We start from the raw sequence: 72,089 nt of genomic DNA on the forward strand, positions 1-72,089 counted from the left end.
AGTGTGGTAAAGATAATGTAAATTCTCTCTTAGGTCTCTTTTAGGTTTATAACCCCAGCAAAATAATCTGATTTGGAGGGAAAAAAAATTGCAAGTTTTTTGACATATAGTGACAACTGGGTTTTATTTTGGGGGAGGCTTTTTTTCTTTTTTTGGGGGGGGGGGAGAGGGTCTAGAGAGCAACAAGTAGACATTGTATAACAATAGGCCTTGGCCTTTGCAAAAAACCCTTTAGTTTGGGAATTGTCTAGGATTTGTTCTGGTCTTCCTTAAAAAGTTTTTGCTTGATAATCAGGAGGCTTTTATTTACTCTGCCATGTGACTTTTGTGAGATTCTTTAGGTAATAAGGGAAGTACTTAAGAAGACAATGCTTGAGCCTTCTCAGAGCCAAACTGTACAAAATTGGGATTATAGATATGTGCCTAAAGCATCCTAGTTTATTTATTGTGGACAATTTAACTGATGGGAAAACATAGGTGGGAGTGATCCCATGGAGTAAGTGCTCTTGAAGGAGATGAGGTGAGATCTTTCAAGACAGTTGTGAAAATCGAGTAAGACTTCATCTACTTCAGAGTTTGAGTAGGCCTGAAGGACTTTGAAGATTGAGTCAAGGGCATACTTAAGTCCCCTTCCTGCTACCTCCCATGACATCATTTTCTCCCTATTTCAGTCAAATATGGGCAACTATGTATTTATGGGTCAAGTTCAATTTCTTGGGTAGATCTTGAGTTTAGAATGTAAGATTCTTAGCCAATGAGGATGAGGATCAGTTGGTGGTAGGGGGTATTTGCAATATGGAATAAAAGTGTTAACCCTGCCCCAGAACCGGATTCCTTCCTTCGATTGTCTGCTCCACAGGTGGGACTCCCAGAACGTATAATAAACTTTGCTTTGCTTCTAGAGATCTCTCTAGCTTTTTTTATTAAATGGTGATCCCTCACCATTTTTGTACCACACACTCTTGTTCCTTGGATAATCACATTAGCCTCTTGCTAAGAGTCAGGCTCTTCACCTCGAAGAGATGACCTAATCATAATTCCTGTCTGTCTTGTCTCTCTGTCCCTGTCTCTGTACATATATATAGATGTATATATAACATTTTTTATGTGTACATCTATACCTTTACAGGGTTTACAACTTATAAGGAAAAAAAAAATCTAAACGTTCATTCTAAGTTGGAAATTTGAAACTAGAACACAATATTCTATAATTTTTCAAATTCTGATTTGGTTTTCCAAACTAGCCCCAAGTTTTTGGTACCAAGTAAATGCCTAATAAATATTTTGTTTAATTTCACTGAGCCCTTATTTTCAGTCATATAGGTACTAACATAATATGTAGTAGATTCAGATGAACCAATAATATTGTAGTACTTAACTGAAATTTATAAAAATTTTAATATGGGAAAACTTAATACAAGTTATGATTATAATTAGTCCACAGCTATTAGTGCTCTCTCTCTATTCTATACCAGCATGCAGTTAGAATAGAACTTCAGCCTTCTAGATAATTATTATAAACTTTTATTAATCAGCAGCATTTATTAAACTAGGCATTGCGCAAAGCACTAAAAATATTACAAAGACTGAAGTAATCCCTTGTGGCAATAAGTTTATATTCCAATGAGGGATATTCTCAATATTTACAAATATAGAGCATAAAAATAAAATTAATATATACAAAAATTAAAATATATATACAATATATACAAATAAATACAGATTATACGAATATAAAATTAATACATACAAAACATACAAATATTTATACAAATAATATAATATATACAAATATACACAAAATTAATATATAAATACAAAAACATACAATACAAAAAAAAATGGCAACGTGGATAGAACATTGGCTGGAGTCAAGAAGATCGGAGTTCAAATGCAGCCTCATATAATAGCTATGGGTACTAGGAATTGGGGGGAGCAATAGGAAAGACATTAGGATAGATAATCTGGGGATCTTTTTAAAGGAAGAAGGGGTTCTATTAGACATTTTTGGCACTGAAATGGAGTATCCTATGCGAGGAACAGGAGCACTAGTTGGCTGCAGAATAAGGGAAGTAGCATATTGTCTAAAACCCCTCTTTTACTTGCAATATCTTTCCCCCATAGTGGCAACTGTATAGAGAAAATGGATTAGATATTGACTAGAATCCAAGTAGTAGATTATTGCAATCGAGGTGAACTGTGATGAAGGCCTGAACTGTTGATAGTTGCACGAGTAATGAGAAGTGAACAGAAAGGTGAGAAATCTTAAAATCAGCTAGCTTAAAAGAACCCTTCAATACAGCCATTTATTAGCATTTCAGAATGAGCATTTAGACCTCAGAAATTGATAAATGTTATAAATTAGTGCTTAATTTGTTTGTTGATGGTCCAGACTTTCATAAGGTGATGGAGAAAATGTAAATGCCAATTAGACTGAAAAATATAACTAGGTGGGGCTGGCAGAGAAAGATGAAGAAAATGATGGAATTATTCCCAAAGACAAGAAGGGAAAGGCACTGATGGGAATCAGTTTAACCTTATAGTCGCACCTTACTATGTCCAGCCAGAAATCCAAGTTCAAACCCCTGAGGTTAAATTTCTCCTATAAATATATCCATGGCTCATGCCATCTTTGCTGGATCCCTGTTGGGGTAATAGTCTGCCATGGCATTCTTTCCCTTCACTCCTCCCATATGCCAGGTGAGGGCTCTCATTTCATCCTCCCTACCGTGCTTCAAGGTGTCTTTCTCCTTTTTATAGTTAACTTTTAGGGGGCTAAATTCCTGTTAGTATTTAACCAGCTAGCTAAGGATATACTCCAACCTCATGGGATGTTCCCTTATTCCACTAGGGAATTTGTCCTTCCCAAGGGTTGTTAAAACCCTTTCCTTGCTAATTATATGCTCTCCCAATTCTATTTCATATTTACTATTCCTGGTGTCTATTATATCTCTTCATTTTGTCTGTAACTTCTAAATAAACCTACCTTTTGCCAAACAGAATGGCCATTGTGAATTCTTCACATGACTGAACCCCAACATTTGGTGCCTCAACATTAATTTCATTATTTGGAATTAGAAAGCGCTCTCCTAAGTCACATCAAAAGTATTCTGTGAATTTTTTTGGAGGGAAAGCTTCTTGTTAAATATTTACCATTACACCCCTCTGCAGAACCAACACAATTTGGCTATTGAATGGATATGGAGAGATCAGGGTAAGGAAGAGATTGCTAAATTGGGTAACTGAAAACGATGGTACCCTCAACTAGAAAAATTTGAATAGGCAAATTTAGGAATGGGAAATAATGTGTTCCTTTTTGGACATATTGAATAGGAGATATTCATGAGACACGCAGAAGATATCTAGTAGGCAGTTGATGATTAGTAACAAGTTCAGAGGATTTTAGAACTAGATAATATAATATTTACAACTTGTTATTTTCCGTGTTTTTTTTTTTTTATGTGTATTTCAGTGGTAGCAAAATAGTGGCAAAAAATGATTTATTTCCATGTACTATTCTAAGATCTGTGTAATTTTTTAGGTCTTGTTTTGCTATTATTATTTATAGTCACAGTTAATGATATGTAATTATTCTGACATTCTCTTTACCTCAATTTGTCTTGCTGCACTTTTTTGTAGCAGTCCTAGTTGTAATTTCTCAGGATACAATCATATCTCTCTCTATTCATGTACCACACAATTCCCCAATTGCTGGGCACAGGTTGTTTCTAATTTTTTTTTTTTTTTTGCCATTACGAATACTGCTCCTAGGAATATTTTTCTAAATATGGCTCCTCACTTTTTGTCCCTATCCCCAAACTTAGTAGTAGAGTGAATAAGGTCAAAGGGATTTAGTTGGTATTTTTAGTCCCGATTGTTAATTACTTTCCCAAAAATGTTCAATTTCCATTTCCACCAGCAGTGTTATCAGTGTGCATTGCCAACACTCAATTTTGTATTTTTCAAACCGCTTTTTGACAATATGAAGTGGTTTTAATTTTCCTTCCTTACGTGTTTAGAATGTGAAACATTTTTCTTCTGATCTGTGATGTTTTCCTGTTCCCCCTCTCTCCCAACTATTAGGGCCTTCCCCTTGGGGTATCAACTCTGAATGTGTCTATTTACTTACTGATGTCCCTCCACCTAACTCAGTGAACGCAACTTCGGCTTGACGTCCGGAAGTCCGGAGCTAAAATTAAGCCTACTGGCTGTGGCCTTGGGCTCGTCATTTGACAGCTTTTGCTCCCTTCCCCCATCTGTAAAATGAGCCGCCGAAGGAGATGGCGCGAAAGCCCCGGGCGGGACACCCTCTCTAGAACGTGAGCCCGCTGAGCCCCGGGAGCTGTTCGGCGGCACAACTGCATGAAACATATTAAGATTTAATAAATGCTTTCTGACTGATTTCTAGAATTGTCACTTCGTATCCTCTGACCACCAACCTCTGAGGAAAGGGACCTTAACTTCAAAGACAAAAAAATAAAAACAAAAGTGTCAGTTTGTTCCTTAGATGTCGGACTTTTAACGGAGAAACGGACAACGTAACATCAAGGAGCATTCACTGCACCCCGTCTGACGAGCGGGGCACACTCTGCCCTCAAGAAGCACGCATTCTCCCACGGAGAAAGGGCACAAAGCAGCTGACAGTCCACTACGCGCCCTTCCTGGGTCCCTCCGGGGAGCTCGCGGGAGGCACGCCCACGTGGTGACGCGAAGGATTGCGGACAGGTGCACGTGCCTGGCGCGCAGACCGACTGGGAGGGCTCCCTGTGACGTCACCGGAGCGGGAAGACGCGGAAATCTAAAGGGAATTAGGGCTAGTCCGAAAGTGCGGGGGAGAAATTAATCGGGGCATCCTGGAGGGACTGTTGTGGGAGCTTTTCCGTGGACATGCCCCAGTTCTACTCGCTGGAAAGGTCTGCATGGGGATAGGTGACGTAACTGTTTGCCACTCTATGGCTCTTCGAAAGACTCTATGGTTAAAACAATGCCTCGCGATCCTCCTCAACCGCGCATGTATTAGTTTTTTTCCTCCACAAAGGCCACAAGAGGGTGGCGCAGGCGCCCTGTGAGTCTTCGAGACTTTTTTCTTTTTTTAAAACTGACACCGCTGTTAGGCGAAAAAAAAAAAAAAGAGGATTTGGCTTATGCGCAGTGAGGCCGTCTGGGACTTATTTCATCCGGGGTGGTGGCGACGGTGATGACGGAAGAGGAGGCGGCGGTGGAAGAACGGAAGCCGGGAGGGTACTAGGGCGGAAGGGGATCTGGGCCAGGGCTGTGTCCGGAGCCTCGGCGGGGCAGGGGTTCCGATGTGGTCCCCGGGGCAGGAGTCCGAGGCCTCAGCCGGGGGGGACCCGGCGGGGCTGCTGCCCCCCGAGTGGGAAGAAGATGAAGAACGGATGTCTTTCCTGTTCTCCGCCTTCAAGAGGAGTCGGGAGGTGAACAGCACCGACTGGGATAGCAAGATGGGCTTCTGGGCGCCGCTGGTGCTGAGCCACAGTCGCCGCCAGGGGGCGGTACGTCTGCGCCTGCGCGACCTTCAGGAGGCCTTCCAGCGCAAGGGGAGCGTCCCGCTGGGGTTGGCCACTGTGCTCCAGGACCTGCTCCGGTGAGGGGCGGGGGCGGGGCCCTTTCACCTGGGGGCGGGGACAGGATGGTACCCTTTCTTCCTCCTCTGCTAAAGGGGAGGGACACTTAGGGGCAGGTTAGTGTTTCCCTACCCATTTTACAGATGAGGAAACTGAGGCCCCAAGTGGTCGGAGGGACTGCATAATGTCGCACAGCTGCCAGAGCCGAGATTTGAACCCAGGTCTTCTGATTCTGAATCCAACTGTGCCAAATATTATGATTCAGGGTGGAGGTTGTGGAGAAAGAAGGTTCTTTTTGAGTCGCTGCTGTCATTTAAGATCTTCTGGGAAGTCTTCCCTGACTCCTCTCCCCCCGCCTCCTAAAATAACATGCCCCAAATCTCAAGGCACTTTGTTTGCAACTCTGGCCCTTACTGTGTAAAGTGGTCAAGAGAGACATTAGGTCCTATGAGGAGCAGCATCCTTGTGCATGGGCCTCTTCCATCTCTCCACCCTTGGTGCTCATCCCTGGCTGTTCCTTATATCCAGAATGCATATTCCCCCCCCCCCCCTGCCACACCTTTGCCTGGGAATGCCGCCTCTCCTCACCTTCACATCTCAGGCTCCCTTGCTGCCCTCCAGACTCGGAGCCCTCTGGCTGGAAACCTCTTCTTGTCTCCCCATAGTGCACCCTCCTTTTCCTTTCTGTAAAGTTGCATGGGTCGAGTTACTCTTGTGTTGTCTCCTCCGTTAGAATAGGCGTTTGAGGGTGGAAGGCCCCCTTTTACCTTTCTTTGTGTGTAGCAGATGGCCTGGCACATCGTGATGGCTTAAGGGTGCCAGATTTGGTGCCAGGAACAGTTGGGTTCAAATCCTGCTTTAGTGCCCATGTGATCCTGGGCAAGTCACTTAACCTGTCTGACCCACAGCTTCTTCATCTGTAGAGGGAGGGGGCTGGACTCTGGCCCCCCAAGCCCCTTCTACCTTTAAACTGGTCCTCCTATGTCTTGACCGGGGCAAGTCAGTGCATTAGTGTAGATAACCAAAATACTGGCACCATGGCACCCAGTAGTTTCTATTCAGTCTTAAATTACAGAAAAAGCTTCCTGTGTATTAATGTTTTCTTTCTTCTAATGACGAGATGTGGCTTGGATCAGACAGTGCCTCTGGATCTGGGTAGTAATGGGGAGCTGCCCGGGGGCCCTGGGTTTGTGGGCTGCTAGTGCACCTGCTGCACATTGACTTTGAAGCTGGGAAGAGGAAAGGGAAGGAAGGATGAAGAGGAGCCGTGGCCACCAATTTTCCTTTCAATGAATGTTTAGAAAGTCACTTGGCCACTGGGTTTGACTTTCCCGAAGACAGACCATGAGTGAATCTCATCTGGGTCAACTTGAGCTTGAGTTCCAGTGTTCTGCTCTTACAGACTATCTTTCTCATTCACTTCTTTCTCCTTAAAAACTGAAAAACTAGTTTAGTTCCTAAATTTGGATACTGTTTCCCAGATCCAGAGCATATTTGTCAAATTCTGATGATCCCTTTGTTGAGATACCTTGTGATCTGGGAAGACAGATTTAGGGCTTGTGTGTGGAGGTGAATGTCTCAAGTCAAGGATGCTATGATACACTTTGAGGAAAAACTGATGGGGTGAACATGCCTGCCCTTTGGCAGAGGGAAGTCTTCTCTTTTATCCAGGACTGATGGGACTTCTTAAGTCTTTCTCTACCACTCCCTCTGTTGCTGTGGAGAGTGCTTTAGATTGATACTGTAATGGGGAGCTATTGAGAGAGTTGCTGGAAAAGCCACTGTTTGCCACTTTCATGACTTCATTTAGCCAGGTCCGGTACCGAAATGCTAGTCTTTCCTTTAAGCCACAGCCCCCTCTCCAGAGCTTGTTGGTCCTGCAAATGCGTGGGTACGCTCGCTTATTCTTGGCTGTCAGTGGTAGCTCACTTCAGAGTAAATCCTGTGGAATGTCCTGTGACCAGAAGTGTCCGGCTCAGCCTGCAAAACTTAAGTGCGAGCCCTACGCAGATTAAATTTAATTGGGAAATAGTTAACAAAATGAATGAAAACATGATATAGTTTAGATAATGTTTAAAAGGTCAATATGGGGCCCACATATTTTTTATTTGAATTTGATACTACGGCCCTTGACAACATGAACTCCATGACTGTCTTATTTATCATCATTTTATTCCCCATGGTATTTGTCACTTGGTAGATTCTTGATTAATACTTATTGATTCTTTCCATTTGGCCCATAAGAAGAGGCCACAGCATGGACTTCACAGGTCCTCTTGTCTCTGTTTTTCACTGATTGATGGCTGTTTTGGGGGAGCATTGACTGAAAGTATCCCGTATACCCCAGCTGACAGGACTTTTTTCTTCTGTTCTTGGAGCCGAGGGGAGCTACAGCGGGAGTCAGATTTCATGGCCAGTGTGGACAGCAGCTGGATTTCATGGGGAGTAGGTGTCTTCCTCTTGAAGCCTCTCAAATGGACTCTTTCTAATGTTCTGGGGGACAACAAGGTCCCTGCTGAAGAGGTGCTGGTGGCTGTGGAGCTGCTTAAGGTAGGTGCACTTGGGTACAAACAGAACAGAAACACATTTTTCTTTTTTAAAAGGATTTCGCCATTTAATCCTGAGATAGAGTTAATTACTTGCAAAGGTTTTTATTTTATTTTATTTTTTTATGTACTCTCAGTCTGCCACAGAATATCTAGGGGGAGAATTAGGGGTTTCTCTTGTGGAGTGTTAGAATATTAATTTGTTACTTGGACATTCTCCTATGCTATAAGAAAAACCCTTTGTGTGAGGACCAAATTAACACATGAATTTGGTTTCTAGGATTTAAAGGGATAAAAAAATGAACTAAAATTTAGGAAATTTTTGTGATCTGAGATTTATAGACAAAATTCATAATCAGCTTACCCAAGAAGTAAGAAAGTTTTCATTCTGTCCATGGGGAAAAGATGGCATAATTATCTCCCAAAAGAATTATATAATTATAAATTACATTTATAATTATAATTTATATAATTATAAAATTATCTTTTATCTCCCAAAAGAATTATATAATTAATTTCATTTAGTTTTTTTATATCTTTATTATTTTAAAGAATGTTTTTATTTTTTCTGAATTACAAGTGAAAACAGTTTTAACATTTTTAAAAATAATATTTTGAGTTCCAAATTCCCTCCCCACTTCTTGAGAAGAAAATCATTTTGACATAGATTATACATGTGAGTCATGTGAAACATATTTCCATATCATCTCTCTTGCAAAGGAGAACTCAGAACAAAAAAGTTAAAAAAAAATAGGCTTTGATCTATATCCAGACTATCAGTTCTTTCTCTAGATGTGGATAGCATTTTTCCTTATAAGCCCTATAGAATTGTGCCATTGTAGTGCTGAGAATTGTAAGTAATTTAAAATTGGTCGTCTTACAATATTGCCCTTACCATGTATAATGATCTCTTAGTTCTCTTTTCATTTTGTATCAGTTCATGTAAATCTCCCCAGGTTTTTCTAAAACCATCCTGCTCATTCTTTTTTTTTTTTTTTTCTAAGCATAATAGTATTTGATCACAATCATATATCACAACTTGTTCATTCCTCAATTGATGGGCATTCAGTTTCCAGTTTTTTTGCACAAAAAGAGCTGGTATGAATATTTTTTTTATGTATTTAGAACTTCTTCCTTTTCTTTGATCTCTTTGGAATACAAACTTATTAGTGGTATTGCTGAATCAAAGGTTATGCATAGTTTTATAAACCTTGGGGCATACTTCCAAATTGTTCTCCAGAATAAATAAACTCATAACTTCATCAAGAGTTCATCTGTTGAGCAGAATGCTCACAGAAAAAAACCTGGGAAATCCTCCATGAGCTCAAGCAAAGTGAAATGTACTGTATACACAGTAATAACAATGTTCTGGTATGACCAGCTGTAAATGACTTTGCTGTTCTCTGCACTATAATGATCCATTACTACGCTGAAGGATTTATGGTGAAAAATCCTACTATATCCAAAGAAGGAACTAATTGTGTCTGAATACAGACTGAAGGGATTTTTCTTTCCCCTCTTCCCCACTCTCTGTCTCTGTGTTGCTGTCTCTCCCTCTCTTTCTGTCTCCTCTTTTTAAAACTATTTTTCTTGGGAGTTTCTCCCCCCCCCCCCATAGAGCTTTTTTTTTCTATGACTACAATAGCTCGGATTTCTTCTTCTGAAAATTGCTTATTGACAATTTTGAAAAAGTGACTCATTTTTTATAAATTTAATTTAATTGTCTTGCTGTAATTTCTAACTTTACTTCTAATCTTAGTTGCCTTGGTTCTGTTTGTGCAAAAACTTTTAAATTTAATTTCTTGTACCTTTAATTTAAAAAAAAAAGTTTTTTGGTTTTTTTTAAATTCTAGTAATTAGCTTACATATAAAATCCTTCGGTTGAAAGGAGAGGGGCAAGATTTAGTATTTCTATTTTTATAGTATTTTTTGAGGTGGTTTTAGGGATGATTTGAGAGACTTCATATGATTTTGTTCAATCTTGATTTCATACAATATAAACTAGACACAAAGAGATATGAATTAACCAATATCATTTATGACAGAACTAAGATTAACATTCAGGTGTCCTAATTCCAGCCCACCACATTAAATTGCTTTATTTTACCAGGAGGGAAAATGATGTAGTGGAGGCAAAAGACTTTTTTGAAGAAGTGACAAGTAGAAGTTAGGCATATGAGTTCTTAGTATATAGTTAAATTGGGGTAGACTTGGAGGCCTGATTTTGGTTTATTCTTAGGCTATCTCATTATTTTTAAAATCATATTTTAGTTAAATTTTCTTTGTCTTTTTAAAAAACAAAACTTTTTTTTTTCTTTTTTAATATACTAGTTTTACTTTTTTGTCATGGCTTTTTCCTTTTATTCTAGTTTTTTCCCCCCTGAGGCAATTGGGGTTAAGTGACTTGCTCAGGGTCATACATCTAGGCAGTGTTAAGTGTCTAAGTTCAGATTTGAACTCAGATCCTCCTGACTTCAGGGCTGGTACTCTATCCACTGTGCCACCTAGCTACCCTTAAAAAGCAAAACTTTTAAGAAAAAAAATCTCACTTGAAGTTGTTGGCTTGATCAAGATATTTGTGGGTCTAGAAAGATAAGATCTCATACCCAGACACTGAGGGAGTATAAGTTCCTTTCTTCTCACACAGGAAAAAGCAGAGGATGTCTATCGTCTGTATCAGAACTCTCCAATCTCCTCTCATCCTGTGGTGGCCCTGTCAGAGCTGAGCACCCTCTGTGCTAGTTCCTGCCTGGATGAGCGAACTTTCTATTTGGTGTTGCTACAACTGCAAAAAGAGAAGAGAGTCACTGTTTTAGAGCAGAATGGTGAGAAGGTATTGAATGATGGAATTTCTACAAATATCTGCTAAATATTTAGTAATTGTGCCATCAGGTTTCCTGTGTGATTTTTTTTTTTTCAGAGCAGGAGTAATTTGTTGTTCTCTTACAGATTGTGAAATTTGCCCGAGGGCTACATGCCAAGGTCTCCCCTGTAAATGATGTGGATGTGGGGGTATACCAGTTGATGCAGAGTGAACGGCTGCTTTCACGGAAGGTGGAATCCCTGTCCCAGGAAGCAGAGAGGTAACTTCTTCCCCTTAGGTGTTAACTGAGCCCTCCCTACTCTGATTATTCCTCAAAGCTCTTGAGAGCATTTGGGGGCATGACGTTTTCTTTTCAGGTCCCTATAAAGCTGCTTTCTGCTTTGTTGAGTCACTCTAGGTATAGTTTTAGGAACTGGGAATATTCTATCCATTTTATTGAGGGGAGAAGACAGACAGAGAGAGGAAGGGATTTACCTGGTGACACCAGTGGTGAGAGTTGAGTCTTGGTTTTCTGAATTCTATAAGGTTGGGGATGGAGGAAGCTGTGCACTAGCAAAAACTGCACTCCAAAGTGCATATGGTGACTTGTCCTTTTTTTTTTTTTTTTTTTGTCTTCATCGTGGTATTCAGGGTTTAGTGACTGCCCAGGGTCACACAGTAAGTGTCAAGCATCTGAGACTATTTGAAATGAAGTCTTTCTGACTCCAAGGCTGGTGCTCTATCCACTGCACACCTAGTTGCCCCTTAGAGTTGATTTATTTCAATGTTCAGTTGCAGATCAAAAGGCACAAAAAAAATATGGAGTTCAGGATCCAAGAAAATGGGGGCTATTAAATGTGAGTAGTGCTGGATCTGGTGATCTATACAAAGCAAGTTCAAATAGCAAGGGTTTGCCTTGCTAAGGTTCTTAAGGAGAAATTAGCTGAAGGCAGCAGGATAAAGGATGATAATAGGTATTTAGACTTGACTACTATGTAGATGCCCTTTTTTGGACTCTGAAGTTAAGAACATTTCCTTAATTTGTTAAGATCAGTTCTTTCTATTTTCTATTTTATTCTTGTTTTTGGTTCCTTGGAGTAAATGGAATATTTTCAGTGTTGAATGGGAGCCTTGGGATGGCTACAAATATCTCATGGTTGTTAGCTCTGGGAGGGGAATTCCTGGTTTCCTTACCAATAAGTTGGTTTTTTGATGGTACATAAAAAGTCAAACTGGTCATTTGGATTTAGAGTTAGGAGTTGGTCTTTCGAAGCCCCTTTGCCTGCCTTCCCCAGACCAAGTGCTCTAAGATCTCATAGACTTGCATTCTAGAACTTTATTCCAATACAATTATTTATTGATACTGATATTGATCAGTAGTCAGAATGAGACTTGGGCTCAGGGTCCCTTGCCTTTTTTTCCCTGCTTGATGGTTGTTGAGTCCTTTTCAATTGTATCTTCCTCTGTGACCCTATCTGGGCTTTTCTTGGCAAAGGTACTGGAGGAGGGGGGGTAGAAATTGGCTCATCTTACAGAGGAGGTACTTGAGCACATGGGCTAAAGTGCCTTGGCCAGGCCTCCAGCAGGTGGGTGAGGCGGACTAGGGCTCAAGAAGGCTAGTCTCCCTGGATCTTAGGCCCCCTCTGTCCACTCTGCTATTAGCTGTGCTCTCCTTAGTGTCCCTCGTGTTTCACAGGTGTAAAGAAGATGCCCGACAAGCGTGCCGCTCTGGAAAGAAGCAGCTGGTAAGCATCTGTTCTCCTTCCCCACACTGTCCATCCCATTCAATGGCCAGGACAGAACCCCCCCTGTGAACCTTGGGAGGGAGAACATGTCTGGAGAACTGGGCAGTTCTGGTCCCCTAACAGGTCCAATGGGGCTCCTGGGAGTCTCCGACCTTGCTGCTCATTACTGCAGATTGGGGTTTGGCTGAGATCCTGATCACATCTGCCCTTTCTCTTCCAGGCACTAAGGCATCTCAAATCAAAGCAGAGGACAGAAAAGCGCATTGAAGCCCTCCATGCCAAGCTGGACACAGTACAAGGCATTCTGGATCGGATCTATGCTTCCCAAACAGATCAGATGGTAATCCGCTTGCACTGGGGACAGCCACATTAGTTGAGCTCAGTTACTCTTTGGCCTTGTTGGTGCTTTGACTGCTGTGTAATTTTCCTCCCATACTTTAGGCTTGATCTGACTAGCCTATACAAAACGTGATTGGCTCCTTTACTTCTTGAAGGTCCAAGGGATGTCCTTCCTTACCGCAGAACTCATTTCACACTTGGCTTTTCCAACCTGCTCCTTCCCCTTTGCTGCCTGTTCACTGTTTCCATATCTGCTTCTCCAGGGTTCTTTCTTGGTAGCAGACCTGTGATCTTTCCTGATTAGCAGTTGTGAAAGGATATAGAGATTTCAAAAAGCCAAACACAATAGTGTTTGTTTTCTCAGACATTCTTTTACCTGTACCAATACTTCCGCTTTCCTTTTAGGTTTTTAATGCCTATCAGGCTGGTGTAGGGGCCCTCAAACTTTCAATGAAGGACATCACAGTGGAGAAAGCAGAGAGTCTGGTGGACCAGATCCAAGAGGTATGGAATGGGGAACTGGGAACAAAGATGATAAGAAGATATTGGGTGTATTGTCCTCATACAGGGCTCTCAGATTTTACTTTGTGTAGACAACTGAAATGGAGAAAATCTCCTTTGATCTTGTTTTTTGGTTATTGGGGTCCTACTTGGATTTTTTGTTTCCATTTCTGAGTATTTGCCATTTCATCATTCTCTCCACATTTTATACTATTTAGAAGCACTTGGCTCAGGATCTCACCCATTTCTCTTACAGCTCTGTGATACCCAGGATGAAGTTTCTCAGACTCTGGCTGGGGTGGGGATAAATGGCTTAGGTGAGTTGTCCAAAATATGTCCTCATACCTTTCTTCATCTGGCCACATTTTCCCCACATGTGATAGCAAACTGGGCTTTATCTAGAGTCCCTTCTGTATGCCTGACACTTTTAACATGGAAGCAGCTGCAGGAAATGACATATCCCTTCACGGCTCCACTTCCATTGTGATTTAAAGTTCCTTTTGTATTTCAGTCTCCTTGATTGTGGGGATATGATAAGGAGTTTTATTTCTGACTAGGGAAACTGCATTCCCTTAAAAGGCACAAAAGATTTCCTGGGGTCAAGAGAGAGGCCTTACCACTTTATATATTGTATTTAATTCCAATCTGCTCAAAAAAAAAAAAAAAAAACTCCTTTTGAATACCCTTTTCTTTAGTGATTTCATAAAAAATAGCCATTCCATGTACAGCTACAGTGTATTCCCAACTTAACAGACTTAGTCATGGTTTGTTTTTTAATTATTATCTGCCAGTGTTGAATCTTGATCATTTTCCCTCTGTGTGGATTTATATGGCTTCTTGACTTGTTTTCTTTCCAGATAGTGACAGCGAGGAACTGGAGAAGGAACTGGATATCCTCCTCCAGGACACCACCAAAGAACCTCTGGATTTGCCTGATACTCCCCACAAGCCATTCTTCTCCACCAATGTGCCTAATCCCAGCATTTCAGATGCTGAGCTTGAAGCTGAGCTGGAGAAACTGTCCCTCTCAGAAGAAGGTATGGACACATGTCAACAAGGGGCTTCTATTGGGATTTTGGCACCCCAGCTAGCTAAGTGTGCTGCTGATCCCAGGATGAAGAGGGCCCAGTGGGTTGGAGCTTGTCATCTGCCACATGTTCTCTCCTCTCTCTTTGGCTCAAGCCTGTTTTGTTGTATTGTTCAACAATTCTCTCTTCTCCGTAGGTTTGCTTCCAAACCATGAATCTTCCAAAAGACAGCTGGAACCCACTCTCTAATGTTATCCCAGGACTTCTACATAAGGAGATATCAGGCGTGCGTGTTTGTACATAGTTATTTAATTGAAAAACTCTTTAAGAATTTGATGGGATGGGGAAGAAAGACTACTCTATTTAGCTGGATACTCCCAGTTACTACAGGACAGAAGTAATTTCTGGAAGTTTTGCTCCAAAGGCTTGCTCCCAGCTGGTGTCATGGACCTGTCTGTCTTCTCATCTTTATAGTGCCACAATCTATGATGTCCCGTGTTTGACCTATTGTTCCATATAGCCTGCAGTCCTTGACTTTGGCCCAGTTATGTTTGTCTTCACCCACCAACTCCCACTAGAATTTTGTTCCAGCCAACAAAGGTGGGAGATTGCAGACAGTTTTTCTCCTGTTGGTTAGAGGGACTTGTCATCTTTACCTATAGGTGTTTATAAGTTTACTTAAATAACTTATTCCTGCCCATTTCCATTTTCACTGGTGAGGAGAATCAGACAAGTTTTATTCAAGGAGACTTAACTGCTGCTTCTTCAAGGAGAAAACAAACAGTTTCTGCTTTTTATTGTCATTGCATCAAGTTTTTTAGGCTCTGAAATTTAGTAATTCAAGGTGGTGTCACCTCTGGCTCTCACTAACTCCCATTTGAATTTGGGGTGGCGAGACCTGGGTGATTGTGGAGCCATCCTTTGTGGATTGTGGATGGCAAGGTCCCATCTCTTATAAAGCAAGAGGCTGCCCCCTTGCTCTGCCTTTGTTGGGGTATGATCAGAAGACCCTGGACAAACTACACAACAAAACCTCCCTTCTATGAGCCTGTAAAACAAGAGTGAGTTCTTTGCTCAAGTTTCAGAAGAATTTTCTTTCACAGATAGACCACTGTTAAGGGTAGGGGAATCTGAGCCAATTTGTGCAATAGAAGCAGAAGGGTTTGAAACCCTTCTGCCATCTTGGTATATGCCTCCCACATTATTTATTTGTCAGAACACACACTACCTACTGTTGCCTCTTGAGGCTACCATATTCTTGCTTATGTCTCTGCCATTTGGTGAATCGGAGACAGAGCAGGAGCTGAGTGAAACAGTAGTCTGGAGAGAAGATGGCGGCTATGTTGCCACTGTGGCTGCAGAAGCACAAGTATTTCTGCCTAACTTATTTGCTCTTGCCCCCAAAATGATGCGGAGCAAAGGGAAAGAAGGAACTTAATCCAGGGCAGGAGCAAGACTCATTGTCAACAAATTTCTCTCCCATTCCACCGTGATAAACAGAATAACAGAATTGTTGGGGGTGAAGAGAAACAATCACTATTTTTTCCCCTTTTCTATCTGGTACATAATTAAAAGAAAAAACAAATCATGGTCATTGTCTACTCTGGCTCTGTTTTTCTTTTGGGTTACTGTTCTATGCTGTCTAGTCTGCTGTTTAACTTAAGGTCTGTTAAGCCTTGTCCTGGATGGTGGTTGTAGGCTTAAAAATGTTGTTATAAGTGCTCTGAAACCAAGCCCCAGAAGGATCATCATGCAGCAAGCAGTGATTAACCATCTACTATGTGCAGTAAGTGCTATTGAAATAAAACATTTAGATAACAAAAGACCATTCCCTTGAGGAGGCCCAACACTTAACAGCCAACACAGAAAGATGTATAGTCATTGTATAAAAAAGAACTTGAACTTGACAAGATCCAACCAAGCAACATTCAGTAACTTCAGTATCTTGGGAAGGCTGAAAATATGATTTGGTATTAAATGAAGAATTGGGTGTCTCATATTCAGAAGTTGCAAAATAACATTCTATGTGAGGTTCAAGGGGATTAGGAAGGACTTCATGGAGGAGATGGTGTTTGAGTTGTTCCTTAAGGTATTTAGAACAGCCTAAACAAAAAGACGTAGATGGAGATGTGAACACTAAATGTGTTAGGGGAGGGCAGAGATTTGTAGAGTCAGGTAAAATATCTGGTAAAGAGCAATGTGAGATAAAGCTGAAAAGGTAGGGTATTGCCAGATTGGGAGAGCTTAACAGCCAAACTTTGTGTATGAAGTAATGGGAAATAAGATTTTTAATGAGAAGAGTGAGGTGACCAACAAGTATAAAGAATGGATTAGAAGGGGAGACAACAGAAGTGTTAGAGTAAGTTAGAAAGGCTAATGCAGTAATTCAGGTAGGTGATAGAGGCACATTTCCTCAAGGGAGGAGACTTCTTTTAAAAAAGGGAAAAGGTCTTTGAGGACTGGGATCCATCAGGTACTGATACTACATTAAGTTTTGGGGATGAGTGACAAATGTAATAATCTCTTGTCAAGGAACTTTTATTCTGTCAAAGGAAGCCTCCAGTACACAAAATTATTAAGTGTGGAATGTGGTCAGGAGACCTAGAAGAGTATTTGAACTGACCTTTGAAGAAAGCAAGAATTCTGTGATGTGAAAATAAAAGCATGAATTCTAAGAATGGAAAACTAACTTGTCTGTGCAACAGAAAAAGGGAAATTCAGTGCCTTGTACAAGAAAGGACTAGGACAGTTTGACTAGAAAGTATGTTGTTTGACGGATGGTACTTTGTAACATCTGGAAAGGTAGACTGAAAGATTTACATGGTCAGGCACATCCTAGAAGGGTTTTGATCAGGGGACTGGCTAATCGGACCCTGTGCTTTGGAGATGTCATGTGGAAAGTTTTGTGGAGGAGGAATTGGAGAAGAGAGATTTGAAAAATGAGGGTCAGGCTATGTCTGCCTGAACTCACTTGCTGGTGGCTCAGTGAAAAGGAGGCATAAATAACATGTTGAGAAAGTAGAACTTGATCTTGCAGTACCTCTAGTCCAGGGTTCTTAGCCTTTCTTGGTATTGTAGACCCTTTTTGGTAGTCTGGTGAAATTAGGGACTCCTTAGAATAATGTCTTTAAATGTGTAAAATAAAACACATGGAAGAAATGGGCAAAGAGTGGAAAGGACCTGCCCAAGTTAAATTTTTTGTTTTATAGGTACAAAGAACCAGGAATTGGGAGATCTGGATTATGGTCCAGGTTCTCCCATGAAATTGCTGTTCTTTGACCAAATTTAATAAAGAATCATCAAGGTATTATGTAGTCAGTGAGTGAGAAAAGTGGTATTGGCAGGGGGAGGAATTTTGGCATAATAGAGAAGTGCATCTACTTGCAAGATTGACTGTAGTTGCTGTAATATTTTTCTCTAAAATGTAATATTCTCTTGGAGCAGGTTTCTTAGGGGGCTTCTGGGAGCAGCCTGCATTTCAATTCAGTAATCACCACGTACAGTCAGGAATTAAGGTCCAAATCCTTTATTGTCTCTTTCCAAGTCTTGTCTCCTTTCCTGCAGCCCAGTTACCTTTCTTAGAGTAGAGACCTTCTGTAGTCTTGGTTCCGAGAGCTTGAGCTCTGGCTCTCAATCTCCCCGACTGAATCCTGGTTGAGGCTCCTAGCTTATTTATGCTCTCTTAAAGGTATGAATCTTGAGGAACTATAGTAAGAACATGTACTGAAGTAGAGAACTGTTAAGCACCATGCTAAATAGTCATTGTCTCTATCAAAATTCCACTGACTTAGCACCTTGTTTCAAGTTCTGGCCCATAACAGTTGCAGTTTCTTGTTTTTTTTTTTTTTTTTTTTTTTAACCAGTGTTTACTTTGTCCAACCTTTGCCTTCTTATTTCCCATTTCCCAATCTCATGGACAAGCCAGCTGAGCTGGAACTTGTTCATCAGTTCCTTGCAAGGTGCTTTGTTGATTCATGATGAATAGCTGTTGAGAATTTGCTTTAAATTCCTTTGGGGAAAAAAACAAAGTATTAAAAAGATGAAGAGAAATGTATTGCCATCCAGAGTGGGGGAATCTCTCCTTTGCTATTTCTCAGGAAGAGCTTCTTGGAAGAACTCTTGAGGCTCAATACTGATTCTCTCAAGGAAAAGGTCTATTTGCTATGCCTTTTGTAAATAATTTGTGATCTGGTTGAAATTTTTAGTCCAGTTGAATATGTGTGTGTGTGTGTGTGTGTGTGTGTGTGTGTGTGTGTGTGTGTATATATATATATATATATATATCTGAGGGGGAAAGGAAAAGTCATTCTTGTGCTTGAATGGTAATTCAGTGTGTCAGAGGTGTTAAAGAAGCAAAGACTGTGGGCTTAAAGGGATTTAGTGAGATTCATGGAGGATTTAAGAACATTTTCTGAAAGAGGTAATTGTCTAGTTACTCATGGTACAGCTCCTCCTGGGGAGTGGCCTTGCTCACTTTAAACCATGCTGCCTCAGAAAAACTTTTATTTCTAGGTGAGTAGATTATTATCATTTAGAAAACCTGAACTGGGACAAAAAGAATCCTGTTTCTAGTTGAAATTTTGTATTCCAGAATATTGTTCTGGAGTTGCTAAGGTCATAAATGTAGAGCTAGTTGGGCCCTTAGAAGTCATTTGGTCCAACCCCCTTATTTTATAGATGAGCAAAATGAGGCATTAGTGAGGTGCCAGGGTCACTCACCTAGTAAGAGGCTGGGTCCTTTTGATTCCAAGCTCAGTGTTCTGTCCACTATACTTGCCTCTGTGGTCAGCCGACTAGTATTTATTAAGCAGATGCTGTATTAGGCACTAGGGGTACAAAGAGAAGCAAAACCATCCCTGTTCTCAAGTAACTTTAAAGTCTAATGGGGAAGACAAGGTGCATGCAAATGTACAAGATAAAACAGGTAAAATGGAGTTAATTAGCAACGGGAAGGCTATAATGATCAAGGGCATAGGGAAGACTCACTTGCAGAAGGTGGAATGTTATAGCTGAGCCTTGAAGAAAGTCAGGGAAATTGGGAGATAGAGGTGAGGGGGAGAGTATTCTAGGCATGGGAGACAGCAAATAAAAATTCCCAGAATCGGGAGATGGAGTATCTTGTTACAAGGAATAGTAAAGAGGCCAGTATCACTGAATTGCAGTGTACATAATGGGAGTATGTGGAATAAGACTTAAAAAAAAAAAAAAAAAAAAAAAAAAAAAAGAAAGAAAAGAAAAGAAAAGAACAGAATTATAGAAGACTTTAAAAACCAAACAACTCTATATTTGATTCTGGAGGCAATAGGGAGCCACTAGGATTGATTAAATTGGATAGTGAAATGGTCAAACATGCAACTTAGTGGTCCTGTGAAGGATGAAATGGGGTGGGGAGAGATGAGTAGCAATAGGCCAGGTCTGAGATGATCTGGGCCTGCATTAAAGTGGGGGCAATGTCAGAGGGGGAAAGAGGACATATACAGGAGATGGCGTGAAGAAAGAAAGGACAGGTCTTGGCAACTGATTAGATGTGGGGAAGGAGGGCAGGTATTGAATCCAGAGTGACTCCCAAATTGTGTGCTTGAGGGATTGGGAGGATGGTGTCTTCACCAGTAATGGGGAAGTTGGAGAGGGGAAAAATTGAGGGGAAAGATAATGATTTCAGTGTTGGACCTTTTGAGTTTAAGATATCTACTGAACATCCAATTTGAAAGACATGGAGATGGGAGTTCAACAAAGAAATTAGTGCTAAGTAGATTTAGGAATCATCAGCCCAAGGGCTGATACACCCAGCAAAAAAACTCTGGGAAATGAGTATGAACCACTATATAACATTTCTACTCCCTCTGTTTTTGTCCACCTGCATTTTTTTTTTCCTTCACAGGCTAATTGTACATTATTTCAAAGTCCGATTCTTTTTGTACAGCAAAATAATTGTATGGATATTTATACATATATTGTATTTAACATGTATTGGTCTACCTGCCATCTGGAGGAGGAAGTAGGACAAAGGAGGGGAAAAATTGGAACAGAAGACTGCAAGAGTCAATGCTGAAAAATTACCCATGCATATATCTTGTAAATAAAAAGTTATACTAATTAAAAAAAGAAATGAGGATCAAGAAGGAGACAGTATTCAACAGTGGTAAAGACTGCAGAGAAGTTGAGGATGAGGATTAAAATAGGACATTGTATCGGCAATAAAGAGATCACTGATAATTGGAGAGCTGATTCAGTGGAATGATGAGAGAAGCAAAAATGGAAACACTGATTGTGGATGACTTTCTCAAGGAGTTTGGCCTGTAGGGCAGAAGAGATATAGGAATCTGGTTAGTAGGAATGAAAGGATGAAGTGAAAATTTTTTGAGAATGAGAGAAATGACTATGTTTACAGGCAGCAGGGAAAGAAGATGGGACAGAGATTGAAAATAAATGAGAGTGGAGATAACTGAGGGAGCAAGCTATTGGAAGAAATAGAATGGAAAGAGATTTTTTAGGCAGGTAGAAGTATTAACCTTGGTAAGGAATATGGACACTTCATCAGGAGAAATGAGGTGAAGGAAAAGAAAGTGGTAGAGGCCATCTGAAAGGAGATGTGGAAGAGGGGAGAAGAGGAAGCTCATGGCTACAAGATAATGAGGCAAAGTTTTCTGCTGAGAGGATGGAAGATTTGAGGAGGGCTGAAAAGATTTGATGAGCTCCTGTGGAGAGTAGTACAGTGATAGAAGAGGTATAGTAATTGCCTAGAAGCTGTGAGGGCCCAGGTAAGATAATGTAACATAAATATGTAATGAACTTGGTCAGAACAGTCTCATCATTTTGTCTACCTTCATTCTTTAGCATTTGTGTAGGAGTGACAACAGAAGATGGTGGGTTATATACCACTGAGGTCTATCAGGATGAAACCCTTGATATGATAAGATCTGGGGCTCCAGAGAAAAGGACAATGTCTAATTGAACTGGTTCACCAAGGGGTCAAAAATGCAGGAAGGAGCAGAGTGGTTAATGCAGGGGTGATAGCCTGAAGACAAAACTGAGAGTTGGGGGACTAAAAGTCACAAGGTGGATAAAGAGCAGGGTTTGCTAAGGGAAGGTAGAGATGGATGCTAGTAGATTAAGGTTAGGTAAAGGGATTAAAGAATTCTGAATATGGAGGTGGTGTATTTGTAGGGGAGGGCAAGATGAAGGGTATACTATCTTTGGGTGTAGCTGAGGTGGAAGTAGGTTGAGAAGCTGAATGGTTAGAGTGTTTGAGGAAAAACCATAAGGAAAATGAATAAAGGTACATTCAGGACTGAAAAAGGAGGCCAGGGATGCTGTGTAGAGGAGCCAGGTCTCAGTGATGACTGAAAGATGGAAGGAGTAGGAGAGGAAAAAGATTTAGTATGAAGAGAGGTTTGTTGCCTGTGGAACAGGAATTCTACAGTGGAAGAGGTGGGACATTTGGAACAGGAGAGTTGAGGAGGATGAGAATAAATAACTGAATGGTGGGCTATGGGGAATATGGATTAGATGATGAGTAGGATATGACCAGATATGAGAATGTACATCACTGAGGGGAGGGGCACCATTCCTCAGAGGAGGCTGGAGATCGGCTAGAAATAAGTGGTCAGATGACATGCCCAGTTACACTAAACATTAAAGGCTGGAAATCAAACAGGAAATTGCATAATAGGAGATGAAAGTCCCTCTTCCCACTGACTTCCTCTTTCTCTTCTCTCAAGAAACGGGTGCCTAAGGTGATAGGAAGTCTGAGATGGCTTTGCATAGATGGGTTTCCACTTCTTGGTTGGGAGGTTGGGCTACAATGTTCAGGTTGGGGTTGTCTTGAGCTAAGTCACTTCTTTGGGCTCTGGCAGCTTTCCCTCGGGACACAGAATTCCAAAAATCCAGAAAGAGCTCTTACCCAAGGCTATAAAGCAGATGGGCACAGCAGGAAGTTGGAGTCTCCTGGTGCAAAGGGAATTCATGTGGGAGCTTAGGGGAGTTGTCCAACTGGTCCCCTAGTTGTGGTCCGTCAGGAGTCACATGCAACTGGAGTTCAGAGGAAAGCGCTCCTCTTCAGACCTGAAACATAAAAAGAGGAAAGTATTAAGGAGATTTATTAAGGAGAAGACAGTGATCACTGTTGTTAAAAGCTGTGAAAATAATTCAAAGGCCTGACCTCAGAGAGCTAAGAATTAAATCAAGGAAGAACTCAGGATTGTTAATGCGTGCAAATGATGTAGGTTGTAATCCCTTTAAGACTAGTCCTTTCAGATTGATTTATTTCTTTCTGATTCACAACTCCTCATAGCTGAAGAAGCTAGGACTTTTGATTCACAAATCCTGGTCAAAAGCACCCTTTTGAATTCCAATAGGAGATAACCGGGCTCTCCCAGCCCCCATTGGATCTGAGCCAACTTGGGCTGTCCCAGCCCCCATTCTAATGATCTGCTCAGGTTTCCCAACCCTTACCTAGCAAATTCTAGCCCTCCATGAAACCAGCAAGAACTAACTTGGGACTCCACCCATAGGCCCCATTTAGCTAAATTTCTCCTTATAAAAGAGCTAAGCTGGAATTATCTCTTTGCAGAGGTCCCAAACATGGCATGCCCAGGATCTCTGCCCACTGGAACCCTGGTTCTGGTGTCCTTTTATCTCTACCTTCAACTTTACTAACTAGACTTTATTTCCAAACCCCATAATAAACCTCTTTTATCAATCTAGGTTTTCGGGTCTCTAAATTCCTTTACAGAGGACTCTTGCTCCGCCACTAAAGCTCATTTAACTCTGTATCCTTGCACTGAATCCAAAGGGGTTGCAGGGGAGCTCTCTTTGACTCCCTGTGCCCCAAACCTGCCACTAGACCTCAATTAAACCTTAATATCATTTGGGTACCCCTGTTGTAAACCTCATCACAAAGAATGGTACATACCTTCTCTATTGGGTTAGTGAATATGATGAGGTGTGAGAATTGGGGGTTCAGAGATTCCCCTCTGGTCAATGTCTCAGGCTCTTTATGAAAGAATTCGCAAACTCCAAAGTTTGTGGCAAAACTTTGCCCTTGTGGCAAAAGGGGATTTATTTACACTAAGATGTGGGCAAAGAATCCTGTTAGGATTATTTTTGGGAAATATCTGGGCATACAGCAGATATGCTGGGGCTTCTTTGATCTTTGGCCAATCTGATGAATCTAAGCGACTAATTTTCAATTCAAAAGGGCATAGACCATGCCCCAGGCCCGAGATTTCAACTGAATGAGATTACTTATTTTGGGAGTTTCCCTTATGGACAGAAGGGTGGGCCCCTCCCAGAGGTCTGGAGGGTTTCAGACCCAAAATCACCCTTCCACCACAGATTCCTTTCCAACCCTTCCCCCACAGACTAAAGGGGACACAATTAACATCGAATGGGTCCTTGAACTGTGTGTTCTCATAACTGTGTATTAGGACTCAGTTCTCTGTCAGCTCCCGAGGCAATTTCTCCCCCCTTCACAAGCCAAGGTTGCATCTCCCTTATCCATATATTTCTTCTTCAATCTTTAAATTCTATATCATATCTGACTGAGAGCAGCTCTGGGAAGCTTCAATTAAAACCTCTCCCAATTCTGTTTTGGTTTCTCGTAGGCAAATGTTTGTTTTAGTAAAAATTTCTAGGGAATGAAGTGTCGCTTTGTCTCTAGAAGGCATGGATGAACTTGTGCATGCCGTCTTGAGAAAGCAGTGAGAAAGAGCACTGGATCAAACCAATCCAGAGCACACTGCCTACTAGTGATGTCAGGCTGAAAGCGGGTTACTCCCCCTCCCTTTTTCGTGCCTTTGGCTGCCACTAATTCAGTCTGCTCACTAGACTTTTCCCTCCTTCTTTTCCTCCCTCCTGTTTTGCACCCTCCCCCCAAAAAAACAAGAGCCATGGATCATAGACAGTTCCTTTTCCTTCTCTCCCTGGGTCTGGATCAGTGAGCGGGGAGGGAGGGTTTCCTAGGGGAACAGAGGTGACCATGGGCAGAAGGGAAGACTAGGGCTTTGACTCCAATCCCCATCTGCACTGAGGGTCTCTCATTGGGCCTCCTGCCATCATGGGGAGGCGACTGTTGTAGCAAGTGACGGCGGCACCAGTGCCGAGCTTGAGAGAGCACCAAATGTTGGGGTTCGGTTGTGGGAACAATTCACAACGGCCATTCTCTTTGGCAAAAGAGGCTTATTTAGGAGAAGAGGTCATGGTAAAAATAGAGGATACAAGGAATGGTAAATAATAAACAAGACTTGGGAGAGTGTAGAAAGGGGTTATAATAATTAATGATGGAAAGGACAAGTGGAACTTTCATATACTAAGAGGAAGGAGACACCACATGAGGTTGGGGCCTTAGCCCGCAAGCAAATCCTGAAGTTATCTATAAGGAGAAGTGGGATCAGGGGAAGACCCCACAAAGGCCTGGGGGGTTAGGAGACACTACGGGAAAGACCCCACACCCCAAGGCAAATCCTGGAAGAATGATCCAAGAAGGGTCGATGTAGAAGCCTTAGACCACAAGCCCAAATTTCCCACCAGGGGAAGTTTAGCCTAGGCACTTGACATAACTTGGATTTCTGACTGGATTACCTCCCCAGAGGGTGGCACTAAGGGGGGATTGCTCAGAGCCAGAGAACAACCTTATCCATACTTCAGTTTGTTTCTGCCCACCACACCCACCCTTGGGATCTCATAGATAGGACTGTAAGAAACAAACTTACTAGGAATTTCACTGATGAATGCAGGAAAGATTTTATTTCACATTCCTGCAAGAATGAGCACACTTTTGAAACCTCAAAGGCCTAATTTTATTTCCTACCCTGAAGCACAAGTCACTCCCTTGATCCCCCATTAATTGAATGTTGCAGAAGTTGCAGAATCTGAATTTTCACCCCTCATTGCATAGCCAGTCCCTCCCCCCAAGGAGCTTGCATTCTTATGGGGGAAGATAACCTGAGGGGGGAAAAGGATTCCTGTTCAAATCTAAAACTCTGCCCCCAATTACATTTATTTGATATTCTTGTGCTCCCAGGCTCCCATTTCTTAGGTTTCATTTTTCTAATTTCTAATTCAATTTTTCATAACTCTAGGGAGACTAAATCACCCTAATTATTATAGGACTATGAGAGCTAGGAGGGATTTCAGAGGTCATCTAGCCTAAAGGTGTCAAACATGGGACTGTGTGTGGCCTACAACCAATGCTTTCATTGTTGTGCCACAGTTCCCTTTTACTGTCCTGACCCAGTTTCCCTAATTGTCCTATTCAGTTACTCTGCCTCAGGCTATAACCATTCCCTCTTAATGTTTGATAGGATAAAGGTCTTATATCTTAGACTTTAGGCTATAATCTCTCCCTCTTATTGCTAGATGGGATTAAAGGTCTTTATCCATTTTAGACTCATTAGAATATCAGGAGCCTCTCCAGTACCTCCCTCCATTATGTCATCCTCATCCTAGGTTCCTCCCCCATTAGGTCATCCCCATCCAGGTACCTCCCCCATTATGTCACTGTTCTTGTTATCCTATAACATTTAATAAATTATTAAATGCTCTCTACTCTCTATCTTGCTCAGTTTCTCTGGCATTACATCATGTTGTGAGTATCAGATTTAAATGCATTTGAAAAAAATGTTTAGCAAAATGAATAAAAATGCAATAAAATATAGATAGTACTACATGTAAAAATTTAGTAGGCATGTGGCCTCCAAGGATCCTTATATATGGATTAATGCTCCTCATTTCTACCTGATTTTGATATTGCTGATCTATGTTAGCCTCATTAAAAAAAATTAAATTAATAGTATTTTATTTTTCCAAATGACACAAGTGAACTCTGTAAAAATTGTGTAAAATAAACTATGTCCCCTTTGATCTGAAAAAAAAGAAAAGAGATCAGGCTCCAAGGAGTCTAGAGAGAGGGCCCATCCTCCCAGGATGAGAAAAGCAACATCTTTCAAGGACAAATCAACCCCTATATCTCTTGTGAAGTCACATCCTCATTCAGGAAATTCTCATTCAATGGAGAAATCCTGGTCTTATTCCCAATTCAAACCACCCCCAGATTTACTCATAAAATAGGTCCTTTGATAAAACATTCTTTGCAAATATTTCTTCATTAAGAGATATGCCCTCTAAGGGGAAAGCCTCTTAGTGTAAAATAAAATCCCATTTATGCCACAGCCTCTGGGTTAGTGAATTCTTTCACTTCTGAATTTGCATGTCTCTGAGCAGAAGGGATCTCATTCATTCAACTATCACAAATACATGCAAATATAAATTTTCAACATTCACCTTTGCAAAACTTTGAGTTCCAAATTTTTCTTCCTTTTCTTCTTACCCCACTCCCAACCAACAGCAAACAATCCAATATAGGTTAAACATATTTCCATATTCATCTTGCTGCACAAGAAAAATCAGTTCAAGAGGGGGGAAATACACAAAAAAGATTCATATTTAATCTCCCTTGTTCTCTCTGGACACGGAAGGATTCTCTCCATTACAAGTCTATGGAATTATCTTGAATCACCTCATTGTTGAAAAAAGCCAAGTTCATTCAGTTGATCATCACATAATCTTTTTTTTTTTCCTTTGGAGGTAATTGAGGTTAAATGACTTGTCTAGAACATGTTAAATATCTGAGGCCAGATTTTAACTCAGGTCTTCTTGACTTCAAGGTTGGTGCTTTGTCCACTGTACCATCTAGCTGCCCCATTATCACATAATCTCACTGCTGTATTCAATGTTCTCTTGGTTCCGCTCATTTTGATGAAGTTTGGTGCGGGGCAGGGAGTTGTGGGAACCCCTTCTGGCAGCACAGGTCCCACAATGTTAAGCTGGCAAAAGAAGTTTTATTATTAGCATTGGGAAGTCAGCTTTTGCTAGAAAGACTGAATTCCTTGGTGGCAAGTTTCCGACAGAGGGATATAAAGTTTTTAGCAGGAAACTCCTATCCTAGCAGAGAAATCCCAGCAGGAAGGTAAAGAGGACATAGTCCTGTTAGGGAAATAGGTGAGAGAGATAAAGAGGGAGTAACACTGAAAGAATATCATTTCAGCGTGCAGAGGGTTGCAGCTATGCCAAGGGGAGAGAGAGGTTCCTTGGCATGGCATTTTAGGTCCTCTGCAAAGAAATAAATTAAAAATCTCCATTTTTATAAGGAAATCTGAGACAGAAGTTTCAACCAAATGAGATTCCCTCAATGCTGTCACTGCCCCCAGGCTCAGATGAGACCACTTACTGGGAGTGGTTCTGAGCCAACAATAGGGATCAATAGAAATCTAAATCTTCAGCTAAATGAGATAACTTAATTTTGAGCTAAGTAGGAGTGGTCTTGGATCAACAAGTCCCATCCAGATAACAGAATGAAACCACTTGATCTTGATTCCCTGGGGCAAGTCTCTCAGGAGAGAGCTTTTCTGAGGGAGTTCCCAAACTTTCCCCCCAAAGTCTAAGAGAGAGAGAGAGAGAGAGAGAGAGAGAGAGGGTTTCAGGGCTCCCTCTTCAACTTCACTTAACATCAGTTCATATAAGCTCAGGCTTTTCTGAAATCAGACTGTTTATCATTTCTTATAGAACAACAATATTCTATTATATACATATACCATGTCTTATTCAGCTATTTTCCAAGTAATGGACATTCTTTCAATTTCTGGTTCCTTGCTACAAAAAAAGCTTCTACAAACATTTTTGCACATGTGGATCTTTTGTCCTTTTTTATGACCTCTCTAGGATATAGACTCAGTAGAGACATCGCTGAGTCAAAGCGTATGCACAGTTTGTTAGCTTTTTGAGCATAGTTCCAGATTGCTCTCCAGAATGGTTGGATCATTTTTACAACTTCAACATCAGTTCATTAAGGTTCCAGTATTTCCACATCCCCTCAACATTCATCATTATCTTTTCCTGTCATCTTAGCCAATCTAAGAGATATGAAGTGTTACCTCAGAGTTGTCTTAATTTGCATTTCTTTAATCAATGTGATTTAGAGCATTTTTTCATAAGACTAGAAATGACTTTAATTTCTTCATTTGAAAATTGTCTGTTCATAGTCTTTGACCATTTATCAACTGGGGAATGGTTTGTATTCTTATAAATTTGAATCAATTCTTTATGTATTTTAGAAATGAGGTCTTTATCAGAAACACTGGCTGTAAAAATTTCCCCCCAACTTTCTGCTTTCCTTCTAATCTTGACTGCATTTGGTTTTGTTTTTGTAAAAACTTTTTAATGTAATCAAAGTTATCTTTTTTGAATCTCATAATGTTCTCTAGTTCTTCTTTGGCCATAAATTCCTCCCTTCTCTATAGATCTGACAGGTTCTCCTGATTTCCAGCCCCTTCATTTTAATTTTTTTTTTGTTTTTGATTTATTAAATATTTTCCCCAGTCACATTCCAAACAAAAAACCTTTTTTTTTTTACATTTGTTTTTAAACTTTTTGAGTTCTAGGTTCTCTCCCCTATCCCCATTCACAATTAAAAAATGACATGTAAAGTTTTGCAAAACATTTCCATAAAGTAGTGAAAGAAAACATAGATCTCTTGCCCTAATAAAAATAAAAACCTTTAAGAAAAATTAAGTTTAAAATGAGAAAAAGAAAGCTTAAATCTGTATTCAGACACAATCAGTTTCTTCTGTGGGTATGGGTAGGATTTTTCATCATTTCAAAATAATCATAGATGATTGTACTACTGAGACTAACAAAATAATTTATAGCTGATCATCCCAGAACATTGCTGTTACTTTGTATATAGTAAATTTCACTTTGCTCAAGTTCATGGAGGACTTTCCAGGTTTGTTGTTTTTTTTTTTTCCCTGAGATAATCCTATTCATCATTTCCCAAAGAACAATAATATTGCATCACAAACACACATGACAGTTTATTGAACCATTTCCCAATTGATGGACATCCCCTTGATTTCTTTTTTTTTTCCCTGAGAAGAAAGCTATGATTTTTTTTTTTTGTACATATATGTCATTTTCTCTCTTTTTTAAAAATCTCTTTTGGCATTTATGACTAATAGTGGTGTTATTAGGACAAAAAATATTCATGAACTTATAGTCCTTTGGGCAGAGATCATATCATTTGATCATTATTAATTGGGATATGGCTCTTATATTTTATAAATTTGACTCAGTTCCCTCTATGTCTAAGAAATGAGGTCTAATCAGAGAAACTTGCTTGGAAATTCTTTTTACAATCACTACTGCTAATTGTATTTTCCTCCATGTATTCTCTCCTCTCACCTTATCCCTCCTCAATTGTGTTTTGTTACTGACCACTCCCTTTCCCAATATGCCTTCTCTTTAATCACCCTCCCCACCCCATTCCTGTATCTTATTCCCCTCCTATTTTCCTGCAGTATAATATAGATTTCTACCCATATTGAGTACGTATGTTATTTCTTCTTTCAGCCAATTCTGATCCTATTTCTCTTCCCTTCCACTGTAAAAGCTTTTTTCCTTACCTCTTTATTTATGGCAGATAATTTGCACCATTCACTTCCTCCTTTTCCTTTCTCCCAGTACATTCCTTTTTCATCCCTCAATTTCATTTTTTAAAAAGATATTATCCCTTTCAACTCACACCAGTGCCCTCTGTCTTATATACATTTCTTCTGTCTTAATAATGAGAAAGTTCTGAGTTACAAGGATCATCCTCCCTTGTAAACAGACAAACCTTATTAAGTTCCTTATGACATCATTTTCCTGATTACCTCTTTCTAAAAGAAGCTTCTAAATCTTGTTTTAAATTGACTGTGACTCCACTATACTTGAATTGTTTCTTTCCGGATGCTTGCAACATTTTCTCCTTGACTTGGGAGTTCTGGAATTTGGCTATAATATTCATGAAAGTTTTCATTTTGGGATCTCTTTCAAGAGGTAATGGGTGGGTTCTTTCAATTTCTATTTTATAAAAAAAAATAGAATATCTGGTTCTAGAATATCAGGACAATTTTTCTTAATAAAAGATGATGTCCAGGCTCTTTTTTTGATCATGACTTTCAGATAGATCATAAATCTCTCTTGGATTATTTTCCAGGTCAGTTGTTTTTCCAATGAGATATTTCACTTTTTTCCCCCTACTTTTTTGGTTTTACTTTATCATATCTTGATTTCTCACAGTCATTAGCTTCCATTTGCTTATTTCTAATTTTAATGGGCCGAGAACTGCTGCAGGTGCTTTCCTTCTGCATCATGGCTTCCAGGCAGCATTCGCCCCTCCCCCCCAAGAATGCATTGCCGACTTGTGTTTCCTAGGGCACAGATATCCTTGTATCCTTGTGGTTTGTCTTACATCAGCTCTGGTCCTAGCCCATTCTCCCCACCCCTTCCCCTAGATAGCAAATGATCTAATATATGTTGAATATAGTAAAAATATGTTAAGTATATGCATACATATTTATACAATTATCTTGCTGCACAAGAAATCCAGAAAAAAAATAAAAGAATAAAATGTAAACAAACAACAACAAAAAGAATGAGAATGCTATGTTGTGATCCATCCACACTTGTTAGGATTACTAAGTGAGAATTCAGGTTTTCTGGACAATTACAAGGTGAGAACTCAGGTTGACTTGATAGAAGGAGCAAGCCCATTGGCTGAAGTGGTTCTTCCCAGAAGCCCTTGCATTATCCCACGCCCATTCTCTGGGAGGATAAAAAGAGACAGCACTGGGCGCAGAGAGCAGATCGGCCTGGAGAAGGATAAGAGCTGGAGGAGATTCAGAGCCAGTATTCAAAGGAGAAGACTCTGAATTGCATCAGGCTTGACGGGGCTCTCTGCAGGAAGGGAAGTCACTTCTTTGGACAAGAGTTAACAGCAACTGCCTGGAGACAACGGTTCGTTACAGGAAGAAGAATCTGTCTGAGAGATTTGAGTAGACACAGCAGATCTCTTCCCAGAGAGCGATCCAGCAGCTTCTGGAGACGATAGCTCGCTACACACACTCAGTTCCCATAGGCCTCAATTTAGGCTTTCTTCATCACTGAACAATTAGAACTGGTTTGAATCATCTCATTGTTGAAAAGAGCCACATTTATCAGAATTGATCATCATATAGTATTGTTGTGGCTGTGTATGATGACTTCCAGGTCCTGCTCATTTCACTCAGCATCAGGTCATGTAAGTCTCTCCAGGCCTCTCTGAAATCATCCTGCTGGGTCATTTTTTTACAGAACAATAATAACCCATAACATTCATATTCCATAACTTATTCAGCCTTTACCCAATTGATGGGCATCCACTCAGTTTCCAGTTTCTTGCCACGACAAAAAGGGCTGCCACAAACATTTTTGAACATTTCCCTTAGGGACTATTTTTAAAGAAGAAAGATATTTTGTCATGGGCAAGTTTTTATTTAAATGAAACCATGTAAATGGTGTGGGACCATAGAAAAAAATAGTCACTGTATTATACTGTTGGCAGAAATGGGAATCAGTATAGTAGTTTTGGAAAGCAATATGGCAATAGATATACCAAGAGCTTATACCTTTCAGCACAGTGATTACCCTAACTGGGACCCCTTTATTTTTCCTCATTTATAAAAGACAGTTAGTATATGGTGTAGGAGTACACCTAGTGCTTCAGGAGCAATAACAATCTACAGTTGGCTCTTTTCCTCCTTTTGACAACCTCCAAAATTAATTAAGGGTGGGAAAGTAGTGTACAATCTGGCCACCAAGTGACACTGCCCTCAGACTACCAGCCAAAGGGTTTCTTCAGAGGGTGTTTAATGTGCATTCTCTGATTTTCCCAAAGGCTGCAGTATATCTTCATGTTCAACAGAACATATTCAACACACCCTCACTCCCCCTCCCCCATCTCCCCGTCTCCCATCCCTCTGAATTCTCACTGCTCTTGCTAAGGGAGTCTTAATTATGCCATAAATTGTACTCCTGAATAAAACCAAGGCATAAAGCATAACATGACTATATTCTGTTACACAGATGAACTACAGTGTGTGAGATAGACAATGATAGAGTGTCTTTTGGAATAGTTCATAGAAAACTTGACAAGCCCCCACCTGGGACACGAGGGTGGTCATATTTCACCCATTACCCCAAATATAAAGTTGGCAATGGAAAAAAATGAGAAGGATTGTTAGAATGGGCTTGTTGACTTATAAAATGAAAATAATAACATGTCTTGTTCACCTTGCAAATTTCTTTCTGCGAAAAACTTTTAGCCATTAGCATTCTGGGAAATGTATTTCCTACCATTGTTTTCACCATGTAAAATTTATTTTTCTTTCAGGTAAATAATTTTTAGTCCCTACAAATTACATCAGCTCCGAATGTATAGATTGGAGGTGAACATTATGTAACACTTATCAAATTACATATATTCAAATTATCCTAGATAATTAAGTTACATATATGTAACATATTTACAAAACCACACCATAAAGTTACCTAAGCTACACTTTATCTATTCTCTAAGGTTTAAATGTCATCCTGCCTCAAAGATAAGAGCCTTGACCTGTAATATCTGACCTCCCCCAGATACATGAATGGCATCGTTTCCCATAACTCCTTATCACTGACAAGGTAGTCCATGTCTTCCGGTCACTCCTGGACTCTGTCTTCATACCTTTTGTATCTTCAGGAAAACTAATCTGTAGTCCCAACCCTGAGTCTGTGAATGGCCTGATACTCTCCATTTAGTAGCAGGTGAAGAAAAGTGAAGAAAGTAGTTGGAGTAAATCAAACTTAGAGAGTTTGGCAAGCTTTTCAACAACATGTTACTATAAATTATTTCTTCTCATTTCACTCTGCTTAAGTTCATACAAATCTTCCCAGATCTCTTTGAACCTATCCCTTCCATCATGTCTATATTCTATTGCAGTCATATATTATAAATTATTCAATTGGCTTCCAGTTGTGGGTATCCCCTTAACTCCCAGTGCTTTTCCATCACAAAAAGTGTGACTATAAGTATTTTTCTAGAGTTTTTTCTCTTTCTTTGATCTCTTCATTGTATAGCTTAGGAGAGGAATCACTGGGTCAAGGAATGTGTACAGTTTAGTGACTTTTAGGGTACACTTCCAAATTCTTTTCCAAAATGGCCGGACAAATCCACAGCTCTGCAATGCATTAAGGCGCCCATTTTGCTGTGACCACTTCCACATTGGTCATTATCTCTTTCATCTTTGACAATCTCATTGGCATGAGGTAGAATCTAAATATTGCTTTAATGATCATTTCTCTAGTTATTAGTGATATATACCATTTCTCAATATGGCTGTTGAAAGCTTAGATTGTTTTCCTATGAGAACTGCCTATGTATATCCTTTGACCATATATCAATTGTGGAATGGCTTTTAAATCTCATAAATTTGAATCAATTTTTTATAAACCTAGAAATAAAATCTTTTATCAATGAAGTTTGTTAAAAATATTTTCCCCAGTATAGTTTCCCTTCTAATTTTAGCTGCATTGGTTTCATTTGTGGAGGAAAATATCCATTTTATGTTATCAAAATTGTCCATTTTATCTAAAGTGAGCCTTTCTATCCCTTGTTTGGTTGTAAAATCCTTCCCTATCCTTAGATCTGAAGGGAAATTTTTTCCTTGTTCCTCTAATTTACTGATAAGGTGACTTTTCATATCTTAGAGATAAATTCATCTTGAGTTCATCTAGGTATAAGGTATAACCTGCTGACCTAAACTTAATTTCTTTCAGAGTGTTTTCTACTTTTCTGAGCAGTTTTTATCAACTATTGAATTTAAGGGAAACAAACATCTTTTTACTTTCAGGAACTCCTGCCGTATCTGTGCCCCCAAATTCAGCTTTCCACTGGATACTTTATGTATTTGTGAAAAAATGTGTCACAAACTTTGAAGGGAAGGATGTTTCATACCAACTGTTTTTACTATATCACCTTAATAAGTACTGCTTTCTAACAGCTAATTAAGTCTAGCTGACCAAATGATATAAGTTGCTAATGAGAGACAGCACATCTGATGGGTTTATGAGGCTACAGCATTAGAGAAATACCACACCCTGGGAGACTGGCCTAAGAACCCAGAAGGGAGACCCAGTCCCATCAATGGGAGTGGGGGTTGGAGAGTAACTCCAAAGTTCATGATCTGATAGCTTTTCTGTTCCTTATAAGTAGCTAAGAAGTACATATCCCCTCTTCCCCAGCAGGACTCCCATACTTTCCCTGCCTTCTGCTTTCCCCTACTACATTCTGTTGGATCCCTGACTACTATGTCATGAAAGCACACTAAACAAATCTTGGCCAATTTTGATAGAAAATATTAAAGTATATTTGGTAGGAAGCTTTTCCCTTTCAAAGATCGTGTTTATTCTATTTCTTATGCTGTAATGATATGAAATTTTAGTGGTATCCTAACTTGACATCTAAAAGTTCCAAACAAAGCATGCTTCAAATTCCCATGAGATGTAGATGGTGTAAAGGAATGTTACCATGATGAAGACAAGAGAGACATGGAGAGAAGGAGGAAAAGGAGCAGAAGATGGCAGCAGATTTCCAGGTCAAAGTTAGATGGAAGCAGAGCCCCAATTGGAAGTGTGAGCAAGCAGATGGCTGATTTATGAAGGAGATAGGAGGCTACAGAGCAGTAAAAACAGCCAGGATCTGACACTGATGTGAAGGGGCTGCAGAAAATGGCAGTCCCAGGGGAGTAATGAACAGGAGTTATGAGAAACTGTTAACTCTGTGAGAAGTTAGAATTAATTTCAATTAATCAATTAATATGGACTTATGCATCCCAGCGGTGTGAAAGGATACCCTAAATTGAATGGGGAAGCTTGATTCTTCGAATATACTAGGGAAAAGAGAAATGAGAGGATCCTTATTTGAGGAATAGTTATTGAATTGTTTTTTTTTTTTTTTTTTTTTTTTTTTACTTATATAATGATGGTGTTAAAACTTGTGGCCCAGATACATGAAAGTTAAAAAAAAAAAATCATTATAGTCAAATTTGTAACCTGGAGTAAGACAAAAATACATGTACTTCAAAACAAAACAAAACCAAACCACTGTAAAATATTAGAGTCAGACTACTATTGAACTGGCTATGAAGAAACAATCAAAGTGTGGGGGAGGAGGGAACTCATACTAAATTCTAACTTTTAAAGAATAATTAATATTAAAAACATAAGTTATTCTAATGAACTGAGAAAGAAAGCCCTCTATCAGACTTTTTTAATGAGACAAAAATAGTTCTAATTACCTAAATCAAAACATTAAGATAAAAAAAAAGAATTGTTGAATAATATTATTAATGAATATTGTGTCAAAAATTTTGAGTTAAACAAATTGCATCAATTTATCTAAGATCATTTATCATGATCAAATTGGATTTATACCAGAAATGCTTCAATATTAAAGAAAAACAAAAAAACAACCAATATAATCATATTTAGAACAAAACGTCTAAAAACTACATGATTTTCTCAATGTATTCATAGACATAGATATTTAGATAGATATAAATATGTCTACATTGATCTCTCTAAATGAATATACATACACAGATCTCAGCAGAGTTTTAAGTTTAAAACTAAACTAAATCTTTTGGAAAACTTCATATAAAACCCAAAATCATTCCTTGATACATAAATGGTCAAAGGATATGAACAAACAGTCTCAAAAGGAGAAATACAAACTATTAACAACCATATGAAAGAATGCTCCAAAACACTAATAATAAAAGAAATGCTAGTCAAATAACCCTGAAGTTTCACTTCCTACTCAGAGAGCTGGTGTCAAACATTTACCAGTACATCCCTGTTATAGACTCAGAAATTCCACTATTAGATATGTACCAAATTAGATAATGTACCAAAAGTTGTTACCCCTATGTAGCAAAATATTTATTGCACTACTTTTTGTAGTAGCAAAGAACTGCAAACAAATTAGATGTTTATTGATTGGGAAATGGCTAAAATAATTATGAGATATGAATATCCCATGCTCTATTTTTTGCTTAAGAAATGATGAATATAGAGAAGCATAGAAAGACTTATATGAAGTGATGCAGAGCAGGGCAAGAGAACAATATAAACATGACTACAACATTTTAAATGAAAAGAACCCCCCCCCCCAACACACAATCAAATGTTAATATTGCACAATTACAGAGAACAAGCCAGGTCCCAAAGAGGAGATATGAGAAGATACTTTTACCCCTACTTCTTTATAGAGTATTTGTGGAAAGATGGATATTGTATATATTTTCAGATTTTTTAAAATACATTGATTGGTTTTCTGCATTTCCCCCCCCATTTTCTTTTAAAAAACATGTGTTATATTGGATGGCTTTCTGAGAGGGAGAAAGAAGGACAAAAACTGAACAAAACCATCTGGGTGACAGAGGATACTGGCCCATCTTGGACTTGAGTTCATATTCCATTCACATTCATCTAAATTTGAATCCTATCTCCAGACACTTACCAGCTATAATTACCCTGCGTGAGTCACTTGCATTCAGTTTGCCTCAGTTTCCTCATCTGTGAAATGGAACTAATAATAGCATCTACCTAAAGATTGTTATGAGGATAAAATGAGATATTTGAAAAGTACTTTGCAAATCACCAAGTGCTATATCAATGCTACCTATTATTATTGTTGTTGTTAGTGTGCTGTATTCCCATTCAGCCAGAGCCTGAGGACTTCTAAATTCATCTTGGTTTTGGATATTAAGTCATTGCCATGCCAACAGCATCCAGACAAATAGTAACATAGTCTATTAAATAAAACGTAATTGAAAGAAATGAAATAGCAAATGAATATCTCCCCACCTCCTTCTTTATAAGTAGAGCGAAGGAAGAAAACTTTCTTACTCTCACCCTCCAAATTCACACCTGAAAATGGGAAAATGGGGCAGTGTCTTGGCAGCCTTGAAGAACCATTGCACATAGTTCTCAGTTATCATTCCACTCCGAGAAGCCACATTCTACATTTCTACAACAGTTTGCTGATGGTGGCAGTTTCTGCACTCACCTCCCAGTAACTTAGCCAGATCATCCAGCTTGTACATGGAAAGTCAATATTACAATCCAGGTCCTATTGTTCCTTTTCTGTGTTGTCTGGTTTCTCCTTTCTTCTCCTCATTGCTGTAGCGACATTTCTTGGGTCATCTGTACAGTCTCATGGGAATTCAATTAACTGTCCTTCACTGCCTTTCCCCTTAGGATTCTATATTTTTTTCCTCTATTTTCTGCCTGACTGTTTTATTGATAGATTTAGAGTATTTGAAAAGTAAGTATCACAGAAGATCCAGGTTGTTTTTTTTTTTTAACCAAAAAAAGGAAGGCAAAGTTTTATTCTTGAGAGAGAAATTCTGCCCCCAGATTCCAACTCCCACCAACTCTTCATTTTTTATTTTAACTTTTGGCAAAATGTAGTTTCCTGTCAAGTTTTGCTTTGTCTGAGATAATTACTACCCCTTCCTCCTTTTTTTTTTTTTAGTTCAACTGAGTTGTATTAGATTCCGTTCCAACCCTTTCATTCTATATGCGCCTTTATGTTTCAAGTGTGTCTCTTTTACACAAAATATTCTAATATGTTCCACTATCTGCTTCAGTGTTTTATGAGTGAGCTCATCCCATTCACATGAACAGTTATGATTATTGTGTATTTCCCTTCACCCCATTTTTTTGTTTCTTCTTTTCTATTTTTATCCTGTCCCTCCTCAAAAGTCTCAGGGAAAAAATCCCTCAGAAAGAGGGATTTAGAAAGGCTTCTTTTAGATGGTGAGATTTTAGTTGGGATGTGAAAATCTGCTTTTGTAACTTTGTAGTCACATCTACTATGAGAGGAACAAAGAATAAAGTCATCACTTTTACTGACACTTAGACACCCATGCATACACATGAGGGCCCTTGTGGCCAGCTTCTCTGCTCTATCACACAGGACTCTCCTCAGGGACTGGCCCTTTAAAAGAATCTGACGGTTACATCCTTAACTTCCATTCTGTGAGGACCAAGAGGCTTGGGGCCGGGGTCTGAAATAGGAATGGCAGTTGGAGGGAGACTCTGGCAGAAAGAAGGCCATCCTGAAGTGATGAAGCTATTTCCCTCAGAGCAAAGATAACACTATTAGTGTTCCCCAGGGATTCAGCTCTAGCCAATAAGTTTCTTTTGAACAACCAATAGAACAACACCAGTAGAAGAAGCATATATAGTGGGGAAACTAAATGAGTTCAGATCTTTGGGATTATTGAGAGAAAATTACACAATTAGTGGCTATCTGCTTATGCACATATGACAATGAGTGATTAAATTTTAGGACTGGGATTGGGAAACACTGAATTTGTTAGGTTCTATCTTGCCAGAAGTAGGAGTTGTGTTGGAGCTGCAATTAGATAGAGGAAACAAAGCTGGATCCAAAGATGGCTGTTACACTTGTCAGAAATCACCAAAAGCCACAGATGTGAAGATAGTGATTTATTTATATTAATTGTTGCCCTACCTAGGATATACTATAAAATATTTAATATGTATGGGAATGCCTGCCATCTAGGGAAGGGGGTGGAGGGAAGGAGGGGAAAAATTTGGAACAGAAGGGAGTACAACGGATAATGTTGTAAAAAAAAAATTACCTATGAATATGTACTGTCAAAGAATGTTATAATTATAAAAATAAAAAAAAATTAAAAAAAAAATTGTTGCCCTGCTTTGAATGGGAGTTCTCCTTGGAATCAAAAATAATTTAGTTTCGTGAATAGAAGAGCCATTAATTTTTTTTTATAAACCAGAATCCATTCAAATCAGGATGTATGACATTTTTTCAGTCTCAGACCTGAGCTTGCCAGGCCCATAAATTTACATTATTACATCAGGTATATCCCATACCTGATGGCAGTATTCTGAAGGGTGAAGTTAATTCTGTTTGGAGAACAAAATCTAAATAAACTTTAACCTGAAGCCCCTCACAAATTTACAGTTGGAAGGGGCACAAACCACCCAGTTCAACCTGCATCAAAAGAAACTGTCTTTTAACGCAAACCCCAATATAAAGCAATTAAACTCTGATGCAACCATTCACATTCATATGGCACTGTGAGGGATTAGAGTTAAAGTTAGGAAAGGGGTTGCGGATACAACCTTTTGAAGTATCTAGACTACTCAGCCGGGGTTCCAGACTATGGTGATTGGGAAGGAGAAATGTGTCTGGGTCTTTGAGAGTAATGGCAGTTGGAGTTAGAATCAGGTAGGCAGAGGACTCACCATGACCTAGAATACTGGGCCAGTTTCAGAGCAGTTATCACTTAACTAGGATGTGGGAGGACTTTAACTTAAATCATTGAATAACAAATAGCAATAGGAGAAGCACAGGTGAGCCTTTCATTGGAGAATATAACTGACAGATCAAACTTGGATCCTGAGAAGCCTGCTTTGTCCAAAATCACGGCCAAAGATAACTGAAGAACACATTTTTTTTAACCAATGCATCTTATTACTATCAGTTATAACTGCTCTAAATGAAAAATTTGCTTGATACCACACAATTTCATTTTATTGGCCATAGAGAGTTGCAAGGCACTTCAGAAGCCATCTAGTCCAATCTTTTTCAGAAAAAAAAGAGATTTGAACCCACTTAAATCCAGAACCAGTGTCCTGTTGCTAGCTCACAGAATCACAAATTTATGGTGTCAGTACACAGTCCAATATATACCTGTTTGCCAGACCATAAGGTTTTCATTATCACGTTAATTGCAGTTATCTAGTCCCTGTTGGTATTGTTATTGATGGTATTGACCTGAAAGATAAAATACAACTATTAATTGAGATGTTCATCTAAATTAGTTTATAACCTCAGTCTCTTCAAAAACCCTGAATTACAGGAAATTTCAGAAATTCAGAGTTGGAAGGGAACTCAGAAATCATTCAGTCCTATTTATATTGGAAAGATGTATCTTTTAATTTATAAATGAAATCTTACTCTGGAGTGTCATGTGGTCAATAAACAATAGATTCTGGTGAAGGGTTACAGTTACAGTTCAGATTTTAGCTGGGGACAAAGCCTTTTTTGATGGATCTTTTCTGTCCAGCCTGAGTTTCCATCTGGTAAGACGTAGAGTAAGGACAGATGGCAGGGACCATTGGAGGAATGACAGTTGGAGTTAGAATCAAGCAGGAGAGACCAAGACAATAGCACAGTCAGCACATCCTAATGAATTGATGTGAGCAGATCTAGATACATGAAACATGGGTTCATGTGAAAAACAACCACTGAAAGATGGTTACAAAGCTATTGGAAAGCAAGGTAGTAAGTAGATGACATGAACTCATCTGAAAATTTCCTGTTTTGAGGCTGTTTTTCACAAATACTTGATTCAAAACCATAATTTAGCTTATAAACTAATGAATGCTCTCTACCTTCTGTTTATAACCCTAAGTAGATATGAATAAAGATTTGTGGTGTCTCCATGTTCAGTCTGTCCACTGCAGAATATGCTAAAACTTTTCCTTTTTAACTCACCCAACATACTAGAGAAGATGCTATGAACCATCAAATCAATGCTCAAATTTGTGGTCTCCATGATGTGCATATTCTTTCACAGCTCATTGATACTTGCCCATATTTTATGGTTCTTGAATCAATAAATGTAGAATGAATTAAACCTTGTGTGCCAAGCTCTGTGCAATGCACTGGGGATACAAAAATAATTTATCCAGAAGTTTACATTCTAATGGAGAGAACATGTATGGGAGAGTTGTGGCCGGGGAGATATTCTAGATGGGAAAGTTAAAAGGATGGTCAGTAGAACATAGGAGAATAGACTGACTTACCTTTTCTAGTGGAGCAGCAGAGGCAGTACTCATTTTATGATTCCAGAACTATGAAGACAGGTGGGAAGAAGTGGGAGAAGGAAGTGAGGCTGGTGAGAAGATGGAGGGAGAATACATTGAAGGAGGGCTGGGGGATCTAGCATGGGATATAATGAGTCACATATGAGATACATCAACCAAGCAAGAGTTAAGGGATCCTGAGGAGGGAGTTCTGGAGCTTAAAGAGTTGAGTCTTCCAGGGCATGGTCTCTAGTCTTGGAGGCAAGATAATGGTGAGAAGATTGCTGGACAAGTGCTGGAGCAGCTAATCTAGTGACAGTGTGCCATGTATGTTCACTGATCTGTGTGAGTCACCTAACATCACTGGGGATGGGGCTGGGAGAGAGCCTGAACTTTTTCTTCATGTGGTGGGGATATAGATGTAACAGATGGACTATCCAATGGCTAGTTATCTCTTGGTCTTAGCACATAACAACCTATCTCCTTTTTCACTTGTTTGCTTCTTGAATAATATTCTTTGCTCCACTTTTTCTTTGTGATTGCATGTTGTTCAAAATCTGTTGCAGCCTACTCACACCCACTGAGCACCTCTGGGTGAGGCTCATGTTCAATTCTTGAGATTATAATGTTCCATGACTCCCACTTATATAACAACACCAGGAGAATACTGCTATTAAAAGGATAATCCTTTGTTTCAGAAGGCTTCACAAATAAAAACTCAAAATTAAAATTCCATGAGTCCTCTATGAAAAATGAAAATGAAATGAAATTTAGATACATAGAAAAGTAAAGAAATAAAAAATTGGTTCCCAAGTCAACTTCTCAACAAAACTACATACATTTCTTTTCACATAACAAAGGTAGGAACTCAGACCCAAACAGAAGAATTTTGAGTTACATAAATTTATAAGACCACCTCTCTATTGGGGTATGACTCTTGAGCTAAATGTGTGTCAAATTCCAACATATAATAAATTTATCCATGAAACAGAATTCATATTTTGTGCTGTTAATTGATCCTTTTCTGTTGCTTAAAAATGTAGCCAAGTTTCTTTCATCCTTAAAAATCTCCAACACTAATATTTATAGCCCCTTTTTTTTTGTGGTGGATAAAAATTGGAAATCAAAGGGAAGCCTATATCATTTGGGGAATGGCTAAGCAATTCCTACAATGGAATATTATTATACTATAAGAAATAACAAGGAGGATAGGATGATTTCAGAAAAACCTGGAAAAACTTAAATGAACTGATGCAAAGTAAAGTGAACAGAACCAAGAGAATATTTGTACACAGTAACAGCAATATAATCTGATGAAGAGCTGTGAATGATTGTTATTCTCAGCAATACAATGATCCAAGAATATCCCAAAGGACTAATGATAAACATATACTACCTCCAAAGAAAGAACTAATATTGTTTGAATACAGAATACAGAAGCATGCTAACTTTTTATTTTCATTCTTTTATTTGAGTCTTCTTGTACAAAATGATTAATATAGAAATGCTGTTTATGATTGTACATGTATAATCCATATCTGATTGCTTTCTGTAATAGTGCCAAGAACTGTGCTAAGCCATAGATACACAAAAATAGTCTATCCAGAAGCTTACATTCTAAGGAAGGAGGGAACATGTATGGGAAAGTTGTGGCCAGAGGGAATGTAAGAGGGGGAGAGAATCTGGAACTCAAAACTTAAAAAAGACAAATGTTTAAATTTTTAAAAAATATGTAATTGGAGGGAAATAATATATTTTTAAAAATTTTGACACTTTGAGGTCCTATGGGCCTATCATTTTTTGTCTCTTCCCTTTCTCAGCCTTGAAATCCACACTCATTTCCTACATTTCGTTTCCTTTCATTTCTCAACAGTTTATAACTGACTTTGTGCCTCATTAATCAATTGAAATGGCTTTCTCCAAAGTTACCAATGATTCCTTAAATTTCTAAATCTGATAAACCCCATTTTTCTTGATTTTTTTTGACAACTTAAAAAAAAATTATAGTTTTTATTTACCAGATATATGCATGGGTAATTTTACAGCATTCACAATTGCCAAATATTTTGTTCTAATTTTTCCCCTCCTTTCCCCCCTTTCCCCAGATGGCAGGTTGACCAATACATGTAAAATATATTAAAGTATAAATTAAAATACAATATTTGTATACATGTCCAAACAGTTGTTTTGCTGTACAAAAAGAATCGGACTTTGAAATAGTGTACAATTAGCCTGTGAAGGAAATCAAAAATGCAGGGACAAAAATGGATTGGGAATTCTATGAGTGGTTCATAGTCATCTCCCAGAGTTCTTTTGCTGGGTATAGTTGGTTCAGTTCATTACTGCTCTATTGGAACTGATTTGGTTCATCTCATTGTTGAAGAGGGCCATGTCCATCAGAATTAATCATCATATAGTATTGTTGTTTAAGTATATGATTTCTTTGTCCTGCTCATTTCACTCAGCATCAGTTCATGTAAGTTTCGACAACTTTAATGCAGTTGACTACCCTCTACTGTCCTATATACTCTTTCTGAATTTTCATGAAACTATTTTTTTGCCTTTCCTCTGTCTTATCTGACCATTCCTCAGACTTTCTTTGAAAAATCATCCAGATCAAAGCTTCTTAAAGTATATAGGTTCACGTAACATTGCAGAGGATCATGAAACGGGTTTATTTTCAGTATGTTTGATTTCTGTACCTGTCTTATATGCCCAGAGTCCCATAAAAATTTCTTGGCTAAAAAGGGGTCGCAAATGGAAGAAGTTTAAGAAGACCCAATTTAGATAAATATTGGAGGGGATATGAGAAAATTGGGACACTAATTAATACTTGGAGTTGTGAACAGATACAACCATGCTGGTGAGCCATTTTGAAACTATGCCCAAAGAATTATGAAACTCTGCAAACCTTTTGACACCAATACCTAGCAATTTCCCAAAAAGATTTTTCAAAAAGGGAAAAAGACCTATTTGTAAAAAAATATATTTAGTCATGCTTTTTTTAAATGGTAGCAAAGATTTGGAAATTGTGGGGATGCCCACCAATTAGGGCATGACTGAACAAATTATGGTTGTGTTAATGTATGTATGTATGTATGTAACTGTAACGGAATACTATTGAACTATAAGAAATTATAACTAGGATGATTTCAGAAAACTCTGGAAAGACATAAACTTAGCAGAACCAGGAGAACATTGCACACAATTAACAGCAGTATTTTATGATGATCAACTGTGAATGAATTACTTATTTTTAGCAATTCTAAAGGATTCATGGTGAAAAATGCTATCCATCTCTAGAGAAAGAACAAATGGAGTCTGAATGTAGATCAAAACTTTTTTCCATTTTATTTTTTCATGTTTGGGGTTTTTTTGAGGGTGGAGGTCTGTGTTTTTCTTTACAACTTTGTTTTTTTTTTTTTTTTTTTTTTTTTTACAATTTTATAATATAGAGAAATGTTTTGCATGATTGCACATGTATAATCAATATCAAATTGTTATCTTCTATCGGAGGGAGGAAAGTGGGAGAGAATTTGGAAATCAGAATTATAAAACAATATTAAAATTGTTTTTACATGTAATTGTTATAAAAAATGTAACAATAAAAAAAGAAAAATATCATTCATATCATGTTTCCTAACTAGAGTGTATCCCAAGACACTGCCTGAGATCTCCTTTTGTTTTTCCACATTCTTTCACTTATTTTCATGGGTTTTATCATCTCTATAAATGCCCCCCAGATTTGTAATTCTAGTTCCTATTTTCTCTCTTGATCACAAGTCTTTCATCACTAACTCAACATTATTTGGATATTTCAAACTTATCCTATAGACATCACAAACTTAACATATCTTAAAATGTATCTTATTATTCCCAAACTTATATCACTTCTATGAAAGATAATACTGTTCTTCCAGACCCAGGTTTGCTCTCTTGTTATCATCCTTAATTTCTTAATCTCTTTTGCCCCACTTAATCAGTTATCAAAGATTATTTTTACCTACTTAGCATCTCACCTAGCCACCACTTAATTTCATCAGCTCTTGCCTTGGATTATTGAGCAAGCTACCTCATTAATGCCTCTGCCAAAGTAACTTCTAAAGTACAAATCTGACCATATTACTTCCCAAATTGCTCTATATTAATCTTCAAAAGCAAATATGATTCCTCTAGTTGACATTTAAAACCCTTCATCACTCCTATAGGTCCAACCTATCTGTTTTTATTACCATCCTTCGCATACCAGAATACTTGCTGTTCTTTAGTTATGTCTGATGCTTAATGATCCCATTTGGAATTTTCTTGGCAAAGATACTGGAGTGGTTTGCCATTTCCTTCTCCAGTTAATCCTTACAGAATAAAAATTTGCTCAGTATCACCCAGCTAAATTGTTGGAGTCTGGATTTGAACTGAAGTCTTCCTGATTGATTAGGTGTTCTATCCATTGAACCATTTAGTCGCCCAAACTGGCTAAAACCTAACATAATACTCCATTAAAAAAAAACTTAATATTCCATTAAAAAAAAATCTCCATGCCTTTGCACACTATCTCCCATGTTCTTCTCTGAATTATAGAATCATTTCCTTCCAAACTTCAGCTAAAGTGTCTTTTTGTACTTGAAGCTTTTCCTTAGCTCCTTTAAGAGCTGATTACTCCCATGTTCTGCTCTCATCATCTTTTGTCCTTTTGTCTGTCTTACCTATATTTTATAACCGTATGAGTTCATGATAAAATGTAAACTTTTTATAAGCGGAGATGGTCTTTTGTCTTTGACGCCCCAATACCAAGTGTAACTACTAGCATGTTGCGGATGCGCAATAGGATCATAAAATCATAGATTTAAATTTTGTCTGGTCTTTAGCAGTTGGGTCCGAACCCGTCATTTTACAGGTTGTGGCTTGCATGGAGTCACCATAGCTAGTAAAATGTCTGAGGTAGGATTTGAATCCAAGTTTCCTGACTCCAGATCCAGTGCTTTATCTATTACACCATGTAAAAAGATTCTTTTGGTAAAGGTCATCCTTTATACGTGTTAGATGTTGGCCAACTGTTTCCTGGCTATCTCTCAACAAACTGAAGTGGGGAGGGAAGATTACATCTCTCTGTCTCCCCTCTCTTTGTCTCTTTCTTTCTCTCTTTCTACCTCTCTTTATCTGTCTTTCATATATTTTTCTCGTGAGGCTGTTTTACAGTTAATGCTTCAGTTTCTCAGGTCCGGTCTGGTGATTCTGTAAGAACCCTCCATTTTTTCAGGGCAAAGTTCTTGATAAAAGACAAGGGTCCAAAATAGCCTTCAAGAGTCCTTTTTCTCTTTTACTTCCCATTGCTCTATTGTAGTTACCAGCCGTACTTACCACCAAGCATATTCCTTTATTTTCTCTAATTAACTCAAATGCAGAAAGAGAAAGAAAGAGGTAATAAATTGCCTTCAAAAGGGGAAAATACATTCCAACAACTTGGGTTGTTTTTAATAAACTTCTTTTTCTTCAGGACTGGCTGCAATGTTATTAGAGAAGGCTACTAAATAAATTGAGATAAATTGAAAATAGAATTCAACACATTTCATTTTATGCTTAAATTAGCATTGAATTTGATTTTAATTAAAAAAAAAAGACGTGGCCTCATATGTTTAGCATTTAGTAAATATTTATTCCAAAGATCATTGATTTCTGTGCCTACTTGGAGGAAACACTCCCTGAAATGGGTTTCTGCTTTTAATCTAAGTTAAGAGCATTCAATTCCAGGGGAATTCACTTATTTGCCATTTTTATATTATCAGCAGAGGGCGCTAGAATTCCAGCCAAGAGTACGTCTTATATCTGTATTTTGAGTACTTTTTCCCTTTGAGCTGAAATGAATCATAGTCATAGAACAGTTCCCTTTTCTTCCCAAGGTATGGACATCATTAGCACAAAAATGTTGATAAACCCTTTCTTTTAAGTCTGAGATGTCATCATTCCTAATCATTGCAATCTTCAATAATCTCTGCTTTAGGTATTAGGTGTAGAAAGAGGGATAAAGTAAAGGAGATTACAACTTAGTCTGGAGGAAAGATGAATTAGGTAATAAAAACTAGGCAAAGAAGCCTGGACTATAGGCCAGACGAATCCTTCCAGAAGTAAGTGCTTTAGGAATTAAGAAAAGTGGTTTGGTACACAGGGACAGTCTGGGAAGATTTGATGGAACTGGAGTTGATCCCCAAAGGGAGAATTGAAGGGGGATGAGATATTTCATTAGGGGCAAAGGCTTTGAGGCCTCTAGACTATTACCTGAGCTACTGTTTGGGTAGAACAAAAATTCATATGTAGAATAATGAAAGGTCCCATTGGAAAGACAGGGACAAACTTTGGGGAATGAAAGATTTTGAAGAAACAGCTTGTTTAGAGGGGTGGGATAGGATAGTGTAGAAATGTGTACTGATGACTTCTCTGCCTGGGATCTCTATCTTTCATGTCCTGGCTTGGGGCCAGTCTTTTTTGACTTGCGCATTATTTTGTTGTGGAATCCCTCTTCTTTTAGCTTGGAGAAGCAGTTCTTTTGTAGCCTCGGTCAATGATTCCTCTGGCATAATACCTAGTGCTCGAGTTTTCCACGGCACAATTTGACATAGCATATTATATAGTAACTAGTGACACCAATTGTTCACCATTAACCTTGATTCTACTTGGTTAGCTAATCAAGGAAGAAGTTTTTTAAAAAATAAAATAGCTAGTTAGATTTTCCAGCAGGGTTTTACATCAAAACAAACCATGGTGACACTAGCATATGGCACAGATTACAGGGCGTTTTGAACTGGGGATGGGGTAGATGGTGGAATTTCTAAATTTCAGCTTCTCATTCCAGTTTTCTATAATATTGGAACCATCAACACTTTATGGGGCCTCTCTGAGAAGAGGACGTCACTACCTGAAATGTGGGTCACTGAAGGAATGCTCAGGGACCATAGTCAATTTTCTCCTTCAAAGAAAGTTGGCTTTTTCTCCTACAATGATACATTCAATGATACATGCAGTTTGGATTTCTGTGTGTATTTTTTTCTTTTCCAGAAATTTTTCTACAATTGAATAAGTGGCAGGTCATTCCCAAATATGGCATTTTTAACAGGCTCAGTAAGCCTACAATTCAGTTCATTTCAACTCAACAAACATTTATTAAGTGAGACATTGTATTAGATGCTAAGGATTAAAAAAATCCAACTCAGTCCCTGCTCTCCAGGATCTTATGTTCTGTTGAATGGTATGATTTCAGGGATGATGGGAAGACCTTCCCAGACCCATCATCTTAACCCTGCTTCTTCTTATAACCTTCTTATAGACTTTGAAATTTTCTGACAGTAGACATGCTTTTTACTTTCCAATAAGTGAAGGTTCTTAAAACCATGCCCCTAAGTATTGTATATGTAGGTGATGTCATAGGTCAATTTAATTTCACACAGAAATTTGATTGAGATGATATCCTTTCTCAGAAAGCAGGTTTGGATAAGGAACATGAGGGAACATAGCTCCCTCCTCAGTAGGGACTCATGAAGAATATTGGAGCAGAGAGTTCAGATCACAGTGGAAACTTTAGAACTGGTCCTGACAAGCCTCACACTTACTTTCATACTGCCTTCGCCCTCTAACTCAGAATTGTCAACACTTTACAGGACCTTTTTGAAATAAGGGAGTATCTATCTCCCTGAAGTGGGGGCCACTTCAGGAATGCTTGAGGATCAACAACAATTTGCTCCTTCAAAGAAAATTTTCTTTCTCCCCTACCTTCAATGATATAATTGTATCTCTCTGTGTGTGTTTTTTTTTTCTGTCCCAGAAATTTCTCTACATTTGAGTAAATGACAGAATATCATCCCCAAATCTGGTATTTTAATAACACAGTAGACCTACAACATTGCATAATATTTCAATTCAATGAACACACAAGCTATTGTTCTAAATGATGAAAATTTTTTTAAAAGACAAAAAAAGCCCTCAGTCCTTGCCCTCCAGGATCACATGTTCTATTGAACAGCTATGATTTCAGGGGTGATGAGAAGGCTTCCCTGAACCCCGTGTCCCCCTCCAGCCCCCAATAACTTTCCTCCAGCCCACGATAACTATCCTCCAGCCCCCAATAACTTTCCTCCAGCCCACAATAACTATCCTCCAGCCCCCAATAACTTTCCTCCAGCCCCCAATAACTTTCCTCTAGCCCACGATAACTTTCCTCCAGCCCCCAATGACTTTCCTCCAGCCCACGATAACTATCCTCCAGCCCCCAATAACTTTCCTCCAGCCCACAATAACTATCCTCCAGCCCCCAATAACTTTCCTCCAGCCCCCAATAACTTTCCTCTAGCCCACGATAACTTTCCTCCAGCCCCCAATAACTTTCCTCTAGCCCACGATAACTTTCCTCCAGCCCCCAATAACTTTCCTCCAGCCCACGATAACTTTCCTCCAGCCCCCAATAACTTTCCTCCAGCCCATGATAACTTTCCTCCAGCCCCCAATAACTTTCCTCCAGCCCACGATAACTTTCCTCCAGCCCCCAATAACTTTCCCCCAGCCCACGATAACTTTCCTCCAGCCCCCAATAACTTTCCTCCAGCCCACAATAACTTTCCTCCAGCCCCCAATAACTTTCCTACCTGTTTTGAAAATTTCTTACAATAGACATGCTTTCACTTTCCAATAAGTGGATGTTCTTAAAACCATGTCATATTATGGGACACATGGGATGGGTGTTGTCATAGGTCGATTTAATTTCACACAGAAATCTAATTGACTGAGGTGATCTCCTAACCAAAAAAGCAGGTTTGGATAGAGGAAGAAGGAAGAGAACAGGAGGGAGCCGGGCTCCCTCCACCAGGGACTCATGGAGCCTATTGGAGCAGAAAGCTCAGGCCACGGGGCAAGCCTTAGCTGGGCCCAGGAGCTTCTCACTTGCTTTCATGCTGCCTTTGCACCCTAACCCCTGTGTGCACACCCTGGAGCAGTCAGGCTTCCATCCTGGAACCCGTCCTTGGGAAAGACAGCCTCACAGCCTGAGCAGCGTGAGGGAGCTGCACCAAGACAGAGGAAGGAAGACCTTAGCAGGCACAGGTGAGCTCTTGGGCCTCCTGCTGCCAGACCTGCTCCAAACCTAGCTTTCCTGCTTGCTCTCCAGGTCACTGGCACCGGGCTTGGCTGTCCCGCTGCTGCTGGGACTCCTGAAAGTGGAAAGTCAGAGAAAAGTCCATTGTTTTCCATGTTCAGCCCATATCTAGGGCGAGGTTTTTTAGCAGCCTTTCAGAATGAGAGGCTTAATGAGGAAATGTCTGCCATGAGCCACAGCTCAGGGAGAGCCTGACTCTCCAAATTGCTGCTGACCAGGTGTCCATGGGGATCCCAAATGACCTCTCCTGAATATGTGCATTTTGACAGGCCTGCAGTGTCCACATGTGCTTGGGGAGTTACCTTCTCAGAGCTCATAGAAATCCCTCAGGGCCTTCTGGACCTTCCTGCCCCATCCGGGGGACATGGGGGGCAGGTCTGCCCCAAAGGCAGCTGCCTCCTGGTTCTGGGAGGACTGGCCTAGCTGGGAGTGGACAAGAGACCAGGTTTGCGACTGGCCAGGCGGCCCTGCTCTGTCTGCTTTTCTCTCCCTCTTGCCATGCTGGCGCCGTCCTGTCACTTACAGGCTTCTGTTGGGAAAAGAAACCAGGGAGAGATGAGCTGAAGGGAAAATGTTTGGTGCCTTGGCAGTGATTAGGCAGTGGAGGCGATGAATGGCGGCAGGGCGCCGGGTTTGCAAGCAGAGGATGTGGGAGTGAAACCTGGCTCTGTTACTTACTACCTGTGTGGCCCTGGGCAAGTCACCTCTGCCCATCAGTTTCCTCATCTCTAAAATGAAGGGATTGGGCTAGATGATCTGTAAAGTCTCTTCCAGCTGTACAAGTAAAATAGAGTACAGAATTCCTTCCCTAGTAAAGGAATTTCACAAGAAATTGACCCTGGGGAGTCACTTTTACTTCTCTGTTTCCTCATTTGTAAAATGTGGGAGTTGTACTAAGTGATCTTTAAGGTCACTTTTAGCTCTAATATTCTATGAATTTATAGCTTTGATGGGAAAGGGAAATAGAAAAAGCCTAGATTTCTCTTCCTCTGTTATGGGAATGGCTAGATGGTCTCCTTCCCTTCTCCTGCCAAGTATACTAGTCATCGTGCTGAGATGCTTATGTCCAATCCCTTCACTGCAGGACTCTGCCTTGATTCTAACCTGGCCTTATGCAGCCTGGAAGTGATGTGTACCCATCTCACTCCAGTGGGGAACTCCGGCTCCTTATGTTCTTACTGCTCTCTTCAGAAATGATGGGCCACCCTCTGTTCTCCTTTTCTTTCTTCATCTCCCCTTGCTTCCCCATAGAAGGCCATTAAAAAAAAAGGCTATTAGGGAAGATAATTTGTCCTATTAACTGCATTAATTACAGTTTCTACTTTTTAATTATCTAATCATTGCATGGAAGAAAGATAATATTCCATGCAAAATGTGTTTGCTTTTCCAAATACCTGTAAGATGTAGAGATGGGCAAGAGAAAATTTGGGTCATTAGAAATCCCCTCTTCCCCAAATTTATGTGACCCATGATCCTGGACTGAGCCTATGCTAGACAGAGGTCAGTTACTCTATCGCCTACATCTGGACTCTGGCTTTGGAGTTCTAAGCTGATGTCTCAATGCTGTGAGAGGAGCACAGATGCCAGCACTAAGAGGGGATGAACCGCTAGTTAGGGACTAGTGATGGCTCAAATACTTTAGTCAATGGAGATGGTAAGAGAGATTCTCCGCAGCTAGTGTACAGCAGAGCCTTGGGTGGGGGGAGGAAGGCTCCTTACTCTTTCTCCACTGCTTGACTCCAGCTGGGGCTGGAGACTGTTTTTCCTTTCTCCACTCTTCCCACTGCTTCCACCCAGCCCCAGGTTCAGAATGGGATTTGGGATATAGAGGCCCCAGCCTGGTGCAAGAAGAGGGTAAGGATTGCCCCCAGCACTGGTTAGTGGGAATAGATCCCCACTCTCTTCAGGATGTAAGACTTGTGCATAAATATTCTATTAAGTCCTAGTATATGATGAATTGCTGGTTTTAAACAGCTTTTGAATACTACTGAGATTTACTCAATCTGACCTGATATTCTAAAACAACAAATATTCTCTCTTATCTTTTCTGAACAAGGCAAGATTCCCCATTTCCTGTTGTGAATGCTGCAAATGTATAAGGAATTGGGGGGAAATTTAAGCACATTTTTAAGTACATGATGTTGTAAGTACTTGTCAGTCTCCAAGACAATCTATATATAATATACTCCATATATCCCTCAGCCAAGAGAAACCTGAGGATCTTTCAAGATGTTGGAAAATGCACTTTAGGATACTAGTGCATCACTGTCCAACAGACTATCAAATTCAAATGCTCAAAGTAACTTCTCCCATATCAAGTCGTCTCTGGTTCTTAAACTGCATACAATACCAGGTGCATCGATATGGAAAGGGAAAAAAAGCTTTCCTTGCTCATCGATCACAATTCAGCCAGGTTCTCAGCCTTTCATGGACACCATATCTCCCCTGTGTCAAATATTGACATATTTTCCTATCTAGTGGTAAGGGGATCATTCCCTTGTCTGCCCTCTCAATCAACAAGCACTTATTAAGTGCCTACTATGTGCCAGGCACTGTGCTAGGTGTTGGGGATACAAAGACAAAAACAAGACAGTCCCTGCCCTCCCTTTTCCAGTCCCTTCTCCTTTCCTCACTCCAAGATAGCTCCATTAGATTCTTACAATGAAGGATTTTTTTCCTCTCAGTTCAGTCACTGTAAGCCAAGAGCAGTACCATTATCCCAACAGCTTCCTGACCTCCCAGTCCTATCAGTTGTATCATACCTCTGCTTGGGTGGGTGTGCAGAGCCCTGTCTGTGAGAGATGAGAGTTCCCAAATGCATTGTGATGTTTTTAGTCGGTCCTGAGGAGAGTCATTTTCATTTGAGTCAGTGGCCCAATGGCTTGTTTTTCCCTTTTGTACTATGCTTTTCTTTCCTCCTCCCTCCCCTCACATGTATGTACAGAGGAATACAAATCCTCATCAGCTTTATTCTCTTGGTTGTTATACAGCACATAATCATTTAAAAAAGGACTTGGCTTGTGTGACAACTCTATGATGGTAATTACAATTGCAATGAGTAATATTATCTAAGATTGAGAAAGGTTTTGTTTGTAAAATCAAGGATGTACACTTCTATATATAAAATACCTCATTTAATCCTCACAACACTGTAACATGGGTACACATGTTATACTTCCATTTTACAGATGAGGCTATTGAGACTTATAGAAATTAAGTGATTGTTCCAAGGCACGTAAAGAGAACAGCAAAGTTGGAATTGGCACATAAGCCACCTGACTTTTTCTGCTAAAACAAGCTCCTTTTGCTAAATAATGACTTCCATTTTTATAATTTTGGGGAGTTTACAGGTCCTTTCTTCACAACAACCCTATAAAGACAAGAAGCTACAAATATTAATTCCACATCTAAAAGCTGAGGATTCTGATTCTCAGAGTCTCATCATGTAAAGTGATTTTCTCATGATTTGATAGCTTTTTAAATATGAAGGAGCTGGTATCTAAACTCAGGTTTCCTGTATCTCTTTCCATCCTTTTCCTTTGCACCCTGCTCTTCCTCGTAAGAGAAAAAAAAAACCAAAAAAACAATCTTTTCTAGCCAGAGATGTTGAATCACTCTTAATGCAAGCTAGATTTAAATGAATTCTCCTATAACTGCCCTGTACAGATTGGAATAAGCATCAGATTTATGCCCTAATGTGTTCTTGCATTTAAATTTTTCTTTCCATCTAGTGGCCTGCCAAAGATCTCAAAATTTGTACCATTAGCATTGCTCTTTTATTATATATCTATTATTATTCAAACATGTTTCCTAGGAGAGGAGAGGGGTGACACATTAGTAATTTATTATTTTCTTGTTCATGATGGTAGTTCAGCAGATTGGAGGATGACAAGAAAGGCAAAGCCAGGTAGGCCCACAGAATATAGGTGCCTTATATAGCAAAGGTCTACCATGAGATCCCTAAGAATCTTGAGAGAACTTGGGGCAGAATATTTTAGGGCCAAGAAAAAGCAGTCAGATGAACCTGGAAGATGGGAATGAAAATAAATCTTTGTTGAATTCAATTGACTTGCTGTTGGGGCCCTAGAGATAAACTTTGCTTAGGTAATTTTATGTTGGCTCTTGTCTTGAACATGGCCAGAATCAATCAATTCATCAATAGCCATTCTTTGAGAGTTTACAATTGTAAAGGGGATACTTAAAGGACTAATAACATCTGGTTCTTTAACCTCTTTAAGATCTTCCAGTATATCTGGGAAGAGAAAGTGGGGCAACTGGGTTGGCGGGAGAAGTGGAGATCATGCTATATGTGGATCAGCTGAAGGATTTGGGGATGGTTAAGGCTAGAGGAGAGATGATGTGGGGGCAAGGAGAACATGATCACTATCTCAAGTATTCAAGGGCTGTCTTGTAGAAGCGTTAACTCTTATTTTTCCAAAAGGCAGAATTTGGAGCAATGGGTAGAAGATAGGGGCAGCTTTGGGGCCTGCTCAAAAGTCAGGAAAATCTTCTTGACAATTAGAGTTGTCCAAAAGTGGAATGGGCTGCCTGGGGAGGAAGCTAAATGTATGCTCCTTCTGCAGGGTTTTTGAAGAAGACTTTGGGCTAATGTCTAATGTTTTAGAGAAATTTTCTGTTCAGGTATAGGTTGAACTGGATGACCTCTGGGGTCATTTCTGACATCCTGTAATTTTTGTGCCCATGGAAAGATTGAACTAACAGTACCAGGGAAGTAAATTATAACTGGCCAAAGGAGGGACATGGACAAAGAATCTTAGCAGAGTGAAGAGGCAGAAGAGAACACATATTATTAATTAGTCTGTGGTGGCTGGGGAAGGGAAAGGGTCTGAGCTACTAGATGCTAAGTCTTGAGAGGGACCACATGTCTTACTCCTCTTTTTGTCTTCTAGAAAGCCTAACTTAATATTTTGAAGATTTGTTGCTTTATGATGGTTTGTTAGCTGAGTGAAGGAGTGAAGGCTGGATAGAATTTGGACTGGTGGGGAGGCTTTCCTGGTGGGTGTATTAGAATGAGCAAAGCAGAGAGACAGGAAAGCCTACTGAGTTCTGGGGGTGAGGTGGGGTGGGAGAGGGAGAACATTTTAGAAACACAATGGGAGAGGAATGTTGTAAATGAGTTGGCAATTGAGTTGTGTAGGGTGTAAAAACCTAAGTTTAGGCATACGGCCCTTTTCATTTATTTATTTTAAAAATTTTAACTTTTAGTAGTAAAAAAACCCAGTGAAGTAAGGACTTGGTCCAACTCACATTTCTCCCCCACCCTGCATAAGAAGTCTTTCTCTTCTCTCCTAATCTGGTCTATTTTTTCTCTTGCTTTTTCAGGTCACAGTAGTATTCTTTATTTTGTCCATCTGCTAAAGTTCCTAAAGTAAACTTGAATACTTCAAGGACCTATAATTTGTCAGTGTAGACACTCCTTCCACCAAAGCAGATCATAACACCCCTCCAAAGTTATCAGACTTTCTTTGAAAGGTTATGACAGAAAAATGTGAATTAAATACTTTGGCTAAGCTGGTGATGAGCCATCTTGGACTGGTACTTAAATGAAAGGCATATGGTCTGTCACTAGGCCTGCATTTGTGCTGATATTAAAAGAACAAAAATTGTTTCCAAGTATTTGACATTTCTGAATTAAGACTTCATGGTGGTACAAATCTGTTTTTAGTAATCCTTCTGAATGGAGTGAACTGGATTGATTTCTTCTTGAATTTCCTCATAAAGACCCAGCAGTATTGAATTAAAGTTTTATGCTCTTTATCTACTCTGAATAATGGTAGCCAAATTATATGAATCCAAACACTCATTTATATTTTACCCAACTCTTGAGAAATATCCAGGCATGGAATGAGAGGGGCCATACATTCACTCTATTTTTATCTGGACTAACTTTAATGGGATCTTCTGCTCATGCAAAGAATTCCCTCCTGTTTTCTCTCCCCAAAATTTCCATTTTTCTGCTCAGCAAGGAGGCTTCTGTATACCTTATCTAAAGAAGCAGAGAAAATATATATTAGTGATGGCTCCCATATTACAGATCTGTGAGTTGGTGAATTAATCTTGTTTCATACTTGTCCCAGGCTAAATGGAGGTATTTAAGGCTCCACAAGCCTCTTATACTGTAAGAGCCCCTCCACCTTCAACTCTTCTCAGTTCTTCCTTTTGATGACTGCTACTACCTAGCCTAATGCTTCTCTAACCAGAGCTATATATAACCTTACTGTACAATTAGACTCCCATCACTTTCCTGTAGTTAAGGATAAATTTCTACTCCTTCTCCTTCTCTACTCATCTCTTCTACTCACCCCTTGGCTCTTCTGTTGTTGTTGTTGGTGGTTGTGGTGGTGGTTGTGGTGGTGATGGTGGTGGTGGTGGTGGTGGTGGTGTGTGTGTGTGTGTGTGTGTGTGTGTGTGTGTGTGTGTGTGTGTGTGTTTCTGTTGTTAAGGGTGAGATTTTAATTATTTCTGGTTCTATGAATATAGATACTATAAATTACTTAAGATGAGAGAGGTTCATGCACAGAGTATTTGAGACAGGAAAATAGAGCTTCATTGACTTTGTGATTTGGAGAACTGTCTCAAATGTCTGTGGAATCATCTGAATCAGTTTTTTGTCTATGACAGTGTTTCCAGCTAAGCTGTGATTCAAGGAGGCAACCACAGGAAGATTAAAAAGAACAGTCATCTGAGACCCCTAGGCTCATAAATCATTTTAGAACAACCAGCCACTCCCACCAATGTAAATGGGGATAGGACTGTTCCTATGTATTTGTTATACTCCTCCTTCTACTCTGTTGCCTTTTTGTGACTTGGTTTCTTCTTCTAGCCTAAATATATTTAATCTAAATAAAAATATAAAGGTATGAGGGGAAAGCATATGAAGGGACCAACTTTGGATTATCCCCTTCATCACCCTATAATTGCCCTGAGAGACAAAAGTTTTTCAGAAGGAATAGACATTCCATTGAAGTTCCCAAAATTGCAATATTCAAGAAAATACTTTTCATTCATATCTACTTGAAAACCAAGGGACCAGGTTGATAATAATCTTAGTACTCCTTGAATTCTTCCTGTAGGTGCTCTTACCCAACCAGAGTCTCTTCTCTTAATGATCTAATAGTGATCAACAATGAAATCATAGCTATATTTGGCAAATATTTTTCTAGCACCTAAGTACTCAAGTAATGGTAAGCTTGACTTTCTGTGAGTTTAATTTCTTTAACCTTGGCATCTCATTGTTTGCCATTCTTTCATTATGTGAAATTGATTTTCACTTCATTCTAATAAAGATCCAACCACCTGTCTTAAGAATCAAGAGCAATTTAAGGCTGAAGATAAAGCCTATGTTGGACTTTCTAGGATGCCCTGACTGTTTACTTCTTGTGAGACTTGGAATTTGATTTAGTCACCAATGGAAACTCCTGCTTTTCATCTCCCCATTCTGTAGAGGTCAGAACCAAGGGTGGAAAGTTGGAAGAGTCCATCAGGCTACTGGAATGCACTCAACTCCCCCTCCATGATAGTCGTCATCTATTCTCTTCAGTTGCCCTCCTGGCTCCAGTGGCAGAAATGATTATTTTGGTGCTCTTGCTTTTTGGTTTTTACTGTGGTATTCTTTTATTGCAGTCCACAGTTGACTCTGGAGAGGAACAAATGGTGTAAATAGAGGTGTTTAGCCACAGTGGTTCAGGTGGTATCAGTGTTTTTTTCTTCTAGAAGTTGAAGTAACTGTACTGACAAAACCAGCATTCCTTTGAGCCAACTCCACTTGACTTTCTATCCTATTTATGACAAAGAATCATGGGAGTATATTAACTCCTCTGGGATATGCAATTGCCTCGAATCAACCTTTGCTGGGATATGGCCACAGAGGACTCTGGCTCTCCTCTTGCTCATTCTGATCTTGTTGGTGTTGATTCTTATCTTAAGTCTTTATCACCCCTCCCTCATTTTCCTGACTCATCTTTTAAGCACTCATCATAACAATATGGTAGCTAGGGCCTTCAGTTAAGCCTGGTCCAAAAGAAGAATCAGCATGGAGAATATCTCCACAGGAACAGTCCCTGCCACTCTCTATTGGGATAATGTGATCAGCATTCTTAGTCCTTGATCTTTCTTCAGAGTATCTTGAGAGTCCTGTTTTTTGTTTTTTTTCCATTGATTTCCCATTCCTATTGATCTTTCAGGATAGTTCCTGGGTCAGTCAACCTAGCAAATGCACTCAGAAGAGGAAATTCTATGGTCCTTTGCTCAGATATCTTCAGTTCATAAATTTGAGGCATCTTCTGGATTGGTTGCATATAAACCTCAATCTCTCATGCAATTCCTCTGTCTTTACAGTTTGTACCCTGGCATAGTAGAAAAAAGCTGAGTTTTTGAATCACAATATTAAATAAAAAGAACACTCCAAAGCAAAATGAGAAGAAAAGAAGAATAAAATGAGTAAAGAGGACCCACACTGGTTTCTGGCTTGATCTTGGCTTCTCCACAGGATCCAGATTGAAATAGAGACTTGCTTTTCTCAAGGTTCCTGAGAAATGGAATGAACAATGCTTCAGCATCACTCTTCTTAGGTGTCTTCACCTTTGGTGAAAATACCTCCAGATTTGAAATATCACGAATTATTAAGAGGAAGGGCACCTTGACACCTTTCCACCCTCTCCTCTAGTTCTCCAAGTTTACTCCCAAGGAATTTAGAAAGCTCTCCTGGCCAGGTCACTCCATCCTTGTCTTCTTCAGAGAAATCTCAGCCAGACGTGTTGAGTATGCTATTGTCTGTAGGGCAGATTTTGAATCAGTCTCAAGTTGGAAGGCAATCTATGCTTAGACAGGGATCCCCCTTACAAGCTCAATAGGTAATCATTAAGCCTCTGCTTGAAGACTTCCAATGATGAAGGGCTCCTTAGTACCTGAGGCAGCCCATTCTACTTTTGGACAGCTCTACTTTTAGGAAGATTTTCCTTACATACTGCCAAAGTCCTTGCCACTTTGATACTTTTTATATATTGCTTATAATGCTGCTGGCTGGGACTACCAAAGTCCAGTCACTCAGGTTTAGTATTTGCTCTGGTGATATAGGAAGTGACTGAGCAAGGCACTGAGGGTTATAGTTTATTGCAGGGATAATAGGGTCAGGACACAGCTATGTCAGATGGATAGTTGATCTTCCTGACTGGAGTATGAAGCGTACTATGTCAAATGGGCACAGGACTCAGGGTCATTTGGGATAATTAAGTCCCAAGTTGGATTATATTCACTGATCTTTAGTGATAAGAATCTTTAGAGTTAAAAGAGGAAAAGCACTCAAAAAGCCTTTCCAGTCTTTCATGGTGATTTTTATCATTGTTTTACATGGTAATATCCTCCCTAAGATGAAATAAATATTGCTAGGTGGGACGAGGGGAAGAAGGATCTCAGGAAGAGTAGTCCATGACCATTATAATGATGGTTATGGAATCAGTGCAGAAATTAGATTCTCTCTAATATGTTGGCTAATCTATTGCTATCCTTTACAAACTACTCTTTGGTAGCTTTTTCCTATGTCTTGGCTCTTTAAATAGTGCTAGGACTGGTGAGGACAGAAAACTATGTGTTTTCTGTTCCTCTCGATGTGAAAAGTTAAAAAAAGAATAGGCGGGTGGACTAGGAGGGTGATCCCCAATGAGTATTATAGCTTTTGCAATGTAGAGGATTACACTTAGAGCTGATCATGAGAGCAAAAGGAACATCTATGCTTTTTCTTACTCTAGTCCCATTTATAAAGCTCATGGATAGGTGTGTGTGTGTGTGTGTGTGTGTGTGTGTGTGTGTGTGTGTGTGTGTAGGGTTCTATAACCACTTTCTTGTGTAAGACCAAAATGTTCTTTTCACATGTATCTGGGGGTAAGGTAGTTTTATTACTATGACTCTGATAGCTAATTCTGGTGGTGTGGAAAAACTGGACATCATGGATGAAGGGAAAAATCATCTTCAGGTACAAGGGAACCGAAATGTTACCCTTAGGAAAAGGCTATGGACTTAAGGAATTATAACATCCAAGGACACATGTTGCAGTCAGGAAAATAAAATAATTTGAAAAATTTACTCAAGTAATGGCAGTTTAATAACAAAAGAACCATTTTAGGCTTATAATATACAATGCCCAAAGTCTTTATTACAACCTATTACTTCTCAAAAGGGGAGAGTTAAGGTACAAAAGGAAATAGCCAGAAGAAAGCAAGCATCATGACAGATTTAGGGACAACTATAGAAAATGGTTTTTGGGGAAAGGACACTACTAGATGTGAACAGCAGTAGTTGAGTGGATACAAATAGGTCTCAATTCTCAAGTGATTAGATGCCCACAGCCTTGGGAGGGGGGGCGGGGGTTGTTAGATGTGGGGGAGAAAAGAATCTTCAAGCCATAACAGGAAGGAGGGTTTATGTTGGTCAAACGGACAGCTTGGAACTTGGGACCAGCACACTTGATTCTACAAAGCTCTCCCTCACACTTCCTATACACGTCTGGGTTCTTTCACAATGGAAAGATGAGTGAGAACATCAACAAAATAATAATTAAATGAACATTAGAGCCAAAAGATGCTGTCAGAGTCAAAAGGAGGGGAGAGAAATAGCTGTGAGGGAAGGTGAGTTTTTGCTTCTATTTATCCATATGTCTTGAGGTTGGGAAAAACTCTTACTCATGAGTCCTTATATGCCTAAAACGATTCTTTGAATGTTTGAAGCTTAATAAGGGTGTATTAGCAGAATGAATGATATATGAGATTTTGATGGGTGGGGAGGAGAGAGTAGGCATTTCTGGTAGGAGGTCAGAAAGAGTTAAGGCAGAGAGATAGGAAAACTCAAGTATTTTTCAGAGCATTAAGAAGATTCATCTTATTGAAGCAGAACATTCAAATAGCACAACAGAATGAAATAATTGTGAAGGACAAGTTGGAAAGTAAATTGTAACAGGTTAAAGCTGAAGCTTGGGAATTTTTTTTTTAATTATATGGGAAGCCATGGAAACGGTGTCAGATTCACTTTTTTTCATCACAATGGCAGGCCCTTTTCTCCTAATTTTCTCTGCTGATGTTTTTGGTCACCATAGGATGTCTTTATTTTTTTCCTCTGCTAATATGTCAAGGTATAGGTACTCCCTTCACTGGTGAAGATCATAGTCCCCTGAGCTTAAAAGATTGTCTTTAACAATTACTTTGGATGATGCATCCTCTTTTTCCATGGCTAATCTGTGGTCCCCTCCAAATACTTAGCTACTCCAGTGCTTAAGTTAAAGACTTAGGACCCACCACCAGGTTTCTTGCTGATATTAATAGGGAAACATGAATTGTTCTTGAGATCATTTGACATTTTAGTTAAAAATTTTGTGATTGTGCAAACCCATATTGGCAAAGTATGGGAGATTGCTCAATTTTCCTGGATTTAGCACTGAATGAAAACTCTAGCTTCCCTATTGAGTCTGTGTGACAGTAGCTAAATTGCATCAGCCCAACCATTCATTCAGATTTATCTCAAGGACCAGACCCATAGTTAGTGTAAATGGGCAAATGGAAATACAAATCCCCTGGCTAATACTACATGGTATATCAGGAGGGAATGAGACAGGTCATATTTGTCATGTAGACCCAACTTTGACAGAACCTGATGCTCCTGGGGAAAAAAAAAATGTTTCCCATGTGCTTCTACTCGGGGATCTGTTTAGTTTTGCTGGACAGGAAGACTGCTATTGCTCTTTTTGACCTAGAGAGGCAGTGACAACGTACTCATCAACAACAGATACTGCAGATTCCAAGTCATGGATACCCCCTCCTTCACACCTGCTCTATCTTTTTAAGCCCTTCTGCCCTCTTATTATTGTCAGTTTTTTCATGTCATATTGTAGTCAATCTAATGTTTCTCTGGCCTGGGCTATATTCCTGCTGCAATTACTGCTGATGACCAGCTATATACATCTAAAATTAACTCCTAAAGTGTTAGATTTTCCTCTTTTATAGCTTTTTTCTTCCTCTTCTTTTCATTCCCTTTTTGATTCTTCTGTTCTTTTTATATCTGTTTTAAAGAGTCTTTTCTTTAATATTCTGGTGCTATAAATCTATGGAAAGATTATTTCTTCAGATGCTCATAAATCCATAGTATCATGGTTCTTAGAAAAATTTTGCAACATTCATTCTGTCTCAAAGTCTTAAGTATTATCTTAATATTTGCATACTTTTTTCATTTTTAATTTTTGTCTGTTATGATGCTACCAGCTAATCAGTGACTTGGGGATAGCTCAACATGGAAATAAGGAGATAGGATCTTACAGAATATTTATTGAGACAATCACCAGGCACATAGTGAATACACTTTGGGTAGGAGATTCTATTGTACTCTACTCAGATACCTTTACTTTGTAAACTTGGGAATCTTTTAGACTGGTTGCATACAAATCTCAATCTCTTGTGCAACAGGCACTAACTTTACAATTTGCATTCTGGGATAGTAAGGAAAAAAACTGAGGTTCATAAACTCGAATCAGCTTATAACACCCAGCCACTCCCACTAAGGTAAATAAGAAAACAACCTTCCACCTCTCTTGGGGGGCATTTTTGCCCTTTTGCAAATTATTTTCCCCTTCTAATCTGTACATGATATTTACTGACCTAATTTCATCAGGATAAAAACTGAAGGGTTATGAAAAAGAAGTATATAAAATAATCAGCCTTGGGATATTCCCTCATTTCCTACCATATCTATGATCCTAAGGACATAATTCTTCTATAAAGACTAGCCACCAATTGGAGCCTCAGAAGTATTACATCCCTCAATGTGAACATCAAAGAAGCTGGTGACCATCATTCATAGGACTTTCTTACTTTCCCATAGTTCTCTCTTACCTATTTTGAAGTCCCTCTTTTAATAATCTCTTAGTGATCACTTTCTAAGTGACGATGGAATCCTACCTGTACCTGAGACATGTTTTGCAAGCTTTTAAGTTTTCTGGTGAAAGACATAACTTTATATTTCATAAGGATTCCAAACTCTTCCTCATTGGTCGCCTGTTGTATCTAGTCTCCAACTCTGTTAAATTCTCTCTCCTGATATTTTTAAAAATAGCTTCCAAGAACCTAGGATATGGGAAGATTGCAGGTGAATCTTTTGTCAGGCTTATACAAAACCCTATGTACTTCCTGTGAGAATTGGGTTTGGTTGCATCTCCCCTGGAGATGGTTGCATTGTAATATGCTCACAGAACCAAGAGTGGAAGCCTGGAAGAACCCTAGAGCACTCATTTTGAATTATTGTCTTCTCCCTTCAGTCTTTTAGTACTCATGGTAATGGTGATTACTGTGATGCTCTGGCCTATTAATTTTACCCTGATGGTAGTATTCATAATATTGCATATAAATATGCATTTAATTGAATATAATTTCTCCTTAAAAATGGTATAAATGTAGTAGTTTTAGTACAAGAGTTTGGGATCATAAGTGTTTTGTGGAAGTTTTAGTGATTAGATTAGCAAAAAACATCACCTCCTAAAACTCAGCCAGCTTAAGCACATCTTTTTCTTGGCAAAGAACAATGGAGTGACTCCTGATATATTAACACCCTTGGGATGTGCCCTTGTCTTGCTTCCCTTGTCACAAAAAAGACATTTCATAGCTCTGGCTCTCTTATTCCTTTTGATCAAGTTGTTGAGATTAATTTAAGGGCTTACTCCCATTTTGTTGGGTGTTTGCTCTTTTATTCAATTATTGATAACAATGTGATAGCTAAAAGCTAGCTCCAGGAAGAAAATCTGGTGGGAAGTGCCTTGTCTCAAGCTGAGCAACCCCAGCCATTATCCATTATTATTATGCAATATTTGGTCTTAACCTTCCTCTTTCTTTAGAATTCTTAGAGATGGATATGGCAGGGGGTTGGGTATATATATGCCTTCCACACATAGGTTTTTGCACTGTGGGTCAAGTATTTCCAAGGTTGTGTCTATGATTTTCAGGGCAGTTCCTAAGTCAGTCACTGGACCCAAAGTAGATATACTTTAGAGAAAAGATTTTAAGGAAATCGAGAGGCATATTTTGATATTATTGTAATTACAACATCTCTTAAGTCAATTAGCTCTGAGTCCCCACTCCCAATTAAATATTTAATAAACTGAAGAAACCTCTTTTCTTTTGTTTATCCTTCTCTACTTATATTTATCTAGCCTCTTAATCTCCTAGGTTCAAATCAATATTATCCACTGACTATAACATACATCAACTACGTAAACAATAATAAAACAAAAATATATTTTCCCAATATGTCCATTGTGATCAAGATCACAGTCACTTCTATAATCATTACAAGTGTTCACTTGCCAATTCTGTATAAACACAGTTTCACCATTCAGTTGTTTCAGGATAATAATAAAAAGCCTCGTCTCAAGAATTCTCTTCATGTTTCTTTGCAAGATAAGGGTTAAACTCAGTTCTCTCAGGAAATAAGTTCTCTTAGCCCTTTTTCTCTGTCCCCTTTTCATCCATCACAGTTAACAGTCTCTCCAGAATGACAGTTAATCTCTCACCCCACTGAGGTTACATGGGAGACTATATTAAGAGTAGCCATTAATCTCCAGATTCCTTCACTTTGTAAATTTGAGGCACCTTCTGGATTGGTTGCATACACACCTCAGTGTTTCATTGATATCATCTGTCTTTACAGTTTGGACTGGGGCATAATGTATAGATAGTAATAATAATAGATAACCTCTGACCTGATGTCAGTGTTAGATAATGGGATGATTCCTAGTGTAGTTAAGAAGTGAGAAATACAATGAGAGGAAACCTCCCTTTCCTCCTGACCCTCAACTCTGACCTCCCTCCAGGGATCTAGGCTGGATATAACCTTCCTCTTAGTCTCTGAGAAATAGAATGAACAACATTTTAGTTTATTTCTTCTTGGTAATCTTCAAACATAGTGACCCACTTTTTGAATTGAAATGGGAATTGAAATTAGCAATTGTTGGGGATGGGATCTTTGGGGATGGGATCTTTGTCCTCATCATTCATCATTCACTCCAGGTTTCCCTTTTGGAAGTTTGCCATCAAGGAGTCTAGAAAGTTCTTCTATCCAGGTGACGTCTTTCTCCTTGGAGAGGGAGAAAACTCAGACATTTTGGGTATGTGGTTCTTGAGACTGGAGATTAAGAATCACAGAATTTATGAAGTGGATGGTATCTCAGCAGTCATCTATACTAACCTAGACCTATACTGGAATCTGCAGCATGTTTCCACTGAATATTGCCATGCCTTTGCAATAATAACCCCCATACCTGTCATGCAACCCACCTCTGCTTCTTAGTAGTGCAATTCTGTTTCTTGCAACAGAACATAAATTCCTTGAGAGCAGTAATTGTTTTTGTCTTTGTATCTCTCCTTGCCTAACGCAGTACCTGGCACATATTAGGTGCTTAATAAATGCTTGTTGAATTGAATTGATTTAAATTGGTCATCAAGTCTGTCTTTGAAGACTACCAATGACCAGGAACACATTAACTCCTGAGGCAGCCAGTTCCACTTTTGGACAGCTCTAGTTAAAGCAGGTTTTCCTTACATATTGCCAAAACCATTGCTGCTTTTCTACTCTCCTACACTGCTCATAATTCTTCTACTTGGGACCATATTAAAATAAGTCATTTCGGTTAGTATTTAGTTTAGAGTTCTCAGTGACCCTATAAGGCACCAATGGTTGTTTTAGGCAGGGTTTATAGGAAGGATTAAAAACATTCAGGAAACATTCATATCAATGGTATTGCCAACTCTAGCTCTGAGTTTTGAAGTAAACCGATGTTGAATGGATGGAGGGGTGGAGCTCAGCATATATATATATATACATATATATATATATATATAATATAAATAAATTTTTTTTTTTTTACAACAAGGGGTGAATCACTCATCTTTAGTGCTGGAGAAATGTATACCTAAACTTTATACTACTTTTTGTATTTAGTACTCATAGAACTCTTGTGGCTCTGCTTGGGAATTTTATCATTGTCTTACATTATAATATGCTCCTCAGGATAGTATTAAAAATATCTTTGAGAAAGACTGGAGTTCAGGAAAAGTGTTCCATGGCTATTATATTGATGCTTATAGAGTCAGTATAGAAATTAAGCCTTCCATTATGGGTATATGGGATAGTCGTCGACTGCTATCCTGCACAGATCATCCCTTGGCTAGGCATTAGCAATGTCCAGCTCTGTAAATAATACTAGAAGTAGGTCGGTAAGGATAAATCTTTGATTTATGTTAACAGTACTATGGCCACCCTTGATATAAGCAACAAAATATAAAGAACGGGGGATTAATTGATGACTCCTAAAATTATTCACAGAGTAAACTGCGTTATCATGGAAGCTTAAGATTTGTACTTTTTCTTCTTCTCTTCTCATTTCTCACTTCCCTTGACCTTATCTACTACAATTCCATCATCAGATGGACTGGCATGAAGAAGATAGTTCCTACATTCACACTCTCCTGTAAGACCAAAATTGTCTCTTATATCTAGAAAGATAATCATGAAAGTTTCTCTAATTGGTTCTGCCTCAGTTTCCCTAAATTATTCTACCTCAGTTTCCTTAACTGTTCTGCCTCAATCCCCTTAGTTGTAAACCCCTCCTCTGGTTCATTAAGACTGAGGGCCACTTGCTCTAAGGTTATAAATTGTCAATGTGAAACTCAAGATAAGGGGGAGTTTGATGGCTCTTCTTGGCAATATCAAAAATTGGTTTTCATGGGTGTCTGGTGAGGTAAATAGAGATTGAAGGGAATTGAAATGTTATCTTACAGAGAAAAAATATGGGCCCAATGGATGACAGAAAGACTTCAATTGAAGCAGAAAAAAGTAGGAATTTTGGAATTCTTGTTGACGTCTGTTTTCCTAGGAACTAGGAAGTTTCCTTTTTTAAAAAAATAAATTTTATTTTCACTTTCAAATTCTTTCCTTCCTCATCCATTGAGAATAGAAGACATAAGTAAAAACCATTACAAATATCTATAGACATACAAAACAAATTTCTGCATTAGCCATGTTTTTTTTTTTTTTTTTTTTTTCTTGCTTTAAGAAAAGTCTGTTTCAATCTGTACTTTGAATACACTAATTTTCTTTCTGGAGGGGGAATAGTATAGTTCATCATGAATCCTTTGGAACTGTGGTTAGTTATTTTGTTCAGAGTTATTTAAGTTTTTAAAAGTTGGTTATCTCTCAATATTACTGCTACTACATAAATTATTGTCCTGGTTCTGCTCACTTCTTTCTAATCAGTTCATACAAATCTTAATAGGTTTTTTTTTTTTTTCTGAAACCATTTCCCTTCATTTCTTAACAGCACAACAGTATAACATCAAATTCATACACAATAATTTGTTTAGTTATTCCCCAATTGTTGGGCAATTTCCAATTCTTTGTCACTATTAAAAGAAGCTGCCTTAAATGTGTATGTGTGTGTGTGTATGTGTGTGTGTGTGTGTGTGTGTGTGTGTGTGTGTGTTGGCCCTTGATGTTTTCTTCTTTCTTTGATCTTTTTGGGGTATATGTAGACTTAGTAGTGGTAGTACTGGAGCAAAGGATAGGAACAATTTTAAGTTTTTTGATAATAGATCCAATTGTTCACCAGAATTTTTGGGTTACTCTACAGCTTTACCAACAGTTATCCTCCCCCACCTCTCACAGCATTTGTTATTTTGAGAAAGAAGTAATTGGTAAATTAAAAAAAATACTTTTATTATGGCATGTAATTTCTCCCACTGTAATGCTGGAGAAACTGAGGCAAGATAGAGATTAGAGAATTTTTAATATTTTTTTTTTAGTGGAGAGTTTAATTGATTGACTGGACAGGACTCTAGTCTCAAAGTATCCAGTGGCAAATGTGAGAATCCCAGGTTTTTTCTAGGACTCTTGAAATAAAGGAGGAAGAAAAGAGCGGAAAGCTTCAGGACCGTAAATTTGGTTCTAGCAGGATGGGGGGAAAACTGTGAAGCCAGAGTCAAGATGTCTGAATAAGCAGAAGTAAAGGTGTCAATGAGGTATCTGAGATAGTCTTATCTTTTGGAATGTTCAGAGGGGGTAGTGCCATAAATTCTTGCTGACAGGAGGAGTTAGGAGCCAGGAAGTCAGAACTTCCCCTTATCTTGAGTCTCACATTGACAATTTATATAACCTTAGAGCAAGTGGCCTTCAGTCTTAATGAGGGGTTTGCAACTAAGGGGACTGAGGTAGAACAGTTAAGGAAACTGAGGTAGAACAATTTAGAGAAACTCGGGACAATTAAAGAGATCTGTGGTACAGCACCACAAAGAGAATCTTTTTTTTTTTAATTTTTTAAAAAATATTATCCCTTGTGTTCATTTTTCCAAATTATCCCCCCCTCCCTCCACTCCCTCCCCCCGATGACAGGTAATCCCATACATTTTACATGTGTTACAATATAACCTAGATACAAATACCATTTTCTTGTTGCACGTTAAGTATTAGATTCCGAAGGTATAAGTAACCTGGGTAGATAGACAGTAGTGCTAACAATTTACATTCACTTCCCAGTGTTCCTTCTCTGGGTGTAGTTATTTCTGTCCATCATTGATCAACTGGAAGTGAGTTGGATCTTCTTTATGTTGAAGATTTCCACTTCCATCAGAATACATCTTCATACAACATTGAAGTGTACAGCGATCTTCTGGTTCTTTTCATTTCACTCAGCATCAGTTGATGTAAGTCTCTCCAGGCCTCTCTGTATTCCTCCTGCTGGTCATTTCTTACAGAGCAATAATATTCCATAACCTTCATATACCATAATTTACCCAACCATTCTCCAATTGATGGATATCCATTCAACTTCCAGTTTCTAGCTACAACAAAAAGAGCTGCCACAAACATTCTGGCACATACAGGTCCCTTTCCGCTCTCACAAAGAGAATCTTAATGCCTAAAATGGGAAGGGGATGGCAGGAGGCCAACAAACTGAAGAAGAGGCTTTTAGGTTAAAGACTATAACCGGTTTTCAATCACAAGTAGCAGAGACACATACAACCAAGTCTCTCTTGATAGAACTTCATATGCTATGGTGCTCAGGACAGCAGCAGAAACTTCAGCAGAAAGGCCAGGGAAAGTGAGAATGTGGAGTTTAGGAAGGATATCATGAATGTTTCCTTTTCCCTCAGCCCTAGGGTCATCAGGATTGTGGGAAGCCAATTAATGCTGTCTCAGAAGGGGTGGGCAGAGAGTGGGCTTTTCTTTTGATAGAGGCCGCAATTAGGATTGGTACAGCCCCACCAAACCCTCCAACGAACACTCTTTTCCGTTGATGTGTGGGACTCCTGGCTTCTTTCACATTGCAAAGATACACTGACAAGATCTTTGCAACAAACAAGCAAAACAAAAACAAAAACTGACTCCTGGCTTCTTCCACATTGCAAAGATACACTGACAAGATCTCTGCAACAAACAAGCAAAACAAAAACAAAAACCCCAGAGCCAATTGCTAAGTGATTGGAACAGCCAAAAAAGGAACATCTAAGTTAATATGAGCTACTTAAATACTGTATTTCACAGGTAAGGAGTAAAGTCTTATCTTTGTAACTCCTTGCCCAGTGCTGTGAATGTATTAATTTAAAATAAAAGTTTGTTGTGGAAGAATAAAGGGACGAAGACTGAATTTTGATTGTCGAAGAGGGTAAAAACAGCATTTCTGATATTGAGTAAACAGAATGTCCTAAAAAAGAGGATTATTAAGTATATCAAATTGGTTGGAGCATATCTTCTAAGCAGCACAAAATAAAGAGGTAAGTAGAGATAGACTTATTGGTCAACTGTGAAAAATAATAAAAGTCAACAACTTAAGACGTCTACTGTGGGCAGAAAAGTATCAATGAAATAAGGCAATACCAAATTCATATTTCCTCAGAGAATAATAGCCACCCCCTTCTCACCTGACCTATTCCTCTCATTTCCATTCATTCAGTTAATAAGTAGTTAGTACCTAATATCTGACAGACACTATGAACAGAAAGGGAAAAAAAAAAAACCTCAAAAAACTCTGCCTTTAAGGAGCTTATTCTATTGAGGGTGAGGGTAATCAATTCAAACAAATACAAAACAAACATTAGAAATATAAAATTATGTTGGAAATCAGGAATTACTCTGTTAAGAATATGTGAACTCAGTTGAACTAAATCCCCTCTCCAAAAGTCCATAAATTTTGTATGCATGGGTATTCCACACAGTACCTTACTGAGCACAATGCATAGAGTTCTGGGTCTGGAGTCAGAAAGGTACATCTTCCTGAGTTCAACCTGGTCTCAGACATTTACTAGCTGTGTAACGCTGGGCAAGTTATTTAACCCAGTTTGCTTCAGTTTCCTCATCTGTAAAATGAGCTGGAGAAGAAAATTGCACTTCAGTACTTTTTTTGCCAAAGATAACCAGATTCACAATGTAGAAAGGACAGTTAAGATATATAGAAGTTATATGAGATATAAAAATGAGATGGTCAAGACTTCAACAAAAACTGGAGATCCTAAAGCAAGAAGTCAAATTTGACTCATAGGAACTATGAAAATTTGGTGGGATGAAACCTGTGTAATAGAATGTACATGCAAAGCTCTGATACATATACCTTAATTCAGAAGAAATGATTTAAAACGTTTTATTTCTACCGTTTGTTTTTATATTGCTTAGATTTCCCAAGAGAGCCAAAATTCTCAACAAAACCAATCTATATGTTTAAAAAAAATTGACATTTTCAATGCTCTACACACCTGGATCTTAATTTCTCACTTCTGCAAAAATGTTAACTGATTCTGCAATATTCAGTTTTGTGGTTAGTACTTTTCTATTCACTTTGTATGTTTTCCTGGTTCTACTTCATTTTGCAACCATTTTTCCATGCTTCTATATATTTATGGTGAATAAAATGACACCGAGGCAAAATGAGGTACCACTTTTCTGCAGGGCAAGATATTAGTGTCTTGTATATTGTTTTGCAGCATACAACCCAACATGAATCATAACTGCCAAACGGTCAGCTATGTAAAAAGTATATATAGTACTTAAGTGCAATTGGGAGATGCGATTTATTAAAAATACTTAAAACACATTTACCCACAGTAAATTATTTTTCCCAAAACAGAATCAATACTTAATCAGTTTCACTGTGTGAATAATGGGTCACAAGAAATGAAGTTCTTTTTCTAAGAGCTTTTCCTGGCTCTCTTATAAACATTATTTAGTCCAGAAAAAAAAAGACAATTTGTTGAAGGTCAATAGTCCAAAATGCTAGGTATGGTTAACTATTCTACATGTTCTCGATTTTGGGTCCATTAGCTAGGATGTACTTAGCTTACTTTCTCCATCATACAGGACAAGCATGAAAGCTCCATCCATGCCTCTAAGAATACTGGACCAAGCATTCTGGAAGCTTTGCCACTCTCATCTTTAGAAACCTTCCTCCAGTGTACCTATGGGTCCCTTTGCATCATCATTTGCCGCCTTACTGTAGCAAAGACCATACCTGCAGGTTACATCCCTTGTTTGTGCTCTCACAATAGGATTGTTCTCAGGATCTGGGAGCATACTTTGTGCTGTGCCCTACGTCCTAAAGTGGCTGCTCTGT

General features: G+C 39.0%; 1 protein-coding gene and 1 long non-coding RNA gene across 2 annotated transcripts; one reads left to right on the forward strand and one right to left on the reverse strand.

The window, feature by feature from the left end:
• The first annotated feature begins 4,778 nt into the window (after positions 1 to 4,778).
• Positions 4,779 to 16,141, forward strand: CHMP7 (charged multivesicular body protein 7). The gene is made up of 10 exons (XM_074287538.1): positions 4,779 to 5,605; positions 7,964 to 8,135; positions 10,779 to 10,964; positions 11,081 to 11,214; positions 12,631 to 12,679; positions 12,900 to 13,019; positions 13,424 to 13,522; positions 13,776 to 13,836; positions 14,377 to 14,556; positions 14,744 to 16,141. Exons 1-10 carry the CDS (start codon positions 5,307 to 5,309, stop codon positions 14,794 to 14,796), a joined length of 1,353 nt encoding a protein of 450 aa, XP_074143639.1. The 5' UTR covers positions 4,779 to 5,306; the 3' UTR covers positions 14,797 to 16,141.
• A 2,135-nt stretch (positions 16,142 to 18,276) lies between these two features.
• LOC141555006 (uncharacterized) lies at positions 18,277 to 40,629 on the reverse strand. Its single transcript, XR_012486043.1, has 5 exons — positions 40,457 to 40,629; positions 40,190 to 40,273; positions 22,451 to 22,611; positions 19,267 to 19,373; positions 18,277 to 18,556 (listed from the first exon to the last, which is right to left on the reverse strand). It is a non-coding gene; the product is annotated as an uncharacterized LOC141555006 (long non-coding RNA).
• Between the last annotated feature and the right edge of the window lie 31,460 nt (positions 40,630 to 72,089).

The sequence above is a fragment of the Sminthopsis crassicaudata genome, chromosome 2, assembly GCF_048593235.1.
Source record: "Sminthopsis crassicaudata isolate SCR6 chromosome 2, ASM4859323v1, whole genome shotgun sequence".
Lineage (NCBI taxonomy): Eukaryota > Metazoa > Chordata > Mammalia > Dasyuromorphia > Dasyuridae > Sminthopsis > Sminthopsis crassicaudata.

Bases quoted from the DNA above. Each gene is read 5' to 3' on its own strand.
- CHMP7 (XM_074287538.1), top strand. From the start codon at position 5,307: ATGTGGTCCCCGGGGCAGGAGTCCGAGGCCTCAGCCGGGGGGGACCCG. The intron at 10,965-11,080 runs GTATTGAATGAT...GTTCTCTTACAG, and splicing joins TAGAGCAGAATGGTGAGAAG to ATTGTGAAATTTGCCCGAGG. The intron at 13,837-14,376 runs GTGAGTTGTCCA...TTTTCTTTCCAG, and splicing joins GGTGGGGATAAATGGCTTAG to ATAGTGACAGCGAGGAACTG.